Source organism: Musa acuminata, chromosome BXJ1-6, assembly GCF_036884655.1.
Source record: "Musa acuminata AAA Group cultivar baxijiao chromosome BXJ1-6, Cavendish_Baxijiao_AAA, whole genome shotgun sequence".
Classification (NCBI taxonomy): Eukaryota; Viridiplantae; Streptophyta; class Magnoliopsida; order Zingiberales; family Musaceae; genus Musa; species Musa acuminata.
The window spans coordinates 16,209,815-16,280,233 of record NC_088332.1 but is presented as its reverse complement, the minus strand read 5'-3'; the positions used below and the strand labels follow the sequence as shown (position 1 = coordinate 16,280,233).

The 70,419-nt window shown below is 38.7% G+C and overlaps 8 protein-coding genes and 2 long non-coding RNA genes across 18 annotated transcripts; 3 read left to right on the top strand and 7 right to left on the bottom strand.

Annotated features, from left to right (window-relative positions):
- Positions 1–126: 126 nt before the first annotated feature.
- On the bottom strand, positions 127–3,843 carry LOC135677472 (probable CCR4-associated factor 1 homolog 11; the record flags this gene model as incomplete). Its single annotated transcript, XM_065189832.1, has 2 exons — positions 127–921; positions 3,811–3,843. Coding segments are annotated over 2 exons (828 nt in total), but the record flags the coding sequence as incomplete, so codon positions are not given.
- An 8,156-nt stretch (positions 3,844–11,999) lies between these two features.
- Positions 12,000–13,035, bottom strand: LOC135676514 (probable CCR4-associated factor 1 homolog 11). The gene has a single exon (XM_065187787.1). It carries the CDS (start codon positions 12,938–12,940, stop codon positions 12,098–12,100), a length of 843 nt encoding a protein of 280 aa, XP_065043859.1. The 5' UTR covers positions 12,941–13,035; the 3' UTR covers positions 12,000–12,097.
- A 4,455-nt stretch (positions 13,036–17,490) lies between these two features.
- LOC108953116 (uncharacterized) lies at positions 17,491–18,557 on the bottom strand. The gene is made up of 2 exons (XR_010514322.1): positions 18,217–18,557; positions 17,491–18,134 (listed from the first exon to the last, which is right to left on the bottom strand). It is a non-coding gene; the product is annotated as an uncharacterized LOC108953116 (long non-coding RNA).
- Positions 18,558–27,126: 8,569 nt separating this feature from the next.
- Positions 27,127–30,786, top strand: LOC135676513 (IAA-amino acid hydrolase ILR1-like 7). Its single transcript, XM_065187786.1, has 5 exons — positions 27,127–27,545; positions 28,904–29,029; positions 29,103–29,417; positions 29,960–30,088; positions 30,252–30,786. The coding sequence occupies exons 1-5, from the start codon at positions 27,198–27,200 to the stop codon at positions 30,627–30,629; spliced, it is 1,296 nt and encodes a 431-aa protein (XP_065043858.1). The 5' UTR covers positions 27,127–27,197; the 3' UTR covers positions 30,630–30,786.
- Positions 30,787–31,980: 1,194 nt separating this feature from the next.
- Positions 31,981–35,612, top strand: LOC103988502 (uncharacterized). Its single transcript, XM_009407036.3, has 2 exons — positions 31,981–32,186; positions 34,621–35,612. The coding sequence occupies exons 1-2, from the start codon at positions 32,033–32,035 to the stop codon at positions 35,325–35,327; spliced, it is 861 nt and encodes a 286-aa protein (XP_009405311.2). The 5' UTR covers positions 31,981–32,032; the 3' UTR covers positions 35,328–35,612.
- Positions 35,613–36,602: 990 nt separating this feature from the next.
- On the bottom strand, positions 36,603–37,538 carry LOC103988501 (transcription factor DIVARICATA). The gene is made up of 2 exons (XM_009407035.3): positions 37,086–37,538; positions 36,603–36,864 (listed from the first exon to the last, which is right to left on the bottom strand). Exons 1-2 carry the CDS (start codon positions 37,475–37,477, stop codon positions 36,669–36,671), a joined length of 588 nt encoding a protein of 195 aa, XP_009405310.2. The 5' UTR covers positions 37,478–37,538; the 3' UTR covers positions 36,603–36,668.
- A 2,775-nt stretch (positions 37,539–40,313) lies between these two features.
- Positions 40,314–41,617, bottom strand: LOC135676511 (NAC domain-containing protein 90-like). Its single transcript, XM_065187784.1, has 3 exons — positions 41,249–41,617; positions 40,831–41,126; positions 40,314–40,767 (listed from the first exon to the last, which is right to left on the bottom strand). Exons 1-3 carry the CDS (start codon positions 41,400–41,402, stop codon positions 40,483–40,485), a joined length of 735 nt encoding a protein of 244 aa, XP_065043856.1. The 5' UTR covers positions 41,403–41,617; the 3' UTR covers positions 40,314–40,482.
- A 976-nt stretch (positions 41,618–42,593) lies between these two features.
- LOC103988500 (uncharacterized) lies at positions 42,594–43,284 on the top strand. The gene is made up of 2 exons (XR_010514321.1): positions 42,594–42,766; positions 42,838–43,284. It is a non-coding gene; the product is annotated as an uncharacterized LOC103988500 (long non-coding RNA).
- A 1,845-nt stretch (positions 43,285–45,129) lies between these two features.
- On the bottom strand, positions 45,130–48,666 carry LOC135676509 (N-carbamoylputrescine amidase-like). Its single transcript, XM_065187783.1, has 9 exons — positions 48,490–48,666; positions 47,598–47,646; positions 46,712–46,803; positions 46,475–46,626; positions 46,289–46,335; positions 46,124–46,157; positions 45,799–45,965; positions 45,589–45,685; positions 45,130–45,484 (listed from the first exon to the last, which is right to left on the bottom strand). Exons 1-9 carry the CDS (start codon positions 48,573–48,575, stop codon positions 45,318–45,320), a joined length of 891 nt encoding a protein of 296 aa, XP_065043855.1. The 5' UTR covers positions 48,576–48,666; the 3' UTR covers positions 45,130–45,317.
- A 9,474-nt stretch (positions 48,667–58,140) lies between these two features.
- On the bottom strand, positions 58,141–68,212 carry LOC135676508 (uncharacterized). 9 transcript variants are annotated; one of them, XM_065187776.1, is made up of 8 exons: positions 67,698–68,212; positions 64,944–65,655; positions 63,782–64,154; positions 62,515–63,058; positions 61,928–62,037; positions 59,140–59,611; positions 58,567–58,839; positions 58,141–58,489 (listed from the first exon to the last, which is right to left on the bottom strand). In XM_065187776.1, exons 1-4 carry the CDS (start codon positions 67,999–68,001, stop codon positions 63,008–63,010), a joined length of 1,440 nt encoding a protein of 479 aa, XP_065043848.1. In that variant the 5' UTR covers positions 68,002–68,212; the 3' UTR covers positions 58,141–58,489; positions 58,567–58,839; positions 59,140–59,611; positions 61,928–62,037; positions 62,515–63,007. The 9 variants fall into 9 exon arrangements, with proteins under 9 accessions (XP_065043848.1, XP_065043849.1, XP_065043847.1 ...); XM_065187777.1 differs by having other exon boundaries at positions 58,567–58,733; XM_065187775.1 differs by having other exon boundaries at positions 59,493–59,611.
- Positions 68,213–70,419: the final 2,207 nt, after the last annotated feature.

Below are 70,419 nucleotides of genomic sequence, written 5' to 3'. Positions count from 1 at the left end.
TATATACCAAACAATACAAGTGAATCAACTATCAAAGATTCGATTCTTTTTCCCAGTTGATTAGTAATTATGCACATACCTCTGATATTACAACCTACTAAATGAGCCAAGACTGCGCGTCGTCAGCTAATTAGATTCCAATCCAAAGATGATTCCGGCATAGTCTTTGTCGGCGTCGTTCAAGAAGAAGATCTCCTTCATTCGATTGAAGGCTTGCATGGTTAGCAAACTATCAGAGCCGGCCTGGTGGGACAAGCCCACCACTCGATTGACCTGGAGGGTGCCGGCCACCCGATCCAACCCGCCATACAAGCCGTGGCAGAACTTGATCATGTGCTTCATGTCGAACATGTTGTAGCCGAAGAAAACCCTCACCAAGGCCGTGAATTCGTCAAGATAATTGGGCAGCCGACGACCAGTTAGGATCTTGACCAGGTAGCCGAAGTCGTAGGCACTGTGGAAGGTCATCCAGGTCATAGCCGAGTTGTTGCACACCAGTCCCGACGACATAAGTAGCGCACCGAACATGCGGGAGTCTATCCCCTGCGTCCGGTTCTTCTCGAAGTCGATCCCATTGGCTATAAGGAGGTTGATGGACTGGGGGGCATAGCGATCACGGTATATGTCGAAGTCGCGGAAGTTGAACTCCCAAATGTAGCGGACGGCACCACCGGAGCCAAGGTCAGGGAGGTTGCCAGCTGCGTCAGAGAGGGTGAGCCCCAGCTGGATGGGGTGGAGGTCGTCGACGTTGGCCTTGAGAAGAGCATATCGCTCTGCGTTGGTGAGCTGGGTGTGGTGCTTCTGGGGAAGGTGGATGACACCCGGGAACTCCGTGTCCATGGCAGCGAAGGGGTAGTGCTCCACAACATTACGAATGTAGTAGAACTCCTCCTCTAGGTTGTCGGCCCACACGGACCGGATGTGCACCTGCACTGGCACCGGAACCGGAACCGGCACCGGCACCGGCACCTGCACCTGGTTCGCCATCTAAATCGGTTCGAACTGCTTGAATTCTGTTCTTTTGCGGCTCGATTCAACTTTCGATCTGTGAGAACAAAGAGGGGAGGAGGGGGGGATTTTGTAGTGGGGAAGAGGAAGAAAAAGTGGCTAGTAGTTTCCAAGAATAATTCGAATGAGAATAAAAAGAAGGCCGGCGGTGCAGACACAGTCCACATGCGGGATCAAGATTGGTCTTTCGTTGCCGATATGGTGGCCACGCAACGGCGGGTGAGAGGTATGGTTGCTCGGGCATAGACATAGTACAAGAACTCGACGCACGCCATTGCCAGAATGCTTTCTCGGTTCTTCTGCAAGGCCTTGGAGGATACATACCACCGAGCGTTGGGATGGGTCGGTACGAGAAAAGCTTGTGAACCAAATGAGGAAACAAAATCTGTTTTAGTAATTGAATGGTGATGGTGGATTACGATGGAACGAAGGCGAGGCATGGAAGGTCGAGATTTGACCACGTTCATCTTCCACTACTCACTTAAGCTCTATGGTAATGTTAAGGTAACGATGAGACCATGCCAAGCTAACCCTCGATGCCAAAAAGTGTTCACCGTCGTTTTCCTACTACTACTCTTACCGCTACGACAATTCGAGTTCGAGTCACATAAGATGCATGCTCTCTTGATACCGTATAATTTTTGGAAATCCTACAGGACTACAAATTATGATTCTTGTGACACACCTCAGTCAGTATAAGGAGATCTGTTCTAAGAGGGATGACCTAAGCTTTTATGCTAATTTCAAATTTAAGAAATCATCATTTAAGAAATTAAAAGAATTAAAAGAGAATTGCCAAAGGATCCTTTGATGCCTCTATTTAATGATCCAAAAAGATATCTATATCAAAAACGACAATCCCATTAAGAGAGAAGAGGATTACCATGATCTCTACATTATCATAATCTCTCTCACGTAGAAAATTGAATATCGATGAGTTTGAGACAAATTTATCATAATTGATATATATATATTAAGTTATATATTAATTCAAGATAAAAGACTAGGCCTCCGAGCTAAACCTAGTATATGTAACCCAACTTTTTTCGATCATTAGTTATATGAGACTATTCTCTTAGTCCATCTCTTTTTATTCTATATGCATGAATATGTAATCCAACACTTGTGTTCCTTAGCATATGTGATTATTCTCATCTCACTTAGTTGAACCAAGTTGACGATAATTTATATCAATTAATACTTACGTATCAAATAATAATGTGAGAACACAATTAAGTATCACCTTGTACTTAATGTGATTGACTCTTGGTAGTAGTAGGTCTTGTTCCAACTAGTTGAACAAGTTTGATGACGATCAATATCAACTAATAACTCCTAAATGGATTGATGATACATTAGCTATCAAGATCAATCACCTTAAAGATAAAGCCATATGAGCATTATAGGTATAGTCATAATCTTACTAAGGCACCATGGTGTATCTTGACTTACATGTTAAAACCATGTTGCCAAGTTAGACATCATACCATGAGAGTGTCAAGGTAGACATAAGTCATAATCTAGTTGGCATCCTCATTATTTCATCATAAGGGAATCCAACGATACATCGTGTCTAATCATATGTCTCTTTAGATCGATAGTATAATCATAATACAATATTATGGGTGTTAAATTTTGAATTTTGATGATGAAATCCATTAATAAATTTGAGAAATTAATATTATACTAAGCAATATACAAAATATTTTAACTAGAAACTCGAATACTAGGAGAGCCAAATGTTAGGTCAAAGAATCAAATATTGTACTTAAAAATTATTGTGATAAGGAATCAGATATCAAGCTAGAGGATTGATCGATATGTTAGAGATCAAACTTCACGCTAGAGCTTTGAGTATCATGCCAAAGGGTCAGATGTCGTGGCGAAGTCAACATGCCAAAGAATTAGGTGATATACTAATAGATTGAATGAAGTGTTCGAAGATAAAAAATGTACTAGAAGAATGGTTGGTATTTTGAAGCCTTCGTTAAAGTCAAATTAGACTATAATTGAGCTTCAATTAAGCTGTATTCGAGTAATGTTAAGTCGATGATTAAATTAGGTTAATCTATGGATTGTTTTGGGCCCTTACTAATCTTCGTAGCTCATTGGGTAATGGTATCACCCAGCCTAGATAGTGGTATCATCTAAGGCAAAGGACGATGTAAGCAATGTCATTTTAGGATGTTAGTGGTAGTACTATTAATACCCTTAAATTTAGAATTTTTTTATTTGCTCCACAGTTTTGGGGCTTCTTGGGGCTACAATTATTCACTTTATGGCAAAGAGACATCTTATAGTTTAAAATATTAAAACCTTAAGTGTCCTCCACCTTTTTAAGTTTCGAGTTACTCATTATATAAGGTGTGATATTATTGTAAAATCTTAAGTGTGTTGAGTGTAAGGTTATATTCTAAGTCTTAAGAAAGAAAAAAATATAAAGAATAGTTGATCATTATCGATTGGAAAAAAGATCAAGTAGTGAAAGCTAGTGGTCTAAGGGGAAATGGAACTAAGAGTGGATATAGAGATGATTGAATTATTATAAATTAGTTTGTTTCTCAATCTTCACTTGTGTTATTATTTATGCTTATTTATTATTTAAATTAGCTTTAGAATACTTATTTTTCTGGATCAAAATATTAAAGTTTTTAAAAATTTATAAAAGCACTCATTCACCCTCCTCTTAATATCATTACTTATCTTGACAACGGAGATGCCAACTCAATGTCAACACAAATGTCTACTCAGCCTTGTGTATCAATTGAAAGTCCATGAAATCAATATGAACCATTACCCTATAACTATAATATTTGATGATTCAATATACGATTTTATAATTCAATGATGGTAAACTATTTAACATATCTATTTTTTAAGTTAACTCTTACTTAAGCCTAACAATTACCAAGCATACTATAAAAAGATCCTCCGATGCATCCTTATCCCATCTCAAGGAATATATCATATATTTCTTGAATCATTTGAATCTTCACTAACTCAAGTAACGAAAAGTTTTTTATTGAGTACACCATCGATATAATATTTACCGGGTTATTTCTCCAATATCTCATCCTCTTGACACTCAATTTGTGATGACATTAGGAATTAGATGCTAGTCGAATTTAAATATTTGGCACACAACTTCATGACTCAATGATGGGTGGCTATTTTGCATAATCATTCCATGATTCAACCTCTATTTAAATCTAATGGTTATCTAGTATACCATTGAAAGGACTCCTAAGTTATAGTTAATGTCATTTGAGAAAATACACTAGCCTGAGTCCTCACTAATGTAAGCATAAAAAAGGCTTTTATCTTTTTTTTCATGCATGTTTTTAATGTAGTTTTTGTATATTTATCTATTGAATCCACTGTTTTCCTAATACTCACACTCAATTTATGATGAGTCTTTAATGAGTAGAAGGATCATAACTTGACTTATCAATATCTAAAATAGATATGTTTGACTTATTTTAAATAATTTAAATCTAATTTTTTTTGGTCAAGTATAAACCTAAGCCCTTTTTGAGTCTACACCGATAAGGGCCTAAATTCTGATCAAGATGTAATAGACTTAAGTTAGTAAAAATTCATAACAAATTCGGATAACATTTTAGATTCAGCTTGATGAATACAAATACATTAATTAAAATAAAAAAATAAACCAATTAAGGGAGTATTTTCTTGTGACTAAGGGAGAGACGTATTTGATATGCAATTAATTAAAGTGAATTACAAGATCAACATGAACATAGTCAAATCTACATTTCACACCGCATCTCCTTTCTATATTCCACTATCACCATTCAATTATTAAAACGAAAAATATTTTCACATTTAGTTCATAAGCTTTCCTTGTATTAGCCCATCCCAACCTCAAGTAATGCTAAGTTGTATGTATCCATATAAGGTATAGGTATAGGTTTGGTTTTTTGGAGAGCAAGAGAAAAATCAAAAGAATAAATTCAGAGATGAACAAATAAGGAATATATCAATGCAAGATTTAACTTAATTTTATAAACCCCCCCTAAATATATAAGAAAAAAAAATTAAATTCTTTAGTATATGAGATTAATTATAAGACTGTTAAGTTATCCCTACTCAAGCACAATCTTCTTGTATTTTCTCTCACATAAATTTTAAAAAAAATTATATATTTTCTCTTACTATATATAAAAATCCTAGAGAGCATTATTTTTAGATATCCTATAGAGAAACACAGAGCACCCCAAGTATTCATCATATTTTGGTCTTCTTATACCAAAATATAAAGATATACAAGACATTTATAAAAGAACCAAATCCAAGTGTTTGGGTTTTCTCTTTCTACAAGGACTCCTTCTCGTACTAAGATTTATTGTCTTTCTAGAATATTAGTTTCAGAAATCTTAAAATATTTGCTAATTTTAATAATACCTTCTTTGGTTAGTATGTCATATACTTTTATGCCTTTTAAAGAAAAAATATTTCGCTTCATGCTCCTTGAAATTTTTATCACTCATCCTTGCTAAATCTTTGATCATCAAATCTTTTGGGTTTTGATACCATATATGAGAGTTACTGAAAAATGTAAACCAAAAGAGAAATCCAAAAATCAATCAAATAAATAACATGCTAAAAAACTAATGTAAGATTTAACGTAGTTCGACAACTCCTATCTATATATATAAAGAAAAATCAAATTCTTCATCCTGTCACGGACTTAGCTGGTTTTGCCTAAGTCGTGCGGCACCCTTGTGTGTCCGTCCGCAAAGGTCAGCCTCCCCGAAGCCTCCCATTGTCCCTCAGGACCAACAAAAGAGAGAACGGGTTAGAGAGAACGCCTCAATCGGGATTCACAAGCAAACATCTCTGAAAAACACTTCATAGACAATGCAAATTACAAACAGACTTTACAAGCTCTGAACAATTGCACAACAAAGGGTAAAATGGTCCATTACAGATCGAAAATCTCTCACATGTGTTCACATGACACAACCTTTATTTACAAGCCTAAAGAGGCCACCAACCCAACTAAAATGGGACTATTAAGCCTTCGACCGCCCCTCTACATGCTGTACAAGGCATGAACATGTCAAAAGACACGGACATACATAAGCATTACATCAAATATCTTGTTTAGAAGTTTGTTCGTGACATTCTCCCCCACTTATTCCTTCGACGTCCTCGTTGAAGCCTTTGTCAACGCTGCAATTCCTCGCCCTTGCTGAGTCTTCAATCTTCTACTCCAGCTACAATGCACCTCTTGGCTCCCAACTGCTCTCCGCTGCTGTTTTTGAGTAGTCGAACCTTTGATCCGCCATGCTGCTTCAACTCACCAATGACTCTGACTCTGGTGTAGGGTTGGCTGAGTTGTGTTGATCCTTGTTGATTCCTGTGGATCCTCCAAATGAAGGAAAAGACCATCCTTACTGTGTCAGTCTCTCAAATTCCTCATGCTGCTTGAACTGGGTGGATGCTTGTTGGAGCTTTAACGAGCATCGTCTCGCAAACTTCTGAAGTTTTGGGTCCTTCCTCCACAAAATTTGCTCATTGACTCTTCTTTCACTTAGTTGTCACATCCAAGTAGGTTCGCATCACTTCCGCTTTCGATTGGCATTTCGTTGGGAAATGAAGCGGATAATCTACTCTCAGTAGCACTGATCACCGTTGGTGAGGATTTGACAACTATTATCTTCCATTATCTTTGAAGGGTCTTTGAACTTGTGCAGAGCTCCTCTGCTGGATAGATAAGAGAATTGAGGTACTCGGTTTCGCCCATACTCTTAAGAGTTAAGAAGGCAAAGGTTACTTGACTTCGCCCGCCTCCTCGAGGTTGTACTCCATGCATCGAGCTGGTTACTGGCCTTTGCTTGCTCTTTGCTCACACTTCTAAAGCACTTGAAGTGTTTGCACTCCTTGCGTTGAGTTAGTTACTGTGATTCACCTTCTCAATGCCATCGAACTTCTGGAATGCAGGAAGTTTTCACCCCAACTTGGAGTAATTCTCTCATAGGTTTGGTCGCCTCTGGGATTGTATTGTCTTCTCCATCAACTCTACCGCCTACTCCACTGAGTAGCAAAGGTACAACACCACGTACTGCCTGCTTCGTTCCTTGGTTATGCACTCTTGCATGACCCAAAGTCCTTCACTTTCGGCTATCTTGATGAGAAGCTCATTGACACCGGTCTTACGAAGTTCCTCGGCCTCTGCCCTTCAGCCTTATCTTGGTACTTGGAGATTGCCTCTGCATGCTCCACCACCTCGGCCCCTTTCACGACCAAGCGCTCTCTCTCCATGAGAGCAAGGGATCAATGACTTTCATGAAAGTCCTGCCTCTGTGGTACCATGGCGCTGCCATGCCCATGGCCCTACTATCCGTCGCCTCACATATGTATCCCTTTTCTTCACGATCAGTAGATATATCTCCGTGGCACTCCTCTGAGTCCACCTCCATCTAACTAATGCTTGATTTTGGTAGCTAAGTCCCTCTAGACTTGTCGTCGCTTCCTCGCCCCTTTCGACCCCCTGCTTCAACACCTCTGTGTTCTCCTTAACAGCTTCCTCTGGTCGATGGAAAGACAGACTGCAACTCCCATGCATGGTCTCTGCCATCACGTTGTAGGGTTTGCACCGATTCTGTTCTCCTTAGCTTCCTTGGTAGTAACGTTCGCTTACTCAACCTTGTCCTCTGACTTGCCGGGCTCCCTTAAGCGAATATGAGCTCTGGAACAGTCCAACTCTCCAACTGCTTTGATCATACCTCTGTATAATTAAGTCCCTCCCATGGGACTCACTGGTACTTGCATTTGAACTTTTCCCTTGGTGGAACATAGCCCCCATATGCTGATGACCAAGGTTTTCATCCGATGCAAAATTCGATGCACACTCGGAAGACCCGCCTCTGCGGTACCATGGCCTTCACTCATTGAATCCATAGCCCTTCTTGCCGTCGTGTTGTTCACCGAAGTGGAGCTCCCAGTAGCTCCCGATCATACCTCCATATGATCTAGTCCCTCACGGGACTAGGTTGTGTGTATCGCATTGCCACGAATAGTTCCACCACGATCCGCTGCACCATGTCGCCTCCTGGTGACATCTCCATTGTATTCTGATCCTTATGGAATAAACTCGAATTGTGAACCCTCCATGTGTGGCCTCTGCCAATACATCGTCGGGTCTCTTCCACCTTCGATTTTGTTCGCTCCTTTGGCAATCGACCTTCATCCACCCACTCTTAGGTCACACCTAGATGAAGCATCGCTCTAGGACAGTCCGTCGCCTAGTAGCTCCCGAAGTCCACCGACTTCATTGTAATTTGTGCACCATTGTCTGGATCCTAGGCCTCTGCCCCTACCAGCACAATCTCTGCTGCGCACTGCTTCCTTCATTGCAACTTGAATGACAACACTGTGGCATATTCTTCAAGAGTACCCACCTCTGAGTCCTCTTGCCCAGTGCTAAGGCCTTCTGAACCCAACTTCGCCTCCGCAAATTGAGTCGCCTTAGTTCCTCCATCAAATACTCCTCCGAGATAACGTGCATGTGCCTAGAAGCTCCCTTCGTCTTCGGCACCATGCAAGATGAGTCCGCTCCGTCAGAATGAAGGACCTATGGAACAACATGATCCTACTCTTGCCTATGCAAGAGTTCATGTCCTTGACCTCTGTCTAAGGAAAGCACTGTGCCTCTACTCCATGTTCCAACTTCTATGGTGGCTCCCTTTATGCGGCTTGGGTACTTCGCCAAGTTACACCCATGGGACTCACTGGTACTTGCATTTGAACTTTTCCCTTGGTGGAACATAGCCCCCATATGCTGATGACCAAGGTTTTCATCCGATGCAAAATTCGATGCACACTCGGAAGACCCGCCTCTGCGGTACCATGGCCTTCACTCATTGAATCCATAGCCCTTCTTGCCGTCGTGTTGTTCACCGAAGTGGAGCTCCCAGTAGCTCCCGATCATACCTCCATATGATCTAATCCCTCACGGGACTAGGTTGTGTGTATCGCATTGCCACGAATAGTTCCACCACGATCCGCTGCACCATGTCGCCTCCTGGTGACATCTCCATTGCATTTTGATCCTTGTGGAATAAACTCGAATTGTGAACCCTCCATGTGTGGCCTCTGCCAATACATCGTCGGGTCTCTTCCACCTTCGATTTTGTTCGCTCCTTTGGCAATCGACCTTCATCCACCCACTCTTAGGTCACACCTAGATGAAGCACCGCTCTAGGACAGTCCGTCGCCTAGTAGCTCCCGAAGTCCACCGACTTCATTGTAATTTGTGCGCCATTGTCTGGATCCTAGGCCTCTGCCCCTACCAGCACAATCTCTGCTGCGCACTGCTTCCTTCATTGCAACTTGAATGACAACACTGTGGCATATTCTTCAAGAGTACCCACCTCTGAGTCCTCTTGCCCAGTGCTAAGGCCTTCTGAACCCAACTTCGCCTCCGCAAATTGAGTCGCCTTAGTTCCTCCATCAAATACTCCTCCGAGATAACGTGCATGTGCCCAGAAGCTCCCTTCGTCTTCGGCACCATGCAAGATGAGTCCGCTCCGTCAGAATGAAGGACCCATGGAACAACATGATCCTACTCTTGCCTATGCAAGAGTTCATGTCCTTGACCTCTGTCTAAGGAAAGCACTGTGCCTCTGCTCCATGTTCCAACTTCTATGGTGGCTCCCTTTATGCGGCTTGGGTACTTCGCCAAGTTACACCCAAGTTGTTCCGCTCCTCGTTTTTGCATTGAGTCGATGGTGGCCCTCGTGCCCACCATTCCACGGGTCAGCCCTCCCTTGAATCCGATCTCCATATCGACTCCAAGTGTGCCTTCATTTGGGTTGCTCTGGGTCGCTCCCCCACTTGATCTCGCAATGCATCCACCAATGCATTCTCTCAAGCGAGATCATGCGACAACTCCTCGCCGCTTGCTCAGTCCATTGAGCTTCGTGGAGTCACTGTTTGTTGAGGTACTCCTCCTCAACATGTGAGGTCCGTCTCACATGATTCTCCCTCTGGAGAACCGAGACTTATCCCTCCTGGATAACTATCCCATTGGAGCAACATCTCTCTTCGTTTCGGAGACCACCATCCTCTTGGACTACTCCGATCTGCTGAACAAACTGTACATTGTTCTGCCTCCTGCAAACGCACTTGCTAGATTGCGACTCCACATCAATACAACCCCCACTGCGCCACTCAAGGCCTAGTAACATGCTGAACTCGTTGCACACTTCAGCCTCCTACGGACGTATCCTTCACATGCCGAAGAGAAAGTTTCAATGCTCCATGGCGCCGAGTTTCGGTCACCTTGGGATGGCCGCGAACATTCCATCGTCCACATACAAGCCCATGTATGAGTGCTGAATTCTTTGAGTTAGCAATTCCCCTCACCTCTGTGAGCTTTGCACAACTCTTTCGATCGCTGAGCAACTCATTCCACCTTGCATGGTCTCATTCTTTACCAAGCGCCTCACTTGCCTTGAGCACCATTAAGTATGGTTGTCAACGTTGAGCCGTAGCTCAAACTCAACCACCTCAACCTTTGTGCGCTTCACATTCTTCCAAGCTTGCCTGTTCTCATGATGCCTCTTGCGCGAAGGGTTGGCCATTCCTCTGAATGCCAATGTCAGATGCCCGCTCCTTCGACCGACTCCTTTTCCCTACATCTCCATGCCCGTTTTCCCCCAAACGGTCGCGCGTGTGCTGACTGCCCTCAACGCAGCCCCGCTGGGTCCCGCACGTTTGCATGCTAAGTGCTTCTATGAGTGCTTGTCTCTGATACCATCTGTCACGGACTTAGCTGGTTTTGCCTAAGTCGTGCGGCACCCTTGCGTGTCCGTCCGTAAATATCAGCCTTCCCGAAGCCTCCCATTGTCCCTCAGGACCAACAAAAGAGAGAACGAGTTAGAGAGAACGCCTCAATCGGGATCCACAAGCAAACATCTCTGAAAAACACTTTATAGACAATGCAAATTACAAACAGACTTTACAAGCTCTGAACAGTCGCACAACAAAGGGTAAAATGGTTCATTACAGACCGAAAATCTCTCGCACGTGTCCACATGACACAACCTTTATTTACAAGCCTAAAGAGGCCACCAACCCAACTAAAATTGGACTATTAAGCCTTCGGTCGTCCCTCTAAATGCTTACAAGGCATGAACATGCCAAAAGACCTGGACATACATAAGCATTATATCAAACATCTTATTTAGAAGTTTGTCCGTGACAATCCGGTGAGATCAATTATAAAATTCGAGTTATCCTCACTATGCATAAATTTTCTACATATTTTTTCTCATTCCTTTTGAAAACCCTAAAGAGCATCATTCCTACATACAAAAGAAACCTTAGAATACCATAAGTATTTCCTAGTATCTTACTCTCTCCCATCAAAATAAGATATTTATAGAAAAATAAAATCTTAATTTTTTAAATTTTCTAATCAACGAAATTTTTTTTTCTCTTAATATGATTCCTTTGTCTTTTGTAACCACCATGACTCCTTTTGCCTCCACATCTCATTATAATCCATGGTAAGTACTCTTGTTATACATGGAAGGAACTCGAGGAATTGTCTTAGCTCATCAGGTGGTGCTGAATTGAATCTGATTGATTTCTATTTTAGTGATGGCGTTCATCTTCATCTTCCTTTGACCGCGTATAAACTCTCTCTCTCTCTCTCTCTCTCTCTCTCTCTCTCTCTCCCTCTCTTAGTGATGGCGTTCATCTTCATCTTCCTTTGACCGCGTATAAATTCTCTCTCTCTCTCTCTCTCTCTCTCTTAGTGATGATGTTCATCTTCATCTTCCTTTGACCGCGTATAAATTCTGTCTCTCTCTCTCTCTCTCTCTCTCAACATATAATTCTAATGCATCTATTTTAGATAGATAGATGTATTCGTGGCGATCGAGCTGAGCCCCAAATGCTATTCAGATATGTTATGGAAGTTCATCTTCATTTGGATTTAGGCTCAGTCAACTTAATCCTACTTAAAGTCAAACCCAGTCCTTTGGATTTTTACCATTCGTTTCATAATTATCATTCACAAAACTCACTCTTTACATACAAACTAATCGAAGAATTAAGACTATGGGTCAGCGAATTCCAATCCATAGAGGACTCCGGCATGCTTCTCGCCCGCGTCCTCCACGAAGAAGAGCTCCTTCATCCGCCGGAAGGCTTGCCAGGTTAGCAAACTGTCCGATCCCGCCTGGTGGCACCGCCCCACCGCCCGGTCGATCTCCAGGGCGCTCGCCACCCGCTCCAATCCGCCGTACAGGCTGTGGCAGTACTTCATCATGTGCTTCATGTCGAACACCTTGTCCCCGAAGAAAATCCTCACCAAGGCCATGAATCCGCCCAGATGCTCCGGCAGCCGGCGGCAAGTTAGGATCTTGATCAGGTATGCGAAGTCGTAGGCGCTGTGGAACGTCACCCAGCTCACGGCCGAGTCGTTGCACACCAGTCCCGACGACATTAGGAGCTCGGCGAAGTGGCGGGAGTCGATTCCCCGCGCCCGGTTCTTCTCGAAGTCGATCCCGTTGGACTTGAGGAGGTCGATGGACTCGGGGGCGTAGCGGTCGCGGTAGAGGTCGAAATCACTGAAGTTGAACTCCCAGATGTAGCGGACGCCGCCGTCGTCGCCGAGGTCGGGGAGGTTGCCGGCGGCGTCGGAGAGGGTGAGCCCGACTTGGATGAGGTGGAGGTCGTCGACGTTGGCTTTGAGCAGCGCGTACCGCTCGGCGGTGGAGAGGTGGGCGGGGTGCTTCCGGGAGCGGTGAACGACGCCGGGGAACTCGGTGTCCATGGCGGCGAAGGGGTAGCGCTCCACGGCCTCACGGATGTGGTCGAACTCCGCCTCCAGGTTGTCGGCCCACACAGACCGGACCTGCACCTGCGCCGGCTGTTTCTCTGCTTCAAGCGAAGGCATCTTTTTCGGCCTTAATCCTGTCGGAACCGCTGGAAATCTATTTCTATTCCGGCTCGGTTCACTTCGTTGTTTCGATGGGTGAAGACTGAGGCGAGGAAGGGGGTTTTGTAGTGGGGAAGAGGAACACGGAATGTGAAGCTTCCAAGAAGACGAAGAAGAATAAGGCAGCGGCGGAGTGACCGGACACGATCCACGCGCGGGATGAAGACCGGAAACCGACGGCCAACTGGGGATCGATTCATCTGTGCAGCTTGTACGGGCGAAACTAGGGAATACGAACTCCACTCACGCCATTGGCGGAACGGGTGGCAGGTTCTGCGGGGCCCGGAATGTAACGTGGGGTATATGCCCTGTACCCTGTTCTAATACATACAGCTGGGCATCACGCGAGGTCGAGACGACGCGAGCGTGGAAAGCGTGTTGAATTAAATGTGGAAGCGGTTTTCTCTTTTAGTATCGATCGGACGGTGATGGCGGGCGGAACACGGGAAAAGGAGGCCAGGCGTGCACGGTAGACATTTGACCACGTGCAAAGTAGTCACAGGAAAACGCTCTCTTAATTAATTATTCTTAGTAATTTAATTAATATGTTTAAGATCGGTGGTAGCAATCGAGTCGAACCGGAAATGCTACTCACTCACGACAGGTTCGGTTCATCTTCATTTGGATTTAGGCGCGGTTCGATTTGGACTCAAAGCTCAGTTAACTTGAGACAAAAGTTCAACTATGCTTCGGGTATATACTTAACCTGAACCCTTTCAAATTCTGATTGAAGGGTATCGAAACCAAGATTTAAATTAGTGGAGTAGACTTGGAGCAGATTCTATAAAATTAAATAAACGATAATTGATTTGATAGTTAAACCGGTCCAATTAGAGAGAAAAAGCAAATAAAAACCCCCCTTTGGGCGCTAGTTGACCAAGTTTTGTCAACGATTGTTACTTGGAAGAAGAGGGCAGGCGCTAATTGCGTTGACTTGAAGGCCAAGTCTTGGTACTGTGGGACCCTGCGAAGGTTGTGCATTACGTGCCGCTCCATGATAAGTGGAGAAGTCCACATCTTGATGAGTCAGACATGATAAAGTTGACAGGCCACCAAACTGAACTTCCATTTCGAATTAAATTACACTTGACTTATTTTATTTTTCCTAACTTAACCATTTGTCTTCTTGAGACTTTGGAGAGTCATTAAAAGGACTTCACGTTGCATGATTGACTCTTTATCTTCCCATTTATCTTCATGTACATGATTTTGTCAACACTTGTTGAAGAGTCATCGAAAAAAAAAATGTTTTATTTATTCGAGAAATTCATCATTTATTTTATATTTTATTATGGTATATTTTTCCAATGTGCTTTGTGCTTTGTATCTACATCAAACTGGTGCACCTCGTCGGTTTAGGACAATGATCAAGGAAGGCAATCACGTAAACAATCCCCTTTGTCATTGATAACAAATAAGGAAGGCAATTGTGCAAATGGAAGAAAGGAATGTAATCATCATTAGTCCTCGTGATCCTTATGATTATGCAGACCTCGTAATTACAATATAGATTTCAATTATGATATATTTTTTTCTTAAGTGATTTCCTGAGTTATTCCTTGTTATATAATAATGCATATTATAAACTATGTATATACGAAAGAAAAATTGATAAAGATAAGATTTAGGCCTAGGACCATGCAATAAAATGTATGTTGAGGATTCAAACACTAACCGATAAGTAGTGTTAGATTATATGTCGTATGCAAGTAATGTTAGATTATATATCCTATTTAATTATGCAAGATATATTATGGATATAATTATATTTTGATTATAGTTATCAATCAATAAAAATAAAGTTTAATTATGATAAGATTCCTTAAGAGATGATCTTGATGGAAGAGACTCTTTTAATTATTTATCCTAGACTCTTTGCTTTCGTCTATAAAAAGACATGATATCTTAGGGATTCAACGCAGATAAAATGAGACATAGACAATTGGTATTATCGAGAGATTATAAATTTTCTCTCTTCCCTTTAGTCACATGAATCAATCATTGAGAGATTACATATCTTCTCTCATATTCTCTTTATCACTAATCCATCACTCATAGTGGTCCTATGAATGATAGAAAGAGAGGAGAAGACAAGTCTAATTCTCCTTGTAGATCGACATCGCTATAGCTTTCGCATCCAATGACGGTGCACTCGTAGATCAAATAAAAACTTTCTGAATGACATCGAAAAGTATATATCATGAATTTGATATATTTTTATTTGATTTCATATTTTGGCATTAAAATTTTTTTCATAACAAAAGCATAATGAGGATTTGTATACTTACCATTGGTATTAGAGTTATGTTTATGAACTCAAATATTTTAGATCTATTTGTTAGCATCTTTCACTTATGAAAAAGTATTATTTGATTTGTATTTACGATGCATGAATGATTCATCTGTATTACTAAAATATTTTCTTATCCAATCCGTTATATCACCTACTTACAAGCGATGCGAGATTCTCTATACTTGATCAATAAACATTATCGACAGCTTACTATCAACAATGATGTTAGTTGCAAGTAGCGATTGTGTATGCAATGAAAGCGTTGTAGATTTTAGCAACCTTACGGTAGTAGCTATAGCTCATATGATGGCTACGGTAGTTGTGCAGCACCATTGTGTGCGACAACTATAGTAATGTTGATGCTTGCGATAGCTTTGACCACTATTGCTGCATGTGTTGGTTGGAATAGCATCGTTGCCTATGCGGCTATGATGATTGCTGTTATGTGCGACAGTTATAGTAGTGCCAATGCTACCTGTAGCGGCTACAATGATTACAGTAATACCATAATGATGACATATGTAGGACACGATTAATGTCATTGGATGCCGATGATAAGACCCTAAAGTCTTATCGTAAAAAAGAAGAAGAAAAAGGGATGATCACTTCGAGGGGATCGGCCTCCTAGGGTTTGTCAGAAGACAAAATAGTATTTGTCATAGATGATCGAAAAGAAGCAGTTACATCTCTATTTATAGAGTTTCGACTTTAGCTAAACTAAACAGACTTAATAAATACGTAGAAAATAAAAGGAAATCACAGAAAATAAAAAGAAAAAATAAAAGGATCCTAACAATCCCGCCTCCTTTAATTCAGCCTTGTCCTCAAGGCTGAGCAGCATCAAATTCTGGAAACTTCTCCTTTAGCATGTTGTAGGACTCCTAAGAGGCATCTTCCTTTGGTAAGTTGGCCCATTGCACCAGCAGTTCAGTTACAGGATGTCTGTGATACATTACAACTCGTCGATCAAGTATGACTTGTGGTTGAGCTTGAACTTCCCCAGTAGTAGAAGTGTCTGGCAAGTGGCACTGCACTATTGCATCTTCACCCAATTTCCTTTTAAGGCATGCAACATGAAAGACTGGATGTAGTTTAGAGCTAGCAGGCAAATCCAAGCGGTAGGCCACTAGTCCAATGCGTTCTAATACCTTATAAGGCCCAAAAAACCGAGGAGATAGCTTTATGGAAGATCGGACCTTTATGGAGGTTTGCTTGTAGGGTTGAAGACGAAGGAAAACCCAATCACCTACAGTAAATTTTCGTTCACTTTGGTGTTTATCAGCTTGTTGTTTCATTCTTGCTTGTGCGGCTGTGAGGTTATCCTTTAAAAGCTGAATAATCTTATTTCTATCCATCAATTCCTTGTCCACTTGATCAACTTTAAAAGAACCGGGTACATACTTTGTAATTGTAGGTGGGGGTTGGCTATAAACTGCTTCAAATGGAGTCATTTTAATAGAAGAATGGTAAGAGGTATTATACCACCACTCTGCCCAGGGAAGCCATTTGACCCATTCCTTCGGCTTGTCGCTAGTAAAGCATCGGAGGTAATTTTCTAGGCACCTGTTTACCACTTCAGTTTATCCATTTGTTTGTGGATGATAAGCAGTGCTCATATTCAGCTGAGTACCTTATAAACGAAAAAGTTCTGTCCAGAAGGAGCTAGTAAAAATCTTGTCTCTGTCACTAACAATGGAACGGGGACTCCTATGCAATTTAGCTATGTTTTTCACAAAAATACGAGTAACACTTGCAGCAGTATAAGGATGTCGTAAAGCACAGAAATGAGCATACTTTGTAAGTCTATCCACGACTACAAGTATAGTACTCTTTCCTTGAGATGATGGGAGACTGTCAATGAAATCCATAGATATGTCGGTCCAAGTAGCATCAGGAATAGGGAGGGGCTGTAGTAAGCCTGGGGTGGCTACTGTCTCACTTTTGTGACGTTGGCAAACATCACATTCAGTAACAAATTTCTTGATAAAATCTTTCATATCTTTCCAATAAAAAAGTTGTCGAACTCGCCTATAAGTGCAGAGAAATCCCGAGTGACCAACAATTGGTGATTAATGCGTTCAACCTTCCAACTCCCACACAATCACACCTTTTAGTTCCGGCTGGATGAGTGCATTTTCCACCCATTTTAGGCGTATTATACAGCGCACGCAATCATACCTTGCAGTATTTTGTTCTTGAGATGATCAACGAAGTCTTGAGTCCCAAAGTATCATGTATATTAGGTTTCCTTGGGAAGCTTGGGCTAATAGGGTTCACCCATTTACATTGGCTTCAGCAACAGAAGACTCCGATGGAGAGAGAGAGAGAGAGAGAGAGAGAGAGAGAGAGAGGGGCGAGCAGCACCTGAGAGAGAAACTAGGATTGACGAAGAGAGTTCTGATGAGGAGATCGGAAAACATATAATGAAATGCTCGAGGAACCAGTCAACACTAGCAGGCAGGCACCCACCCACCACCAGGAGCTAGCGGCTGGCGGCCACCATCAGCTCTTTCTGTTCTTGCCGGCGCTGGTGTTGCCCCGATGGAAGTCGAGCAGCACCGTGCTGTTGCACTTGGGGCACTTGGGGTCCTTCTCCGAGAGCATGACGTACATGAGGCACCGGGGGCACCCCGCGAGCACCATGGACGTCGCCTCCGGGCTGCCCAACTTCTGCTCGCCTTCCGACGACACGCACGAGCTGGGCGGAGACCGCGACGACGACGACGAAGACGACGAGTCCTCCTCCTCCTCCTCCTCCTCCTCCTCCACCACCGCCCTCGTCGACGGCCCCCCTCTCGCCCTCATCTGCTTCCCCGTAAGGTTCAACTTGGGGTTCTTCCCATGGTTGCGGCTCATCTCCTGTTCACAACAGTCAGCCCGGTCAAACCTGTGTGTCGCAGTCAAACATAGAGAATTCACGGGTGGAAGAGAAAGAGTGCACCTTCAAGCCAAGAACACCACGGCACAGGCTGATGGAGGAGGCAATCTTCTAAGCGTGGGACACGGGGACGACAACAGCTCTGTCCTCCAACGTTACCATCATGTTGCTTCTGGTTCCTCGGCTGGTGGTGCACCCTCTCATGTCATGCCATTATATACAACAAAAGGATTCAAGGTTGATGGGTTTTCTTTAATACAACAGCAGATCACTTTATTGTTCTTGTTGTTGAGTGCATGTAGAATCGAGAAAAGGGAAAAGCTGGAGGCTTTAATGGAATTTAAATACAGGCCTGTGCGAGTATTGATTGTTTGAGATAACCACAAATGGTTTTGCTGTGGATAAAACTGCATGCATCTCGAGAGCACAGTTCTCTCCCCCCCCCACCTCTCTCTCTCTCTCTCTCTCATGCACACACGCCATGGAAGATGAGCGTAACAGGAGCAGGTTCCCTGTTGGAGTGGGCACATGTACCTTGTGCTTCGAACTGGGTTGGAATGGGCAGCGGCAAATGGGGGTTCCATGCTTGCAGCCGAGGAGTTTGGCCTACCTTTGTAAATGAAGAGAAAGCAAGGGAGCAAGGCATCGTGAAACCCAACATGGTTTGGCATTCGCATAAATACGTTATGTATTTAATGCATGAGATGGAGGACTACGGGTATGTTAGGAGACCACAAGTATATACTTTTCACCTCTGTTCTATGTGGTTAATTGTATTCACCCAATGGTTCGCAGCTAAGCAAGTAAATGGGAGTAAATGGCCACTGTTTATCTTAGTAAAGGGGGACTTTAAATGGGCGCTGCTTCTGAATAAAGAGACTTTATTTCCAATCAATGAAAGTTACGATCCGGTCTGGCTCGCATCTCAAACCCATTTGCTATCTATCAAGACATGACCTGATAACTTCACATTAATTGTCATTCATAATAATATACACCCAATTTTTCTTTCTTTCTTTCTTTCTTTCTTTCTTTCTTTTGCCCTCGCTTACTTACAGTTCGACGGAGCTCCAAACAGCTGCTGCAGAAGCAATCAACGTATTCCTCGTTAAGCTGTGTGTTGCTCCTTTCAAGAGGCATCAGAGGAGGGAGGAGAAGTTGGTGATTGCAGGCAGCCGGAGAATTAGATGGTGTTCTTAATATCCCACACCTCCCCCCACCCCCCTTCGATTTTAATAGGAAGCATTGAAGGATCATAAAAACCACCAATATAAATAAATGGTTCGGACTTGCGAGGCTATCTATCTCATCACTTCAGCAACTTAGACTGGTAGATGTAAGGATGCGATCAATGAAGCAGCAGCTGGCTAATAACTTGTAATTAGTTTGGCGTTCAGCAGAAGCCCAGGCATGTGGGCATCTTTATTTCTGGCCAGGCTCATGAAGGCGCGCTTGAAGCACAGAGCAGGGAGGAAAAAGAGCATTTAGAAAGGCATTGATTGATTGAAAGCTGGAAAGTTTATAGGCTTCATTGCTCTCCAGCTTGGAGAGATTTAGTCTCAGAGCTCTTCAATGTAAAAGATTCTATCTCTGGGCGGTCAAACTCCAAGGAAGTGCTGCGTTTTACACACACATTTGGTCGAGCACTCTCTCAAACACCTACAGATTCTTCATCAACACATCTTTTCCCACAGACATAAGCACCATAGCTGGAGCTACAAGAGGCAAAGATGTTTGCTTGTAGCACTGCTAAATCTCATGAAGAACCTCAACTGAGGTTTTCAGGTCCGCTAGTCTAAACTCGAGTTGTACAACACACCAACTCAGTAACATTCATGTCTTTATACGAGTTGAGACTCCGAGCTGGTTTACACCTAGGATTACTGGTTTCATTGCACACCCCTCCACTGTCTTCTATCAACTTGGCATCCATGGCTTCTGACAGTATCTTCCTTCATTGAGGAAGAATCACGAAGCCGATGTGGTGCCATCATCAGCTCGTTGCTACAGTAGAAAAAGATATCAGAATCTGCAGAAAGAAAGTAGCTCAGGACATTGCTACAGTCTCAGTAACTTCTTCCATGCAGGAGGAACCATTAAGTTAAGGTGTTAACCTCCAGCCTGTGCCAATTGATTTCCCATAATGAAGTCCTATCTCAATTCATCCACTTGCCAGTCCCAGGTAATTGCTGACAACAGTAGTAACCTAAATGGCTTCCACCACTGGAAGTGCTATAATTCCCAACACTCTCCGACGTGTACTAATCAAGCTTTCACAGAAGAATTAAGTGAGAAGATGAGCTTGCAACAGCTTGCTTGATGCATCCAAGCTTGTGTCTGCTAAACCCCCAACTCAAAGCTATTGAGATTATATATTCTGTGGGCCTTCAGCTTCTCTCAAAAATAGCTCATCTCTGCTCACACAAGGAAAAGAGGCCATTGTACTGGTGAGTGCTAACAAGCGATTTTAATGAAAGCCGAAGGAGAAACGTAGTGCCAGCCCATGCACAGTGTGCATTAACTGCACACTTCCCAGAAAGAAAGCAACATGTAGAAGAAAGCCAGTATTCTGATTAGGGTTCTAATGCCAATTTTGTTAGCTGTGCTGTGCAAACCAAAGAAAAAGGAATAATAAATCAAGAAATATCTGATGAAGAATCCATTAATTAAATCTACCTCCAATTTTTTTTTCTGAATAGGTTTTACTGATTAGATAAAAACCGAGTTAACGAAAATAGGAGATCTACCAACGATTAGTTTATGAGCTACACAATTGAGCTCTCTCAGAGGGTGAAGAATGTTAGTGATGAAGTGGAACTTCGATTAACATAATAGAATTATGACTCCATGAAATAGTTTTATTAAATATATTCATCCTTTTGAGAAAAAATAATGAACATGAAGCGGGCCTCAATGAGGTCCGACTGAATCGGGCCGATTGAGGTTGGGTTAGGATCGTAATTGAGCCCAAGTGTTTGGAATCTTGAATATTGTTTGAGTCGCTATCATCCCCCAACTAAATAGTTCTTTTAGTGATTTTTGAACTTGGGATATAACAATTATAGTAATAAAAAGAAAAAGCGTTTTATTATTTTATAGTCATCATTGAGCATTCTGGCTCCGAAGGAATGATTCGTCCTCATAAATAATTTTTTATTTGAACTAGGTCTGAAAATATTCTCTATTATGATCTTGTAGTTTTAGACTCCCCAAAAAAAAAAAAAATCCCAACTTGATCCCAATTAGGGAGTTAATCTTTTGGATCTTATATTGGACCTTACCTATAATGAATTATCTATTTTGTAATGATCCTATATGCTCTTGCTTTTCAGATTGGAGACGAGGAGCACTTTAGCTCCATAATTATCCGTCTACCATAGATTTTCTTAGGATCAACTTGTGAAAAAAAAGAGAGATCATATGCCATTGCATTTCTTTCTTAAATAATAGTAATAAGATATTATTAGCGTAAGATAAAACCAAATAAAAGAGGAAATTAAGGTGGAAGAAAAATAAAAAACTATATTAAACTTCTCAAAAAAAATATTTATAATATCTTGAACTACCATTTGACTGAGCCTTAAAGGTCTAAACATTTAGAATTAGATGAATCTACACATGTAAATATCAGCTATTTATATGCGTAGCATAATAATTTAAAACAAGATATTATTATTTTTAAAATTCTATCTAATCAACTTATTTGAAGGATTAAAGATAACAATCTAAAATCTTCTGAAAGATATATTTTAAATCTTAATATTCCCACTTAAGATATACTTTTGGAGAAAAGTCTCATCTTTCCTCATATATCTTCAAACAGTAAGAGATGTGATAAAGATAACTATAATATTATGTTTGCTCTTGATCTTCATGATTTCAATAACTCCTTAAAACACATTTTTTTCAGATGAAATGATGTTCAATTTTAGTATGTTTGGTTTTTGCATATCAAATTAGATTTATAGTTAATTTTAAGATATTTTGATTATCACATTACTAAATAGCTAATTTTTTTAATATGATAGCAAATACTCTCAATTAAACATCTTAACCATATACATTCAGATTGAGGGTAAAAAAGAACCTTACTATCATTACAACCTAACTATATATTTGCATGTAGAAACCTTCTTACTTTTGTTAATTACAAATCTTTCAATAATTTTCTTTGTATAGATTGTTTAAGAAATAAATATACTTTCATTTATATTGATCACAAAAATATTAAATTCTCTCAAGACTTTTATTTCAAACTGAAGAAAAAGATCATCATAAAGCTTTGAAATTTTTATTTATTATTATCGATGTTGACCATATCATTAATATATAGAAGAACAGGTTTCCTTATTTTTTAATAAATAAGCCAGGATTTGAATAAGAAGAAAATTAATATAAAAATATAAGTATTAAGTAATTTTTTCATATATGATAGCTTGCTTTAACCGTCAGATGGTTTTTTTGAGCTTGCAAATATACTCTAACTATTGCTTCATATAAATGTCCTAGTCAATTTCACCATATAGAAAGACATTTTTCACATCAAGTTACTAAGACTTTCATCTTATGATTAGTTGCTAGAATAATCACTATCCTAATAGATGTTATCTTGACCACTAGACTAAAGATTTTCTTATAATCTTTTTCATATTTTTGAAAAAATCCTATTCCAATATGTCTTATCTTATAACGATCTATACTTTTATCTAACTTACATTTCATCTTGTTGACCTATTTATATACTTTTATCTAACTTACATTTCATCTTGTTGACCTATTTATAAGTAATTAGATATATATTTATAGGCTTTGTCATAAGATTTCAAGTTTTATTTTTATAAAAAGCTTCATTTCTTTATCTATGGCATTCTCTCACTCCTTAATACCTTTAACTTTATCAAAACGAGTAATCTCAAGATCATCAATGATTTAGAAAAGAAACAATGACATATGATTATATTATCTCTATATATGTAATGTGTTGGTTTGTCAATTTTTTTTTCATCTTCTCAATATTAAAATTTTTTTATGAATATTATTACTCCTCTTATCACTTTTCTCCACTATTAGTGACAAAAAAATAATAGAAATGAATATAGATAATAAAGAAGATAAACTAAAACCCATAAAAGTACTAGATGATAAAGAAAACTCAAATCACAAATTTTAAACATACATTACTTTCACTATTGTGATTAATATTTAAAAAATAACTATGTATAAACAATAATAAGAAGAAACTTCATCAAGTATAACATCTCAAGATACTACACACCTACATGTTTATGGATCCATATATTTTTAACATTTTTTCCTTTCATCATACCTAATAAAGATGTATTTCTTGGCCTTAGTAGCAAGTTTGCTTCTATATAAGTATGGTATGTGAATATAACATGAAAAACTAAATACTTTAAAATATTTAATATTTAACATTTAATTTCTCACCAAACATGAGTTCGTATAGAAACTTCATATTGATTAGGCTAAGAGGAGTTCGATTAATAACATAAGTCGTATATGTCATACCTTCTACGTATAAGGTTTTGAGTAAATTATTTACATGAAACCAACGCTTGTAAATCTCTACGAAATATTGAATATTTCATTCTGTCATACCACTTTGTTGTGGTATATTTGCACATGTGAGTTCATCCTTGATACCATACTACTATTGAAAAGAGAAGAATTTATTAGAAGTGAACTCCCCATCATTATTGGTGCATAACTTTTTAAAAAAAATATTTTTAACTGTTAACTTGAACTCTTGAAAAAACTTTTGATTTTTTCTTTTACAAAGTACATCTGAGGGAACTTTGTAAAATCATCAATAAAAAGAAGAATATAACAAAAACTTAAATAAGATAAAGTTTAAGTAGAACCCGTTAGATTGTTGTGAATAAGTTTTAAAAGAAATTTACAAATTAAAATGATCTATCAAAGGTTTACTTATGTGTCTTGCCATATTGACAACTTTCACAACTTCATTACTACTAAAAATAATAAGATTGGAAAGATTATTAACTAGAATTTTCTATATTATAATCTTTAATTTAAAAAAATTATATAAGAGTTAGATATTGATATACCAATACTCATCCAATCCACATAAGAGTTAGATATTGATAAAATATATAAATCTTTGACTCTTTTACTAGTATGTATTACATCTATATTTAATTATTTTATTTTATAAAAAAATTGACTTCATTAGGATAAAAATGAATATAATTCCTAACATTAACTACATTGGCAATTGAAAAAAGATTTTTCTTCGTACCAAGAACATGATATATACTCTTCAATGTACGATAATCATTATCTTTATTTAATATTATAATTATACCTTCCTTCTCAATATTATATATAATTATATTATTACTTTTATATTGATAAAGATTAATGAATTTGGTACTATCACTAGTAAGATGATGATCATATCTTGAATCAACTATACAATCATATTCGAAGTTGATAGACATCATGACTTCAACAATTTTAGTCATAAAACATTTGCACCCATCTTCATTGGAATAATCTATTTTATTTATAATGTGTCCTTCTAATTTATCACGATAATTTTTTTTAATATAGCCTAACTTGCTACACCTATAACACTTGATTTTCTTTTGATTTATACCATTATTTGGAAAAGACTATTGCTTGCTATATCCTTCTTCTTTTTATTTTTATTATTTTTATTTTTATTTGTAAAAGAGGCATCTCATCTCCTTTCGAAGTAGAAAATTTCAGTATTTGATGAGCTAAGGATTTTTGATAAGTAAAAACTTTTAAATTCATGAATAATATAACATTTCATTTGTGTATAAAAAATAGACTCATCTAGATCTAAGAGTAATAACTTCGAACATAAATTTTTTATTTTTAAAAAATAAAAATTGAAAGATTACTTTGAATGGTATTTGATAAATCATTCTTTAAATGCTTAACTAGAGCCATATTTATTTTATTGAATAATACATCAAAAGTGATCCAAAACTCTAAGATTGATTTGCAACCACTAATATGTTCACAAATTCATTTACACATCTTGTGATGTTGTTGTATTGATACTAATCACATCCATAGATTTTAGATAAAATTCCAAACAAATCTTTTAGATCTTATAGTCATGCTGATTGAGAAGTTCAATGCACCAACTCGATTATTGTGATCCTTAAAAAGTGTTATTTTCTTCACCAAAAAGATCTTGAAATATGGATTATCACACTTATGGCTCTAATATCATATAAGAAAAGAAGAGATCATATGCAATTTTAATTCTTTCTTAAATAGTAATAACAAGTGACTACTAGCCCAAGATTAAATCAAATAGTAGAAAAAGAATCCAAGGCCAAAGAAACAAAAAAAACTATATTGAACTTCCTGAAATGAAATATTTATAAGATCTTAAATACTCTTTGATTTGAGCCCTATAGGCTTAATCACTTGGAATTGGATGGATCTATAGATGTAGATATCATCTATCTATTTATATGTATAAAATAGTAATTTAAACCAAAAAATCCTTATCTTTGTATTATATCAACTTATTTAAAAGATAAAAGATAATAATACAAAATCTTACAAAAATATATTTTAAATATTAACACAACTAAGTATAATATTTTAAAAAATATTTTTAACTATAGAAAATATCCTTTAGCACAATCTTGTTCTTTTATGATGGATGCATAATTTTACCTTGATTGGGAAGTAACACCACTTTGGATCTCACGTTTGGACTTTGTCTACAAGAAATTATTATTTTATTATAAGCTTCATAAAATTTTGCTCCATAATGAATTTACTAGGATGAATTTTACTAGGATGAATTTAAAAGAGCGATTTATCTAAAAAAAAATCTTCATTTTGGATTTTTTTCAAATAAAACCCTCTTTTTTTACTTTTTAAACAGTGTACTTAATTTTAAAAATATCTAAAATATTTCTTGATAATTTTTCTCATCAAAATTTTTCATCAATTTTGAACTGTTTTATTATTATTTTTGACTCATTTAATGTGTTTTTATTTAGATACTATTAAAATGCTATTAAAAGAAATATAAAAAATGATAATGTAGCACTTTATTTGTCATTACTTATAGATCATTATAATATTATATTTTTTAAGTTTATAGCTAGTTTGATTAAGGTTAGAAATCTATTTGGATCATTTATAAATATTTTTAAATAGGTTTTATGTTATTTCTACTATAGTAGCCAATACACTGTAATAAACTAATTTTTACTTTTTTTTATTGGGGTAATGTTATTTTTAAACTATTACAAATATATACATCTATTAGTATGATATGATTTAATTTAATTCATTTATGGTGTTTTTAAATAAATTTTATAATATTTTTATTATGGTGATCAAATTTAAAAAATAATTTCGAAATTGAAAAGAACTTTAAAAAAAGAAATTATGTTTGGAAAATAAAAATAAAAATAAAGATATTTTCTATAAAAAAAAAAACCATCCAATTAAAAGATACCCTTTTGGAGAAAAGCAGCTGTTGACTCTTCAATTGATTCGTCCAACAACCCACAATGTTTGTACTCGGATGCTTCTCAAATTCCATGGTGACTACTGCATCATATTACGTGAATCTTTTCAGGAAGTGGTCGCCATGATTGCCATATAAACACTACAAGAAGAAAAGATTTCTTGCCTAAGTAGTACTACGATTTAGTAATTGTTGTTGTAATCCTCCACTTTGTTTTTGCCACCCCCAAAGTCTTTGGTTTTGCCGTCCGTCGTTACTATCGTCATTATTTTCTTTATTACAAATATATATTTATTTTCTTTCGTTTTCTATACCTCACAAAGAAATCATTTTAATAAAATTAATCCAAACTCATTTTAATATAATTAAATGTCGGATGTGAATTCACTCAACCGTTTCGGGAACGTTGACGGTCACATGGGCACATCAAATGCGACATTATCACCTTCGCTGTGAGGTACGTGGACGTATTAACAACGGTTCGATCGCGGTTTGCTGTTCCCACATCCCTCTCGCGCATCGATCTGTGACCATGGCGTCCTCCCCTTCCCTTCGCTACCTTCTCGTCCTCGTCATCGTCATCGTCGGCTCCGTGTCCCCCCCGTCGCTGGCGTCGGTCGGCTCGCCTCGGGAGCTCCTGGAATCGGCTCGAGCGCCCGAGTTCTTCGACTGGTTGACGACCATTCGCCGGCGCATCCACCAGCACCCGGAGCTCGCCTTTGAGGAGTACGGGACGAGCGAACTGATCCGGTCGGAGCTCGACGCTCTCGGCGTCGAGTACACTTGGCCGGTCGCCAAGACCGGCATCGTCGCCTCCATCGGATCCGGCGCCGGTCCCGTCTTTGCGCTGAGGGCCGATATGGATGCGCTCCCGTTGCAGGTGCGTGTCAACTCCTTATTCTTCATTTCTTGCTGGGTTTTGACTTATGTTGCGTATCGAGAAGGATTTGAAAAATCGAGATTTTGATGCCATCTCTGTGAAGAAACATATATCTATTGTTTACGTCGTAGAACCTAATTAAATAGGTTCTGAAGTCCATCGTGGTTCTTGTATGGATGGATGGTTTTGATTATTCAGATCATATTTGACCGCATTTTGATGAAAAGAGGGGTTCCTTTTTTTCTTTCCCCCTTTTTACTAAAAGATGCAGGTGAAAAATGAGATGAAAAGTGCTGAATGATTACTACAATTCATGGCTTTGAAGGCTAATTTCTATGGAATCACTCGCACCATTGTTTCTCATACAATATGACCGAATCGAGGACTGTTCTGTACTTAGATAAAGATTATATTTTGATAAACTATGAAGATGGAAGCGAAGATTGAGCCGATTAGTGAGCAGAGAAAGTCAACTTGTATGCTCAACCAATTCCAATTCTTTAAAAGGGGTAGTGTCTAGACCCCTGGTAAATAATGACATATTTCTAAGCAGACGAGGAGTTTATTCCCAAATGTCGAGTCCAGTCCAATAGGCTAGAAGCTGGGAATGGAACTTGAGATCAATTGTTAATGTTGGCACTCGTTTTTGTAGCTTTTTATGTTTTTGTCTGCGATTAACTCTATTCTTTTCCTGTTATTGGATTAAAAATTCTGATTGGCCGAATAGATTAAAAGAACCAAGGAGCTAAAGCTCGAATGAGATTCGAAAACCTTCTGATAATTGGTCAAGGTACAAGTTTTTCACTTGAAATTATCCCCTGCAATATGACTGTTTAATGGTTGCATCTTTTTCAACCCTCTTGATACAAACATTTTCAAAGTTCATTAATAACAATATGGATATTGCTTAGTCTGGGTACAAAAATGTCTCATTGCTTAGTATCTGTATGATTGATCTCATAATGGATATTAGATACTTGGGGGGCCTATGTTGTAATGGTTGACCAACCATTTGAGTTCTCACATGGTTTCTATACTATGAGCATAAGAAACTGTCACTGAACTTGAATTTTGATTATTTTCTTTAATTTTACTTGACATGTAAAATTGTTTGATCAATGTTGGTTTTGGTTCGATGAATGTCTTCAGTATGAAATTTTAAAAGACTATGCAAAATAATCTCTTGCGTATGAAATTTCTTTACTAAATAGACCTCCATAAGATTTTGGTTCCATAAATGTCTTCAGTCAGTGTCAAACCATCTGTTTACTTCAGGTTCCCTGCATGGTTAATTTTTGTCCTTCCAAGTATTATATTGTTACAAGGTAATCACTTGGTTAACCCTTATCCTCTGGAAGGAGCTGGTAAACTGGGAGTACAAAAGCAAAGAGAGCGGGAAAATGCATGCTTGTGGTCATGATGCTCATGTAACAATGCTTCTTGGGGCAGCTAAGTTGCTTCAACATCAGAAGAGTGAGCTGAAGGTACATGTATCACCAGCAAGCTCTTTTGTCATCAGGTTCTTGATCGGTAACTGAAGTTACTTTCTTCTCGAAGGGCACCGTGAAACTTGTTTTCCAACCGGGAGAAGAGGGTTATGCCGGTGCTTATCATATGCTGCAAGAGGGTACTCTGGATGATGTGGAGGCAATCTTTGCTATGCATGTTCAACCTAGTCTTCCGACTGGTCACATTGCTTCGAGAGCTGGACCTCTTCTTGCAGCATCAGGACGTTTTCATGCAATTATTAAAGGACAAGGTGGACATGCAGCATCCCCACATAGAACAATTGATCCATTAGTTCCTGCATCCTTTGCAATCCTCAGCCTTCAACAGCTTGTATCTAGAGAGTCAGACCCTCTAGAAAGCAGAGTAAGCTCTCTCAATTGATGTGACAAATTGCATAAAATATCTCATGTTAGGAGATGATTGCTGCTGGTATAGTTCCACAATTTGGTATCAGAAATCATGTCAGAAGACTTTATTGTTGGATGATGTATAGATTATAATTGATCCACTAGACTCACAATAATTGGGCTTCAATATCTTCTCATGATAGTTGCTAATAATTCATTGCAGTGATTTTGTGGCCTGTCATGTCAGATTCATAGTAGAGGCAAGATTATCATATTTTCCTTATGGCGATGAACCAAAGTAATTAAAATCTGAGTTGGTATCAAGAGCTTGAACCAGTGAGATATCTGACATTCTTTAGAATTATGAAATAGTACGATTCCAGGGTTTCACGGAGCAGCAAAGTTTTTCTTCTAGGAAATAGTTAGGTTGGTCTCCTTGCTTGAGCATTATGGTGGAGAGTTTTTTAATGCCAGACAAGATATTGTATACTTCCCTAGCAGACATACAAGTAGTAATGCTGATTTATCTGCAGCTTAACATTGTAATCTTGGCTACAGGTGGTATCAGTTGGGTTCATAAAGGCTGGAGAAGCCCACAATGTTATCCCAGAGTCTGTGACTTTCGGTGGCACATTTAGGAGCATGACCAGCGAAGGTCTTTCCTACCTTTCAAGAAGGATTAAGGAGGTAACATGCACAACTTTTAGAGCAGGACTATGGTGCCAAAAACCTAAAATAGCTTTTGAATACATTATGATGTAAAGCAGCATGAACCACATTGTCAAAATTAACTTCCAATGCGTCGATAAAGGATTCCAGTCACTGATTTGCGTTGCACTTACTTTTACAGATTATAGAGACACAGGCTGCTGTTCACCGTTGTACTGCGTCCGTAGATTTCATGGAGGAGAAACTCATACCATATCCTGCAACCGTGAATGATCATCAGATGTATACCCACGTTAAGAAGGTGGGAGAGAATCTGGTTGGAGAAGACAATGTCCGCGAAAGCCCACCGGTGATGGGTGCAGAGGATTTCAGCTTCTTTTCACAGAGGATGCCGAGCTCCATGTTCTGGCTTGGAGTCAGGAATGACGACAACGTGGGGCCAGTCCATCCATTACATTCCCCCTACTTCTTTCTTAATGAGCAGGCACTTCCAATAGGAGCTGCTTTCCATGCAGCCGTCGCAATGTCTTACCTTGATGAACATTCAGCATCGTCCTAAAAATCTTGCATCTCCGAGTCGCTGTACTATGCAGCCTTTTGTGTTGCTTGGTAAGTGGTGTTGGCACTTTGTTTTCTCTTGGGTACTCTCATCAATGTGGATAACTCGACTGCATAGGTTTTAATCATAATTCAACAACTTTTATTTTTCCAGACAAGTTAAACATGTTTTATTTATTGTTTGCAAGCAATTGTTGTGTATTCTGGGGCTATAAATCATGTGGTTTCCATTTTCTCAAGAAAAGGTGTTTGCAGGATTTGCTAGTTTCATGATGAACTCGATGGTGGATTGTTTTGCTAGGTGATTTTAGTATCATATGGTTTGCCTTGAGACAGTGTATGCTTAGGATTCTTTTACCTCATGATTGATTAATGAAGAACCTCTATTTCCTGCTGTTTCTTGTTAGAGCTGAACCGATACAATACCAATTGATTATTGTATTGGAGCATGCAATGAGAGAGAGAGAGAGGAAAGAACAAGGAAAAAGAAGATAATAAAACAATTAGTAAATAATAGAAATATGAAATAAGGAAAAGAGAAGAATAAACAGTGAAAATATTCACGAGTATTTAATTTTTTTTTTATATTTCTAAGAACTTAAATTAGCTATTATTGATGGCTATGATTAGTAGTAGTTGATGAGAATTTATCTGACAAATGCTAAAAATGACATATGTGAGAGATCTAAATATTTTAAAGGATAAATAAAATATATGACCCAAAACAATTTATGAAATAGCATATTACTATTAATAGAACCATTTCTTGATCTCTGCTTGTTCTTCAGACTGACGGGATTCTCTGAGTCAAATAATTAATAGAAAGTGATTTCAACTCATAAATTTACTCATAATTTTTCAGAAGTATTCACAGAAGAACCTTTTTTTTTTCTCTTTGTAATTTTCTTAAAAAATATCGATTATGTCCTGAAATAAGCATCAAAAGAAAATAAAAAAATATTTTTTAATGAATTTCATTGTAATAAAAAAATAGTGGATTTGAACTTAGGTGATCTATCCATGACCAAAATAAAGTTAAATCAACAATTTTTATTTTCTAAAAAAATAAATATCAAAACATATTTTCTTTTTTTTCACTACATAAAAAAGCATCGCCAACATATATATATATATATATATATATATATATATATATATATATATATATATATATATATATATTTGTTGTCACTATCATAAACTAAATGATTATTAGTTGAATCTCTAATTTACATTAATATTTAAAAAAATCGTTATATATATTTATTAATATGTAGGTAAATGAATTATGATCTAAGGTAGTTAAGCTAAGTTAATGCATGTTCACAAGGATATATAAGCGAAGACATCCTCAAAGGTTCGAATTCGAAGCTTGGGGAGAACGAGAGATCCCCCGAGATCGGGATGGAGAACGCGAGAGAGGCTCGCCGGCGGAAGATCCTGGAGCGTGGATCCGACCGCCTCGCCCTTATCACAGGCCAAGGGAGATCTGTTCCCGATTCCTCCCCACCACCTCCTCCTTCTCCTCTTACGAAGGAAGATGATCCGCGGACCTCCAGTAAGATCTCCTCTTCCCTCTTTCCATTTTCCTTCCGATTCTTTCTTCTTCTTCTTTATTGTGTTATCTTGATATCTTTTGGGTGTTTGCTTGGTCGATGTATGTCGTAACATCTTCGTGGAGCATCATAAGATGGAGATGTGTGGAGATCTGTTGCACCGATCGTTTGGTTTATTAGGGCTCGATGCGCGGGTTGAAATTTGGTCCTCGGTTTAGCCATCAATCCAGATCTCAGGCGGTATTCTTGTCTGTCCGTTCTTGGGAATCTCCTCCTTCCTTCGCCTTGGCGAGCGCATCAGAATCTAACATCTTCAAATTACCGTATGAATCCCGTAGATGGTGATTCAATTTCAGCATGGCGATTGTTAGAATGCTTGTTTATGTAGACTTCGACAATCCTTTCCGATTCTTCTTCTTGAATGTGTCATCTTGACCACTCTTGGTTGGTTTCTTCGTCGTTGATGTCGCAACATCTCCGTGGAGCATCATCACATGGAGACGCATGGAAATTTATTCTGTCCGATATTATGGTAGCACGGTTGGAATTTTGGAACTCGGTTTAGCTGTAGATCTAGGGTATGTCCTCCTTCCTTCGTCTCGGTGATGGCATCAAACAGTTGTTCTTACATAATCTAAATAGACAAGAAGATGTAAAGTCATCAATTTGCTCTCTAGGTTTTTTTAATTTCAGCATAGCAATCACATGAGGCGCTTCTTTTCCTTTTATAAGAGTGGTCTGTTGTGAAAGAAATGGTATATGATGGCAATTCTTAGATTGTTTGTTCATGTTGACTTCTCCGTAGAAAGGGCACGATAAAGGGTTTTGAGAAGAACTATGCTTCAATTCAGGAATTTGTGTTCTTCTTTTGGTGATTTGGAAGACATGGAAGCATGAATAGATTCGGTCCTTGCATGGAAGTACCATTGTTCTGTTATCATTTAGTCACCAGTGAAAAAAATTGCTTCCTTTATGGAGAGAGAGAGAATCTCCATTTGATAATAGAGATTGTTACTTTTGTTCTTGGGCTTTGTATGGGAGACCATCATGATAACAGTTCTGAGTTTTATTTTTGTTGCATGCATCTTGGCTACCATGCATCTAAAATCTTTTGTTGTTAATGTTGTGCTAAATTGTGAATTATTTCCTCCAAATAGTAATCCTACGCCGTTTGTAATTGTCTTAGAGATATCTTAGATTTGATGATGTATTTTCTATGAAAAAAGATTTTGTGTTTGTTCCTTAGAAACCTATTTGAGGACCTGCTACAGGTTCTTAGTAACTATTTATTTGTAGTAGGAACCACTACTCACATGAGAGTTATTTCAGGATTTTCCTCTTTATCCACTTCAGATATAAAAGACCTGTTATAACAAGGTGAACAACAAGGTGGGGTAATTGGTATTTGTTCTGTAGCTTAAGTTTGGTAAACAAAAGTTAAAATTTATATGAAAGAATTACTCCCAACACGCAAAAGAATGGTTGTCTTTTTTGCATGATCCCCAGCAGTAATATTTCTCCGAACAGATCATAATTGCAGGAAAAGATCCATGTAACTAATTCTGGACAACTAACTATGATATTATGACTTGATGCCGTGGTGGTGGTTGCCCTTTTAACATGACCTTCAAGAGGTTGACTTTTATCTTTCAAAGTTCATTACTGTGGGATAAAACCAACCTGAATCTGTGCAGCTCATGCTGCGTTGGATATTTGGCCAACTGATTCAGAGGCAGAATAAGAACTTGAAAAGCATTTCTTTCAAGCTGAAAAATATATGCAGCAGTACTGATAAGAAAACTCCAATGAGATCAATCTGACTAACAGAATGTAGTGCATATCATGAGACAGAGTGATTCTGTATTTGTTAGGTTTATGGTGGTGGCTTCTGGATGCCTCAGTTTTGTCTGGAAGATTGGAACCAGAACTTCAATGGTCTTCTCTCTGCTTGATCATCACCCCTGTAGAACATAGATACCTTTCAATTTTCTTGTTGCCTATGTAAAAATTTCTCCATGAATAACTTGTTTGAAAGCTGAAGGTGCCACAATGTTGGGAGCTAAGGGTACAACTGGGACTAGGTGGTTTTTGGGTATCGTTGATTACCTGCTTCTTTCTTATGCTTGGTGTTAGTATATGATGTGATAGGTTGCTAGGTTAGAAGCCATAGTTCCCTAAGTTCTGTTCTAACTATTGCTACCATAATCTGATTTAAATTTCGTGTTGATGAGAGACTTTGCCACTAAAATAAATATTCGAGTGTTAGAAAGTCATCGACAACTGAGACTGTTCCTCGATCCTTGGTTATTTGGACACTACTAATGTAAAAACATATGACTTATCTATGCTGGCTGATCCCTCCTCACAAGGAGCTGGATATTGGCAGTTTGCCTTCAACAATCGCGTATTTGATTATACTAGCCTTTTCTTTTGCAGTTTCTCCTTTCAGTGGGTATGATGCAACTAGTTCTCACTTTTCTAACCAGTATGGAAGCAACAAAGACACCAGTGGAACAGCTGCAGAAATAGCAGGAGGTGAGAGAAGCAATGGAATTTCTAGAACTCGGGCATGCAATGAAATAGTTGGTGGTAAGGAAGATGAGATTAACATATGTGAATCACGGAATGTGGCTGAAGTAAAGGCTCACCAAAAAGATAGGGATTCAAAACTGCTGAACCCACCTGTGCCCCAGAAGTCATCTGATCAAGTTGTGGACACCGTTGAATCTCAAGCAAGGGAGAAGAAGCAGATCTTATTCTCATCAAAGCAAGTCAGTCGCTCCGTGTCAACTTCTGAAAATACACGTTTGCTCTTTGCGGTTACCGTAGCTCTTATGGTTATCCTGTCAAATCATGGCTATGCTCTTGGTGGTGCGGCTGGCATTATAAATTTTAGACCACTGTTCCTTGTTATGTTAAGTGATATTACCATTGTTCTCGGACTGCTGATGACAACGCAAGCACGAGTGGAGAAGGTAAAGGAAAAAGGGAGCAAGACCGGAAAAGAGGAGTATGGTCCGGCAGCCAATACCAATACGGACGATGCATTGGAGGCATTTTTGATGTTCCAGAAAGTAGCAAGGGCCGTCTTCATGGATTGTAGCATCTGTGCTGCCATCATGATCTCTGGTCTCTGCATCTAAGTTACTTCTCTTGGTTGCTTGGTCCGATAGCCAAGCTCACATAATCAAGCTCATGGTTTCTACCATGGGCATGTGGATGATCTGATCTACAATCGGCAAGGATGGTTAACTATCTGGCCTCTCTACTCGTCATCCATTTTTAGCATTACGTTGTAAAGAGTTGCAGGTACCTTTCTTTCTCATGCTTCATATTTAGCGCTCGTCTTTCTGCTGCTTTTGGATTCATTCCTATATGCTATTATGCTCAATTTCCAATAAAAAACAAAAAACAAAAATCATCGGTGATTGTGCTGGTTTTTGGATAGTTGGAAAGCCTGTCTTGGTCTTTTTAAATCTACCTCATATTTCATGTCTTGTGCATATAAATGTACCACCAGTTTATTTAAATCTACGTCAAGTTGATTTTATCAAATGACAATCTCATAGTGCTCTCAATGGCCTCATGAGATAGTCAACATCACCAAGACGAGATGCTGCTGCTTTATTCCATCAAATCGTTTTATAATGCAAAGGTCACACTTGTAGCCTACTGACTGAATCAACTAAATAGTCAATTGCCACCGTGATTTACATGCCTCGAATAGATTGGTGTTTTCCACAAAATCCAGCAGTCCAGCCAAAGGTTTATTAGGTGTTATCCACAAAACCCAGCAGTCCAGCCAAAGGTTTACTGCACAACTTTTGCTCCATTTGTTCTTTTCTATGGAAGAATACTATTCACATGTTAATTGAGTCGGAGAAGGACAATATAGTAGGCACCAAGGACCTATTGTGATCAGAACTGGGAAAACCAATCCGAGTAAGTGTATTCGAAAATGGAACCCCGGATGCTTTCCTTCGACAGGAAGGCTCACATTAAAAATGTTTATGCCAGAAACCCATCGAAATATAAATAGCATGTGTCAAAAAAGAAAAAAAAAAAAAAAGGTTTCTAGGGTAAAGCACCACGTCGTCATCTTGCACGTGTTCGACCCTTGGTCGAAAGGTGATGGATGCACGAATGCACCACCTACCCAACACCTACGCTTTACGTCAACCGACGCCTTTGGAAGCGCTCGCGTCAGCAAGCCATCAGCACCGCCACAAGGTGCACGCACCCTTCCCGTACGCATGCGCTCGTGTATCCCCAAGCATATTTTCGTACTAATTTGCGATTATTACTGCTTGCTTGCATATTTGATGGGAAAAGTACAAATTTCTCATGCTTCGGTTTCCGTTTGTGAAGTTTTCGTGCCTTGCGGCTAATTTTTTAGGCAAATTTACACCATAAAGCAGTAGAAAAGAAAGAAGAAGCCACTGTTCATGATTTCAGTATGAAGCGTGCACAATCTAATTGATTTTTCATGCTATTTTTGTGATATCATGGATGCTCTTTCTCTTCGTGTCTCTGTTTTTTCCGCCATTGTTCTGGTTCTGTCGGATAAAGAACTTCTGGGCGTGGCTGGCGACTTGCGTCGGCGTTCTCGTCTTCACCGCCCACCGCGAGATGTTCTTCCAATCTCCCTTCCCGTACTTGGCCAACCCTTCCAAAAACAACCTACGGTAACCAAAACAAAACACGGGTGTCAACAAACCAAAGCCAGCAACTATTCTTCCTTTCCTATTCGCCATCTTGTTTTCTTCTTCTTTTTTTTTTTCTTTTTTTTTCTTAGGTTGGCGGAAGCGTGGGAGAACAAAGTTACCGAAAGGACCAGGTCGACTTACCATCCCGTACGTACATTTACCCTTCATACCAACTATTCACTTCGGTCTACTCACCGGTGTTCGTCCTCCGTCCAAGGAACGCCGCGCCTCCTCTCCTCCGCTTTGCCCCTGGTGGTCGGTGGCTGGTGCTGCCGCGGGCGGCCGCCTTCGGACTCGTCCTCGCAACTCGCGCCGTCGTCCGCCTCACCCCAGCAGTCCGGCACCTCCACCATCCCCCGCTCGATCATGTGGCAGTCCTCCACCAGCGCCTGGTACCGCCCCCACGCCTCGACGGTGCTCCGCCCGACCAGCTGCGCTGCGATGGCGGACCACCGGCTAGGCGTGCCCTCCGGGTACACCAACAGTGCCCGCTCGAAGACCTTGTCCTCCTCCCGTGTCCACGGCCTCGGCGCTGCCGCCACCACGAACTGCCTGGAGAACACGGACATCAGCTCCCGCTCGCCCATCTCCCTTCGCTCCTCTGTCACAAAGAAAGCGATGACGCGACGGTTTCTTAGGCATGGATAAGTTGCGTGTGAGGGTATACATAGACGGCAGGGGTCAACAAATGATTGGTCAAGGCGTGAATAAGTTCACCTTCACCATCGGCGCGGCACACAGGTTCACGACGCCGATCACGGTACGCTCGAATCATGACGCCGATCGGACGGATGAGACGACGGGGGAAAGGGAACCAGGATGTCGACGTGGGGTGCCGATGGTTGTGGCGCACTGGCCGTTTAATTTAATTGATGGATGGAGCGGTCGGCCGGCGTGCGAGTCCAGCTATTGCCACGTTTCCGCCGTCAATTCCGAAGGGGCAGGCGAAGTCCACGACGGATCTGACGTGGCGCGAAGTAGCGTTGCGGTAACTGATACGCCGTCACCCGTCTCCTCAGATGGCGCGGCCGACACGTGGGGAAGACGTGTGCTCGGAGGAGTGACAATGACGTGGCGATCTGTGGGTATCGACGCGCCAGCCAAAATGAAAAACGGCACGACAAAAAGATACTCGGGCCCGTTTCACCCGTGCGATGATTGGAGAGCATAACTGTGGGGTTCACTATGGTCGTAAAGCAACGGACGCTGGGAAGATGTGGGACCAACCGGGTCCATGATTGAATCAGTTAGCCGTTGGTACCTGGCTTTGCCGTGCTCGTTATTGGACCGCCACAGAGCTATATATATATATATATATATATATATATATATATATATATATATATATATATATATATATATATATATATATATATATATATATATAAAGAGCTAAAAACCAATAAAAAAGTATAGATCTTTTTTTCTCTGAAATTAAAGTCTATCGTCCTATTATTTCCTGTCATTCGGCAACCAATAAATTAATTGTAGAGGGTAGTCTAAGTCAATTTAGTTAAAGTTACGATATCTAACATCTTTTAATCTATAGCAATATGAAATTACTCGCAAACAATATCTAACATCATTTTATTTTTCTTACTAGCACAAATTTAGTTGTTTTCATCTGAATCCATCGTGTGATCTCTCAAATGATTTTGATTCAAATCGATAATTCATTATACTTCATATTAATAGGAGTACATTTATGGTTTTGCTTCATGTAAATGATTCTCTTTTAGTTTTTCGAATAATATCAAGCATTATTATCATCTTGTATTTGTAATTTTGGAGTTTTAGCTCCAATCCATGAATGTCCAAAGAAGCTCCCTGGTTATAAATTAGGTGTAGAAGCCATGGGTATGCTTGCTTGATTACAATTTTGAATACGATGTTACAAATTTGTTCGAGTTCCAGTTACTCTCATTACTTTTAGAAGAAAGAAAGTTAATTCTACATTGGTTATTTACTCTATTTCTTCCTGTTTCTTAATGATAATAAATTATAACATTTTACCTAAATAATAATACACATAGTGATAAATAAAAGAATTATATATATTCAAACCCTAAAACTACTCAATTCTAATTGATATAAGGTACTTATTAGATTTAACTCGAATAGATAATTTTGTTCGGAAAGGATTGGTAGATGTACCCACAAAAGGAAACAAATTAATTAAACTACAAGGATAAAAATTAATCGATCAATATTGTACCAATAAATATGATAGATTAGCCGAAACACTCGTGCAAGCTCATAAATTCTGAGATGTTAATGCTATAATGAGGTAATATCAACATTTAAAATATGTATCGAACCATCAATATATATTTCTAAGTGCACCCTTAAAACAAGATCATAATCATCAGTGCATTGAGTTTTCCTCGCATATTTCAAATATATTTCTAAATACACCCTTAAAACAGCGCCACCGATAAGCTTTTATGTGCACTGGAAAGATCGTAATCATCAGGGAATGCAGTTTTCCTCGCAAGAGGAAGGGCTTGACATTGACAACACTTCCTTCTACCCGTTGGATGCTCCCAACCAAATTGAGACCACATTCACACCATATCCTTCACCACCAACAACCGAGTCCACAAGTAGCACAAAATATCCATTGCAATAGGAGGAAAATATAGTAAGATCTCACTTTCGCTGGAGACATTTAGAATCAAATTATTTCGAGTGATGTGATGTGACAAAATATAATATTTCATACGTTTCAAACATTTAGTTTGATGGTATGTATCTGTTTTCTTATTCTGTGGTATGATGTGTGTGTGTCTGTGTGTGTGTATGTTTGTTTGTTTATATGTATATATATAAATATATATATATATAAATATATATATATATATATATACATTTATATATACACACATATATATATACATATACATATACATATACATTTACATATACATATACATATATATACATGTATATAGATATATGTATACATATATATCCATTTTTATATAAAAAGTATGAATAAAAAAAAAAAGAAAACCCTTCACAACCCTAATGAAAATCAAATTGATTGGCTTAATTAATAAATATTTTTTTATTTTGCTTCATTGTGAAACATACTATTTAGAAATAATCTAAATTTTGTGAAAACATTAGTAGAAAGTCTATGGGATGAGGATTTGAATTCTTGACTAATATTAGATAAAATTTCCAACCCTCAATGTGACTTCCGTCAGATAAATTATTTGCCCTATTACACAGGCAATCTCATATATGTCGGATTTGAAAGGTTAACCTGAGTTTACCTCACAAGCACCAGATGTATAATAATGCTTGACATGCAGTGTAATTTGGTGGTAGATTCTCTTCCTCCTCCAAACACTCGAAGAGTGGTTGTTGAATTCAACTGAAAACTACGATGAGAAAAAGTTTCTTCTGATAATCCAATAGAAAATAAGTGTTAAAGCCAGGTTAAGTCGCTGTCTCCCCACAGTGTTGCTCGTCTCTCTCTCTCTCTCTCTCTCTCTCTCTTCTTGGATATTAATATTCTAAATAAAGTAAGCTAAGGCTGCTTAATCCACAGTGCTATGATTCATGAAGAACATTTAGCTGTGAATCTTCAGAACCAGTCCTGCAACGAGTAGCATTCGTCGTCGGTGATCAACCACAGGTCATCCTCTCCTCGTTGACCCTCGGAACGGCGAGAGCTATCGCCATAAGATGGAGGCCTGTTTGCTGAAGCAGGAACACAAAGAGATGGCAGCACCTCGGGCGTTCTTTGTGCATCGATATTAGTTGCAGCAGCAGCAGCAGAAGAAGAAGAACAAGAAGAAGGACGTCGATCGAATGATCTTATGCACCCCGATTTGGTGTACACGCGACACAAGCTATACTCGCCGCGAGGCTGCGAAAGAAGCGTAAGAGAAGGATATATGCAGATGCTTAGTGTGTGCTACGTGACAAGTACCTGTGGAGCCAAACTTGCAATAATGCTGCTCGCACCTTCCTCCACCGCTCTATACTCGTTCATCTTCCACTTAGTCTTGGTTCCCACGGGAGCTCTCCCTTGGTGGAACACCATGGTCCTCTTCACGCCCATGACTCGGTTGGCGGACGAGTACACGAGGCTCGGGGACCCCGTCGCCTTCCAGTATCCCGACGGCGTGGTGCGCGTCGGCCGCCCTCCCCGCGCCTCTCGCTCCTGCCTCGGACAGAAGAAGAACCATTGCTCTCCGTCTCCTCTGCACGGCTCTCCTGACATCGCTGTTCGTATCCGTATATGTCAACGACGACCGATCGAGCCGTTCTTAGAACGGAGCTACATGTAAACGAAAGAGAGAGAGAGAGAGAGAGAGAGAGAGAGAGAGAGAGAGAGATGTGCTCACGAGGAAGCTGCCATGGATCGAAGCAATACATATCAGCCACAGGAATGACCTGCTCCATGTCCTCTCTTCTGTTCTCCAGCTTGTTCTGGAGATAGAAGCCAATCAATTCTTCTTCGGTTGGGTAGAAACGATACCCCGGCGGGACAGTGCTCATCTCTCTCTGGGTTTCCTTTTTGCACTTGGATGCTTGCAGATCCACCTTCAGGAACTCGGACGTCTACATACGTTGCAGGATTTGGTTGTTGGGAAAAGCAAACACTAGTCGTGGTGGTGCAAGTGATGTGGAATTCAGATAGTATGAGCTTAAAGAGTGATGAGAACAAAGACCGAGCCTATCTTCTCCAGGAGGAATGCCTGTCTCTTACAGCTGCAAATGTAGAATTCCTCAACTCCTTAGCATTATTAGGAGAATTGTTTGCCTGTTATGTGTCTTTTTGTAGAATCTTAATTTGGCACCTGAATTTAGACTAGCTTACGTCAATTCCAATAAATCTGGACCAGTACATCAAATTCTATCGACGATTGCCAACTCCTTGTGGTTTGCTAACCATTTGACTCATTCCGATGCTATAAGTGTTTGCATTAAACATACTTTTTAATGTTATCATATACTTACACACTTTTAGACTACTTAATATTATAATCCCTCTCTACGATACAGAATTCATGCCCAATTAATGCTTCTAATAAATAGCTTAAGATTTATCTTTCATCCTAATTAATGTTTACAATGGCTAAGTAATTAATTAAGTTGACTTGACTTGGCGTTACATTCGTTGCCGTCCTCCTTCTGGCACAAACATGTGAGGCGCTATCACGCACGAGTACTGCACATCCATCTCCTTCACGCACACCGGAGAGGAGAGCCTTCCCTACGTCCTCTTCCTGTGGCCTCGAGCATGACGTTGGGCTAACGAACAAGTGTGTTTGGGAGAGATGAGGGACGAGGCCCACTGTTTGAACTCGCACATGCCGTTGCCTGCCGGTACGAGGAGCAGTTGGAGACGTTACACGCTACTCACCGATCTCCGCGTCTTGACGCTTCAAGCCACGACTCAGGTGTCGGCATGCCCGCAAGACGAAGATGCTAGTCGCGCCGCTTCTGGAGTCGTGAGTTGATTGGTGCATGCAAGGCGGTTGCCCTCGTCGTCGTTGGTGCGAGCGGCGCTTCCCACACAAAGGATCTCAGCAACGACCCCACATGTGGCATGCGCGAGAATTGTTGTGTTGGGAGGACCAAAACGGGCATCTTTTCGGAGGGAGGAATCTTCCACGTGGAGTGGGATGATTGGCTGAGCCCCCAATTGGTGTAAAGGAAGCTCGCAGTGGGAGGAGGAACCTTCTGCCGTCGTCATCTTTTATGCCTTCTTCGGGTATTAGAGGGGGGGGAAGAGAGAGAGATGAACTGTGTTTGGCTTCGGGTGGTGGCAGACATGAAGAGATCTAATCAACTCCTCCTCCTCCTCTTCTTCCTCCTCCTCCTACGTATGGTGCACTCACTCGACACCAGGGGATTAGGTATTCGTCTACCTTTGTCTCCTATTTCTTTTTGGCACGATTGCTTTGACGCAACCACAATGCTTTTCCAGCACGCATGCAGGAAGCAGCTGCAGCGACCAACACAACAGCAGCAGCAGTAGAAAAAGTGACAGGTGGCGCGTCATCCGGCGGCCGAGGCGGAGGGCACGGCAGTTCGACGGGCGGCACCGACGGTGGGAACACGGACAGCAGCACCAGTTCTGGTTCGGGCTATGGATCAGCGACTCCGAATCTTCAAGGCGCGGCAGATCACCCGAGGAACGATAAACCCCGCAACAGAAACGATGCGAGCAGCTACCGCTTACCACTCCCCGTCATCCTCACAGCTGTTGCGTTCTCGCTGTTGCTGCTCTTACATGATATATATTATTAGTAGCCGCCTCTCACAATGTATCTCGATCGAGAGTGGCTGGTGAAGAGGAGTGTTATCCGAGTGGTGTTTGATCGTTTGTATGAATAGTATTTGAATTAACATATATTCCACTCGTCCTTCTCAAGTGAATGAGAAGCAAGCTTGATAAGAATATATTCGAAGAATAAGTTCTATCTATGCTGCTGATTCTAACACTAAGCAAATGTCGATCGAGAGAGAGAGAGAGAGAGAGAATAATTATGTTTTCGATAGATCAGAATGACGTGGAAAAGGCATATTATTCTTAATTTATATTTTTCCTAAATTATAGAGGATCGAGGGGACGTGCAAGGCCGTTGCCAGGGTGAGAAGTTGTCATCGAAGAATCCTTTACCAACCTTCCTTTTTAATCGACACCACCCTCTCTTTTCTTGCCCCTCTTTGTCTTCGGCAATGGATCCGTGGGCTGAACTGAGGCAGATCTTAGAACAGCCATTGCCGCAAGGACTGATGCTGAGGCGATCCTTGTCATGGGATGGGATGAGATCCGCAGACCCCATGTCGCCCGCCATCAAGCTGTTGGGCGAAATTCCACTCGGAGAAAGACCCCGACCATCCACCGCCAGCCTGCTTCCTTGGACTTCGTCGCCCCAAGATGGCAACCATGGACGACCCGGAGACGATGATGGCCTGTCTGCTAAGATCTCCGAGGCCCTCCGCGCCGAGGGAGACGGCGTTGGGATGTCGCGTGATGTCGAGGAGGCCAGCAAAGGAAGTCGGAGATGGAAGAAGCAGAATAGGGAGATGGTGACACGATCACGCACGCATAATGGGCAGAAACTGTACACGAGAAGCCATTCAGATATAGGGTTCACAAGCAGAGAAGGATTCCCGCCACCGATATCTACCATTGGGAGAGGAGGGGTGAAGCCCTGGGTCTACCTTAAATCGTTCAAGGAAGACGGAAGGCTTGTCCTCAAAAAGATCAAACTGCCCACATGCTTGCAAGCCACCAGGGAAAATGGCCGGCTTTTGCTGCAGTTAGCCCATCCAAACAATAAAGACGTGGCCGAGCAACAAGAAGAAGAAGATAAATTAGTAGAGGGAGGGGAGAGAACAGAGGAGACCCACTCTGGCAAAGGAATAAGGGGTTAGTCACTTGTTATGAGAATTCTGATGCTCCTATGACAATATAGGTTGATATGAGTTCTGGGTTTCTTGGCCCCATTGAAAGATTACTTTGTTCTAAACGTTCATAAATCTTGTGCGATTTGGTCAGAAAGGGGGTGAAACAGTTATAAGTGTTTGGTCTTCTCCCTCATGCTAAGCTCATATGTACCTTTCTGTGTAGTGTTTCTGGTATCAAATGACAGGAGACTAACAAATGTAAGGTTGCAATGGATTTAGTGTTGAGAATGCCAGTAAAATAAAATCCTCGGTTCAAACACATTGCAAATGTAAGAAGATTATGCAGTCTGGAAAGCAAACATGTCCTACTTTTGATTCGGTTAAATACTTCATTACTGAAGACCCACCGTAGAGATAGGTAATAGGGCAGGGACGACAAGAAGAGCATATTGATTAGGTTCAATACTTCATATAACCCAAGACACAATGTAGAGATAGGTAATAGAACAGGGAAGCCAACAAAGTGCATTTGAGGATGAAATAAAAAGCACACAAGCAAAAAGCAAGGAAAAAGATGGGGGTACTTGGCTCAAAAATGAACTAAAACGACAGTCACCAGTCCGGTGAAAGAAAAAGAATAAAAATGTTAAATCTGACATTATTGATGAATTCAAAGCAAGTTTCATCATACTACAACATACCGTTCAGTATGAATGATATATACCGATCCAATATAAGACCGATATGGACGATATATACTGGTCTGTCGATACATCCCACTATGTCATGTGTCGATACCGATAATCGATCGGTATCTTGATACGGACTAGTAAGACGAATCATGCTTTGAAGTCCTTATCAATATTCCCAATATATCATCGTTGATTATTAGATCTCTAAGCACAAGCAAGAGAAGTGAGTTGAATGAGAAGTATTTGATACACATGACTTGGTCATTTTTGTAATGAGGATTTATGGCAGTGATACATTAACCTCTGTAACAAGCAATCCACGGAAAACTCGATTTGGAAAATCTTCTAGTCATGGATATCATTTGGCACCATCGAGCGTTAACAATACCTTGTACAGGTCTGGACGCCGATCTCGAAAAATCCCCCAGCTGAGCCTCTGAGCTTTAATTTTATCCAAGTCAAACTCTGCAACCAAAATCTCCTCATCCTTGTCATTTGCAAGTGCCACCAGTTCTCCAGTTGGTCCTGTTTTCACAACAATCATTATGTTTAGTGCTGTGACAACAAAACATCATACCATTAGCATGAAAAGGCTTAACACTCAAGAGAGCATCTAGTAGGCTTGGTACCTGCTATGAAAGAATTGCCATAAAATGTGATCGTGCTGTTTCCATGTTCTGTTTCGATCGTCTCCTTTCCGATTCGGTTAGAAGCTACAAGTGGGACCTGCATCATCAAAATTACATTACGGTAATGACTAGCAGAGGAAAAATATCTCTGATGATTCTGCATTGAAGTTCCTATTAAAAAGTCAATCAAGATCTATGATATCATGTTACCAAATTAGCACCAGCATGTCCTTGCATTACTCGTTTCCAGTGTTCACGAGAGTCAAGCCCTTCATCTTGGGGTTCTGATCCGATAGCAGTAGGGTAAAATAATATTTCAGCTCCCTGAAGTGCCATAGCTCTAGCAGCTTCAGGAAACCACTGATCCCAGCAAATTGCTGCCAAGACAAGGAATGAATTCTCTAAATTGAGGACACTTGAGAAACATTTGTCAGGCTAGCTAATGTAACAACTATCATGATTGACACAAAGATGCAAAGATATGCATATCCAACAACTCAAACCACTTGTGGTTATTGATGAGCAATTTACTTACCAACTCCAATCCTTGCAAACTTGGTTGTGAATACCTAATTCCAGACACACCAAAGAAAAGGTCAATTTGTCAAGTATCCATACAAGTTACACAGAGAAATTATGCATCACATTTGCTAACATCCAACAAAATTTTTTTGCACAAACCTAAGAACTTATGTCATACCTTGAAGCCAGTGTCTCCTGGGTTGAAATAAAATTTTTCTTGGTAGCCTAAACAAAAATTAAAAATTCATTATTAAGAAAAGATGAAAAGTAGGTTGGTCCAATATAGTGATATTGATAATTCTTTATTAAAAATTCATTATTCTTAAGTCAAAAATTAAAAATTCATCATTAAGATAATTCATGCCTGGTCCATCTGGAATATGTGATTTCCTGTATAAACCAAGGTCCGTCCCATCTGCATCAATAATTGCTACTGAATTATAATGAGCATTATTTGCCTCTTCAAAGAAACTCACAGGTATTACAACACCTAACTCCTTAGCAAGTTTCTGCATCCTGCAAAATATTATATTGCAATTCTTTTCATTTGTCCACATGTCAATGCAAGAGGCTTGAGTTTCCTGATAGAGTTTGCGGTCACCTTAAAATTGTAGGATGCTCTTTGTATGGCTTAGCATGTTGAAAGAAATCTGCTCGTTGGGCTTGACAGAAATAATAACCCTCAAATAGTTCCTGAAAAATGTAACCGGGTAGAAGAAAACCAAATTAGATACAAACCACCTGTAGGAACCTTAACAAACACAGAAAATACTGTAGTAAGTGCTGCTGTAAATGTGAAAGTCAGCAGTATATATATATGCTAGAATCTCTCTCATGGGCACATCAAATGAATTATGACTCTTCTAGAATCAGTGAGTATCATGGGAAGCATAACTGTGCAGGTAAGTAGAGAATATAAGTCTAAAAAGGGAGGCTTCACCCTCCAATTAATAATTTTAGTGAGAATTCTTACTTTATTAACTTATTGGACAATTCTGAGGAACACAATGAGGCATGTCAGATATATTTTTTGGCTCATCCTGTAGTATATGTGCATCCCAATAAGTGATTTTTCATTGTTTCTTGAACAAAGCATGAAAGTGTAGCAGTGAAGATAACACTCATCAAAACAGAAGGGCATAACACCGTATAGTTATTATAATTACCAATGAGTGCTTTATGCCTAGCATCCTCAGTACAAGAAAGATTTTTCTTTCATAGATGAATTAGTGAAAAAATAAATCCCTTAAGATGGAATGAGCAACAACTTTACACATCAAGAGTTGTAATAAATCATCCACCTTAGAGTTGAGCTAGAATGTCATTAGAATGAAAATTAAGCAATCACACCAAAACAGTCACTAAGCTCCACGCACATGATTACACATTTTGTCTAAATAATTTTGATAAGATAGGAGGCTGTCTCGGTGTTCAATCACCGACTATTTCGACCACCAACTATAAGCGAAATATGTGAGATTGTGTACCTGAATGAGAACAATGTTTGCCCCCTTCTTATGAGCAGCTCTTACTAACCTGCAAAAAAGAAAAGTGTTTAGGTATTTATCATATTGAGTATTACAAGAAATATATAAATCAGATAGCAACAACCAAAAAGTCTTTTTCGATGAAAAAGTTCTGGTCCTAACAACTAAGACATAAGCGATAAAAGGTTTTTGCATACAAAAACCAATGGAATGTGTTCAAATTGATGTTTCATATCAATGGCATGCTACCTAAATTATTATTGTCAGGACATCACAGTTTGTTGTGGCTGTTATTCTTGTACTACCAAAACTATTATGAAGGACTCGAGAGCTAGAATCCTATCGATCAAAGCCCAATGACTTCAATATTATTCTTTTGACTCAAAAACTAATATAATAAGAATCTTTCGCTTCAAGTTCTCATCACCAACAGAACCAGAGAATTCAACATCATCAGATTCCGACGGAAGTCAATCTTACAACCACAAGTAACTGCTAGAGCAACAGTCTAATGCTCGCAATATCAACTGACTGTAATGGACTGCAGGTGCTTCTACAAATCTTAGTTCGACCCACAAGTAATCTGTCTACACTAAGACAAACTAAAGAGAAAGCAAAAATTTCGGAGTCTAATTATGCTTTTTTTCACTAACAACCAACAATTCCTACGTAAGAAGATCACTTCCTGATCACTCCCACCGACTTTGGCATCACAGAGTTTGCGGAGATTGAGAAATCGAATGGGGCAAAACGATTTATTTTCTTTATCTTTCATCAGAAACGAAGGAAAATTTTCTTGCGGTGGATGGATGTGAATAAAAGCAAAAGAAGAGAGAGACGGGATCTGGTTCAAAGATGGAGTTTGGACAACGTGATTGATTGAAGGGGCTACCTCTCAGCGGTATCGACGTTCTCCGAGACCGAGTCGGAGCAGGCGAACTGGAGAGCAGCGACGACCACCTTCCTCGCCCCCGCCATCTCGCTCTCGAGACCCAAGCACTGGCTTCTCCTCCGCCTCTTTAAGGGTTTAACCTTACAAGACAAAAGCCAGCCGACTGAAACAAGTGATTCGCCTACTCCTTTGTCCGGGAACGGCGTCTACCCTAGTTTCCACCCGTAAATGAGCGTCACATTGGACCGTGTGCGGGACCCATTGCTGCCGTAACGAGCGTAGGTCAAAATTACAGATAAGGTCAATTATTTGTTATTTTCATATGCATTCCCCTAATTTTAATTCTTATATATATATATATATATATATATATATATATATATATATATATATATATATATATATAAAACAAGATGGGGCGGTGCTTCGCCTACTCCTCTGTCCGGGAACCCTGTCTACCCTAGTTTCCACCCGTGTGATAGCTGCAGAGATGAGCAATTTATATTTACTTGTTGAGCAATATCTTTAGATATTTTGTGCTTTCAATTCTCGAGTTATATTGGTAACGGCTGAATTATATTTCAGCAATCGAAAAAGGATGAATCCAATTCACAGTATACATAGAGAAATAACATTGATGCGAAGGTGTTGTTATCGTTCAGAACCGATATATTCCGTAACGGAAATAGTGGTATGTTCCGACTCGTTGGGCTACTTTGTCACGGGGTTCTATAAATAGAACCCGATTTGCTGTTACGTCATCTCGCCAACATGGTTTATAACGGATAGACTGCACGGAGATCGCCGCGTCTTAAATAAGCTCTTCGCCGTTGGGATCGTAACAGCCCCGCTCGCAACCGTAGCTATAAAAGGCTCGCTATCTCGCTCTCGGCTCACCAATCCCATCCCCGACGGTTTCGGGCGATGGCATTCCTCCTCCTCCTCCTCCTCCACTTGTGTAGATTAGGGCTTGTTCTTTGCTCGGTTTCGGCTTTCCGCCCTCGATCGCTCAGAATCCTTCTAGGTCTCTCCGCCATCCGCTCAGGCATCCTCGTTCTTGAACGATCAATTGCACCACGGAGCAATCTCGGCGACGTTTATGCTCGGTATTCGATCCATCGATTCTCTAACCCAACTGTTATGTTGCCTTCTTGTTCATTCTTTTCTTCATAGTTTCTCTGGATCTTGTCCTGGGTTTCTTGGATTTGGGTATCGGTAAAGCTTCTGCTCTATCTTCGATCCGTCGATTCTCTAATCCGAGTTTTCTTTTGCGTTGGTGCTTTGTCAGGCTCTTTGCTTATGTAGGATCATTTACCTGCCCAATCTCGCGTCACTTACATTTTTAACAATTCAAGTCTCTTCCCATGGACTAAACTTGCGGTGTTGTGGCTTCAAGCTACGATGTGCATTTAGTCTTGGATGAATAGCCCTTTTCGACTTAGTTTGGATGTGCATTTATTCTTTCAGTTTGGTAGTTGATAAAATATTAAATTTATTTATAAAGGTCTAATGGGTATGGTATCGCTAACCCAAATTTAAATTATTTTGATCTAGTAGTTTAGGCTCAATAAACCTAATGAATCAGATCCAATCATCAAAGGATATGTTAATCTATCATTTTAAATATTTTGATAACGAAGTTAATGATTAAATCATCCCATCAGAGATGACTATTATGGGACTAAACTAAGGTAACTTATATATAATTGTAATGAAATCAACTTGATGAGATAATTGACTCATTTACTTGATAGATCTAGAATCACATGAGCAAAACGGCTTGAGCCCAAATTGATTGTATACCATCAAGCCCCTATAAACCAATTAAAGTATCCTCCCACTTTTGATATGAGATTAAACTAGCGTGACGCACTTCATCTCTTGTTGTCCACATCTCTTCCTTCCCCGTCACCAGCTGCTTGAGAGGGAAGGATAGTAGGATATTTTCTTCCTTAAAATTCCAATCCTTATTTAATCATAAGTTCTTAATTTAAGTGAATTAAGTCTATTCTCTTTATCTTTAGTTTGATCCTACTTCTGTATCATATACTGACTGTATCAGTTTTGTCAGAAGAGCTTTTGGTAGCAATCTGAAATCTTGTTCAGATGTTGAATCCTATCTGCGGTATTACCTAACTGAATCACGAGAAACTAGCTTCTCCGTATTCATATTTTCAGTCATTTGCTCTGCCTTTTCTTTTTGTGTTTGATATAGAAGAATAGAACAAGTCAATGGATTAGTTTTCAAAAATTTAGCGCAAATTAATATGGTAATTTTTTTTTAATCTCAATGTGATGCTAAACGCTGTGAATAATTTTAGTAAGCTGGAAAATTAATAACAACACATCCAATAAGTTGATACAGTAGGCCGGATAATGCGCAAGAGTCTTGAATACAGGATCGACAAATCTTGATGTTTCTGCAGCAGTTTAAATGTGTTGCTGACATTGATTCAGGTATTTAAGTAATTCTAAGTTTATTCAGTTGAGAGTGGTGTTGGGTGTCAATCTTCTAACTTTCACTTCCTTTTTTTTGTTCTTTGTCATACTTCCTGATAACATTTTCATTTATTTTTGGTGCAAGGAAAAATAGTTGCATTGTTCTTTATGAGTTCAACTTTACCTAAACATTTCAAGACGTTACTTGGTTAAGCTTGCCATAGAAAAATTTAGATTCAAGATTGCTGTATCATGCAACACATTCATACGTCTCGTTAGAGACACTGAAAGTTTCTGTCTTTTCCCTTATAAACCCTGATTTTTATTTTTCATATATTTTGATATTTTTATATTATTATATTCATAATTTATTTTAAATATATTTTTAATTAAATCTTACGGATTTAGTTAGTTTTGTTTAAGTTGTACAATATCCTTAAGTATTCATCCGTAAAGGGTTAGTCTCCCTGAAACCTTTTATGATCCCATAAAGACATTCAAAAGTGAAACAAATTAGAAGAAATGTTTAACTCAGGATTTCACAAGCACACATTTTAGCAAAATACTTGATAGGTAATATAAATTATAAATATAAACTTCGTAAGCTCTAAATGATCGCACGGCACAAGGTCCAAGGTGGTTCGCTGAGATCAAAAGTCATTATAAGTGCTCACATGATGCTACTACAACATAAGATAGTGAACAACTCTAGATAATACCCCAATGGTTTATCTAATTATGTGTCACATGGTAGCTCTAGTGTATTGTACTAGTTAATACTTTGCACCACTCTACGGAGTTAGAAAACCTCCAAAATGATTATTTGGATAATCTAGTTTTGGGTAATTTTACATCTACGTGATGATTTCATATAACTTGCATTTATAGGATAAAATGGTCACAAAAGCCAATTAAAATGGGGTTACTAAGCCTACTATAAGCCGTTGAACAAAATCGAAATTTACGAATATACACAAACATTATATCAAACATCTTATGTATATATTTGTCCATGACATTCTTCTTCACTTATTCTTTCAGTGTTCTTGTCGAAGTCTTTGTAGATGTTGCATCTCTTTGTCTTTGTTGAATCTTTAATCTTCTACTTTAGTTGCGAGGGAAAACATCGTTAGCCAATTATTATTCGACACGTAGCCTCCACGTGGTATCTAAACTAGAATGAGAAGATGAAGGCTACCCTCCATTTGTTTGCCCACGTGGACAAGGGTCCAAGGCAGGTGGTTGTAGGCTATCCTCCCTTGTCACCCGTGTGGATAAAATGTCAAGAGAAGATTGGTAGAGGTGGTTAGAGGCTACATTCCCATACAATATGTCCTAGAATATTATGTCCCTTTACAACCAGGTATAAAAGCTTATCTTCAACATAATAAAATGGGGACATCACTCTTTAATCACTCGCGTCTACAGTCACCTATCTTATATCACTGACTTGGGTGTCAAAGGGATCGAGTCAAGAAATTTCTCTCGATTTCGATCTTCGTATATGTGGCACCTCAAGAGCATGACGTTTTCACCCTAAAGCCATCTTGGACAACCTTACGCATATGGGTCTGGACCACATCAAGCTAACCAAGACGTTAATGACATCTTATCGTAATAGCTATAATGCATCTCTCTTGGCTTTCAATTGCTCTCCATTATCATTGTAGGGTCAAATTTTAATCCACCAACATTGCTTCAACTTGTTAGTAACTTATTAGTAACTTGTTAGTATCTGGTGTGGGGTCAATCAAGTTGTGTTGTTTTTTATTTGTTCCTACATTTCCCTCAGATGAAGGAAAATACCTTCATTGTTATGCATCAATCTCTCAAGCATCTCATGTCACTTGAGCTAGGTGGATGCCTATTAGAGCTTTAACTAGCATCGCCTTGTAAAATTTATTGATTGATTTTTCTTTTGTTTAGTTGTCACATCAAGTATGTTAGCATTACTTCTGCTTTTGATTAGTATTTTATTGGGAAATGAAATAGACAATCGACTCTCAATAGATATAATCACCATTGGTGAAGATTTGACAAGTATTATCTTCCACCAAGTCTCTATGAAGGGTCTTTGAATATGCGTAAAGCTTCCTTGTTAGATAAATAAGTTAATTGAGATATTTGATTTTTACCCATTCTCATAAGAGTTAAGAAGACAAAGGTTGCTTGACCTCACTCACATTCTCGAGGGTTATACTTCATGTATCAAGCTAATTACTAACTTTGCTTCTCTTTTGCTCATATTTCTAAAGCACATAAGGTATTTATATTCCTTGCATTGTGTTAACTACTATGATTCACCTCCTTATTGCCATTGAACTTTTAAAATATAAGAAGTTTTGCCCGAAAAGAGTAAAATTTTGCCCTGGCTTAAAGAAAATCTCCTATTGTTTTGGTCATCTCTAGGATTATATCATCTTCTCTATCATTTCTATCACTTACTCCTCTGATTAGAAAATGTACAAGATCACGTACTATTTATTCCATTCTTTAGTCAAGTAATATTGTATCAACCAAAAGTTCCTCATTTTCAGTTATCTTGATAAGAAGCTTGTCAATATTAGTCTTATGAAGTTCCATAACCTTTGCCCTTCTATCTTGTCGGTACTTAAAGTTTTTACCTCCTTAGCCCTCTTTTACAACCATGCGCTCTCCTTCCATGAGAGCAAAGGATCGATGACTCCACGAAAGTCCTACCTTTACGATATCATGATGCTGTTATGCTCATGGCTTTACTATCTGTCACCTCGTATTTGTATCCCTTTCTTCGTGATTGGTAGATCCGTTTTTGTGGCACTATGATACTCTTCCAAGTCCCCCTTTATCTAATTAACGCTTGGTTTTGGGTAGCTAAGTCCCTTTGGACTCGTCATTGCCTCCTTGCCCTTTTCGACTACTTGTTTCAACATCTTTGTGTTCTTTGAGTAGTTTCCCTTGGATGATAAAATAATAGACTGTAACTCTCATGCATAACCTCTATATCATGTTGTAGGGCTTGCGTCGATTCTATTCTCCTTTGCATCATTGGTAGTAATATTCATTCGCTCAGCCATTTCCTTTGACTTGTTGGGCTCTCTAGCGAATATGAGCTTTAGTATAGTCCCAACTCTCCAGCCACTCAAATCATACTTCTATGAAAACCAAGGCTTTCATCAAATGTAAAATTTAGTACACACATGAAAGACCCGCCTTTACGGTACCATGTCATTCACTTCTTGAATATATGACCCTTCTTGTTGTTATGTTGCTTACTAAAGTGAAGTTCACCTTTATATAATTAAGCCACTCACCGGACTTCTTCTATGTGTATCGTATTGCCTTAAAACTATTCCATCATGATATATTGTATCATGTCGCCTTATTATGACATCTTTAATGTATTTTGATCTTTGTGGGATGAATTTGGACTATAATCTCTCTATGTGTGACCTCCGTTAGCACATCGCAAAGTCTTTGCCACTTCTGATTCTGTTTGCTCCTTTAACAATCGATCTTCGTTCACTCGCTCTTGGGTCACACATGAACGAAGTGCAACTTTAAGATAGTCTATTACCCAATAACTATCGAATTTCATTGACTTCACTGAAATTGATGTGCCATTATCTAGATCTTGGGCTTTTACCCCTAACATAATCTCTATTGCATATAACTTCTTTTGCAGTAACTCGAATGGTAATGGTAATATTGCAACATATTCTTCAAGAGTACTCGTCTTCACATCCTCTTGCCCCATGCTAAGGTTTTCTGACCCCAACTTTGCTTTCGTCCCTTTATCAACTATTTTGTTGAGATAAGATGCATAAGCCTTGAAGCTCCCTTTGACTTTAAAACTATGCAAGATTAGTTCGCTCCATCAGAACAAGGGACCTATGGAACGATATGATCTTGCTCTTTCCTCTATAATAGTTTATATCCTTGACCTCTGACCAAGAAATGTTTTGTGCCTCTACTCAATTTTTTGGTTTTTATGTCGACTCCCTTTATACGTCTTGGACACTTCATCGAGTTTTACCCAAATTATTCCACTTTTCTATTCGCATTGAGTTGATGGTGGTCCTCGTGCCCACCAATCCACGAGTCAACCCTTCATTGAATTCGATCTCCATATTAGCTCTAAGTGTGCATTCGTTTGATGTTACCTAAGGAGCGCCTCACTTGATCTCGTAATATATCCACCAACGTATTACCTCACATGAGATCATGTGATGACTCATCGTCGCTTGCTTAGTTCATTGAGCTTTATGGAACTATCGTCTTAGGGTACCCCACTCAACATCTACGGTCTGTTGCATATGATTCTCCTTTTGGAGAATTGAGACTTATCCCTCTTATATATCTGTCTTGTTGAAGTGACTTTATCTCTAAAAGTTTCAAAGGTCACCATCCTCTTGGACTACTCCACCTTGCTGAACAAACTGTTGACTGTTCTGCCATCGTAAATGCACTTACTAGATTATGACTCTTTGTTAATGTAACATTTATTGCCCCCCTTAAGGCCTAACAACTTATTGAACCTACTACACACTTTAATCTCCTACAGACGTATCATTCTCATGTCGAAGAAAAAGTTTTTATGCTCCATGGCATCGAGTAATGGATTGTCATGGACAATCCATTGTCTATATATAAGCTCTTATATGAGTATCAAATTCTTCGATATAGTAGTTTCTCTTGCCTTTATGCGATTTACATAACTCTTTAAGTCACCGAGCAATTCATCCCTCCTTATATGATCTCATCCTTTTCCAAGTGCCCTCGCCCTTTAACACTATTAAGTTTGGTTGCCAACGTCGAGTCGTAGCTTGAACTCAACCATTCCAACCTTTGTGTGCTATACGTTCTTCCTAAGTTACTTGATCTCATGGTGCCTCTCGTGCAAAGGGTTGGCCATTCCTTTAAATGTCAATCACGGATATCCGCTCCTCTAAGCGATTCCTTTTCGTATGTCTCTACGCTAGTTTCTTTTAAATGATTGCATGTGTTGGTCACCCTTAATACAACCTCACTAGGTCCCCTATATTTGCATACCAAGTGTTTTTAAGTATGCATGTCTCACTTTGGTACCAATTGTCATAAACTTAACCATATTTCTTAAGTCGTACGACACCTTTGTGTATTTGTCTACAAATGGATAGTGTCCCGAAAACCTTTTATGATCACATAAGAATCTATAAAGGAAAAGACATATTAAAAGAATCATTTAACTCGATATCTCACAAGTAGATATTTCAACAAATATTGATACACAATGCAAATTATAAAAATAGACTTGGTAAACTTTAAACGATCATATGACAAAATGTTTAAGGTAATTTGTTAGAACCAATAGATCCTACTACTACATAACAAAGCAACGAACCAACTCTAAACAATACCCTAGAGGCTCATCCAATCATGTGCCACCTACGTATTTCAAGTATGTTATATTGAATGACACTTCACACTATTCTACGGAGCTAGAAAATTAAAAGATATTGACATGCATAAACATTATATCCATCTACGTTTACATGACTAAAATAGTCACAAAAATTAATCAAAATGAGTTCCACAAGTTTATTAGAAATCCTCTATATGTTATATAAAGCATGAGTAAAACTGAAAGAGAATAACATATTCTGTATACAGATTTATTTATAATAATATAATAAGTTAATTATTCATGACAATAGTGATGATGAAATTAAGATTGAATTGTTATTTCCATTGATAAACTATGATAGAATGACTAAAACAAAGAGAAGATTGTGACCATCAAAAAGTTGCCGATAATCATAAACGAAAAGTATAAACAAACAAAGAATGATGATTTTTTTCCCTTTTTTTACCTCTTTCATTTTGCCTTTTCCTCTTATTTCCTCTTTATCTTTCTTGTCATGCAAAAGCAGCCCAGGTTGCAAATGCAATCCAAACTTGTTCCCTTTCTTTTTGATTTTTTATTCCCTGATCTTGATTATACACATCTGTATGACATGTAGTTTGAATCATTACTTGGAGGTGGTGATAACCATCAAGTAAAAGTAATCAAAGAACAGAGTGATGATTTTTTTTTTTCTGTTTTTTTTTCCCCGCCTACTCTTATTTATTTTCTCTTATCCTTCTTGTCTTGCAAAAGCAGCCCAGGCTGTATAGGCAATCCAAACAATTTTTTCCTTTTTTTTCTGGATCTTGATTATGCACTTTCCTACTAAGTTTTATCTAATTTACGATTATTTTTTTATCTTCGTATAAACGATGTTTTGTTAGAGGAACACGGAGGAACAGTTCAGACAAATTCCTTTGTATTAGTATCATTATTATTATTTAGGTTTTGTTCAAGATCTATTTACTTGTCCAGACAGTGGTGAAGTGAGAGATTAGGAACCTAGCATGGCATGGGATCATATTACTTGTCAAAGTGGCGTCGAGAAAAGACTATACCCCCAAGATACATGTGGACCAATGAACTTAGACCAGCATCTTGCTGTATGCCTGTCTCGCTAGTTGGTGTTCCTGTAGAGTCATCAAAGCTGTGGATAAGGAGAATTTTTGTGTTTGCCTTCGCCTTTGCCACTCCGTCCTCCTATATAGTCTTAATTGAATTCCTGAGGGAGGTGACGAGAGGACCATGGGGAGTGAGTGCATCTCGATTTAAAGTACCAGCAAGGCGACTGCTGCTGGTTCTTTGGCAAAGGCGAAGTGGAGAAATTCAAGGATCGCAGCTCAAAAGTTCCACAAAAACCCCACTGGGTCGAGGTTTATTATTGAACCTGTGAATGAGTCCACGTTTGCTATTTTGTGCTTTGCTTATGGCCGTCATCCCTCATTTATTATTTTACTTATGTTACATGGCTACGCCGAAAGGTTCAGAAAAATCAGATAATCTAACGTTTAGTACCTGTTGGTTCCTCGGTGGTTGATGCGCCTGGCCTCTTGTATCCCCATGCCACCACCTGATGGTGGTGCTGTCTTTTTCTTTTCTTTTGGGTCCTCCGTCTTTGAAGTCCAAATTAATAGCGACGTTTTCACGGGGTACGGGGCAGCTGTTATGAGAAAATAGAAGGACCGGGAAACTGCAACTTTGCCAAACAATTGGATGAAGAAGCCTGGCCTTGGAATACATGGAACCATATTTGCTTTACAAAACTCATTGACCAGCGCATTTGCCGTAGCATCAACAGTTAAGAAAGAGTGGCTCACACATACCACACCACTCTAATTAGACGAGTGTGTGAAATCTTGGCTAAGTTCATATTGTCTCCAATTAATAGAATTAAATTCACCATCTACTTCGGATTACAGAAAGCACAATCTGTGACAGCGACAGTAAAGCACTAGAACAGCTCATTACGATACTAACACAAGACAACGGTGGGAATCTCAGAATTACATGCACCATCTACAAACGGGGAACATGTTGATGCTCGAACGCATTAGTAAGACGTTGATATGGATGGCATCATAGTAAAAGGCCCCACACCGATTGCTATGGATCAGCTTAGGGTGTGATAATTCTGCAATCGATGATCTTGGGAGCTGTGGACAACTTGCCTCATCCGAAGTCACTATCACATAATATCTATCACATAATCAATGTCAAGGTCAATGCTACTCTCGAATCGCTATAAAAATAACAAACAAAATCAACTGACTCACCCCATGGGCACAGCAGTTCCCTCACAGAGAAAAGGGCATTTGGTGTAAACATCATCTGCACCATGGGAACACAAGATTTGGCTAGCATGATGACCCATGCAATTGAGTGGACCTCCCTCTGTGTCGGGAAATTGGCAGCCCCTCAGAAGCAATTATCAGCTCACCATCTGCAAATCTCATCCAACCAAAGAGAACAATGTTGTGGGCAAAAATGGATGTGGACAAGTAACAATGGAACCTTGTGCTTATGTTCTACTTCCGAGAAAGGTACAACTGCAAGCAATGATGAGGCAAAACAAAGGTAAGATGCATTCAGAAATGCTTCTCAAACAAATCTATCAACAAAAAACCACCAGATATAGAAACTTGTAAACCTCAGGAAACATGAGAACCCAAGGAGACAACATTTTATGATTGCACAAGTAAATACTCCAGTGTTATCAATTTATCATTTAACCAAAGTCTAGTTTCCACCAAACACAATGATGGAGAATATATTCAAATCATAAAATAACATTACAGCAGCTAAAATGACATAAATGTCCTTATATAATTTATTCAATCGGTATATACCTAATTAAGATGCATCAGGCAGCCAAGATGGCCAGGTAACCTCTTTTCTTAATGGCCATCCACTTCAATAGTTCCAAACTACCAGCAAGTTCCAAACTATCTAACATTTAGGTCAGGGTAATCTCTCCACTGCCGGCTCTATCATAAGACAGAATACAAACCCTAACTCTTTTGTTAGGTTCTGCAGAAGGCATGCAATGTCAAGAAAGGCACTGACATTGAGAGACATGGAATAAAGGATGCATATGAGAAGCAGTTGATGCCTGTGAACTTGGGAACACATCATATTTGCGAGAATCAAAGTAATGAATGAAAAATGACGATATGACTAGTCTTTTCCATCGGGACCTCACTTTGTGTAAGCCAAATGCCTGCTATCCTCGAGCTCATTTGGAGATCCAGATGTAACTGGTGGCCCATTTGGAGATCCAGATGCTTAATGTTGGAGATTTAATTGCCTGATAGGACCATCCTATTAAACCCAGAAACAAAAGTACTGAGAATTTTTTAAGAACTGAAAGGTAGAAAGCACCAAAAGAAATACTGAACAAAAAGAAAGAAAAATAAAAAAGATGTCTGCAACAGTTAAGGTTTCTTAATGATAAATTCCAGAAAGATTCAGAACTAGTAAACCACAAATCAAATGAGAAGCATTTCGACTGCCCTTTATGTAGGAAAGCGAGTTAAAAGGACTGATTATTATATGCACTAAATTTGTATGAATGCCTGTAATAAAAATACAAGCAATGTCTGAATTAAGCAAAAATACAAAATCACTAAACAGCACAGTTATTTAAGAAACACCCGGGTATTAGTCAGTAGTGACAACCACATATGAATGAGATTGACCAATGGACACTTTTTTATATAATCAAGGAAATATGTAAAAGCAATTGCCAAAGAGCTGAGGAACTCTGTTCAGATTCATCAATTGGCTTCTTGACAAAATCTATGCTCTAATAAGGCACATTTTTTTTAATTTTAGAAAACCACTGATTATTACCATACATATACTACCAATGTCAAGAGCTGACAGACAACTCCTTTTGCAGAAATCCGTTGTCTGTATAATTAGAAACATAAGTATACAACAGCATACCATGCAACTATAGGCCAACATGATGAAAGTTTGAGACTGATCTAAAAAGCCAAAATAGGCCAATTAACATGGTTATGAACTTCTAATGACTAAACTCTGACCAAAAACTTTTGAAGTACAAAAAAAAATTATCAAACTCTTTTTCTAAGTCTTCTACAAAAAATAATACTAGATCGAAACATAAAATGAATCTAAAGAGATCACGTGACTAGAAGAAGGCTAAGAAGATGCTAAAAGAACAAGATATAGATAGATATCCATCTCAAACTTCCTTTTTCCTTCTATTTTTGTGGTTCTGCACTCTTCCTGTAACTTCCATATAATTGATGTGCAATGATACACATCTTTAACATCCACCGAGCCAATAATAACGTGGCCAAATCAAAACTCATCCTCTATAATTGAGCTTGTAAATTTGCAGAAGTTTTGTGAGACATGCTTTTGTACTCCGAGTATGTAACAATCAAATATAAGAGGATATACAAGGGAATATCTCTTACATCAACTTGTAGGATGAACATACCATGCACTAACCCCATTAGCCAGGTGCAACAGGATGACTTAATCCATAAATATGGATTTTACCATTTTACCTATTTGAACTTGCCTACTTGAGAACATACGACCCACTAATAATGATCATCAAATACTACCAGAAGCAAGGATTGCTGTATTGCCCGAAACGGTATGGTTTGGATGATACATACCTGTCCAGGCATGGACAGATGTGCGGACCAACCCGTTTCGGGCAATTTGCGTTAAAAAAAAAAAAAAAAAAAAAGTAGAGGACCCCAATCCATTTCAGCTTTAAAAAAACATATTAGAGCTCTTCTCGTGTACGAAGCCAAGGCACTGTGTATTCACCGCTGTGATGCTGCAGCGTGCGCTGCCTCTTCGCCACTTCGCCGTTGCAGCAGCACTGCCTCTTCGTCGCTTCGCTGCTGCAAAGCTGCAACAGTGCTACCTCTTCGCCATTGTGATGCTGCAGCAGCACCGCCTCTGTGCCATTGTGATGCTACTGCTTCCCTTCGACACAGTCACTGCTTCCCATGTATTGCTGCACTTCTCCTTTTCTTTCTTCCTCTTCCTTTCCCCTTCTTCCTCCTCTATTCATCCACTGGACCTTCCTCTTCAACCTCTTTCTTCCTCATCGAAACATTGGTACACACTGATGTACCATGTGTTGGTACACCGGTACGGAGCAGCACATGCCGTGCTGTCGGCCGGTCGACATACCGGCTCGAACCGGTAAGTCAAACCTTGACCACAAGTACCCAATAACTGAACTCTGATGGAAGAAAGCACAGTAACTGTGGTTCTCTTTGCCACATCTAGCAAGGTTCCAGTAAAATGCAGCAGTGTGTGTGTGAATATATATATATTGCTGAATATCTATCAAATATTCCTAGAAGAACAAAATTTTTGTGCTTTTTTTAATCTCCAGATTAGCTTTTCTGGTTTCTTCCTTTAAAAGATCACTTTTTTATCGCTTTTAACTTCAATATTAGTTCCTTTGATCTTCCTTCTAAAAAGCAGATCAACACAATATCCAACATGCTACAATTCTTTTTCAAAGAACTCCTAAATAAGAAAACTGTTTCAGAAAAAACCTCAAGTCCTACACAATTGCATAACTAAATCTTCAGAATAACCACTGGAATTGAGAAAACAATGGAAAGATTGGCTGACCTTGAGGAAGAGGAAATGAAGTGGATTTTGCTGCTTTCTGGTTTCTGGTGTGAGCTCTCACAGATGCAACAAAGACCTTTCTGGTTGAGGCAGCTATCTCGATTTGATTCCTGCACAAAAGATCACATAATTAGCAAGCCCATGAAAATTGACAGTTCCAAAGAGTACTGAAATTTGAGAGCTTCTCCAATATCATGTCACATAAACATCATACATTTACTCGAATACATTAGTAAATGTACATCTAGAAAGGTTACTTACAGACATTATCCTATAGATGGAATATCCACATGAGAAGGCTATTTCTGTCTACAACTTATCAGTACATATTCTGGCAGCAAAGGAAAAAAAAAGCATGTTTGAAGTATTCAGCACAGCATCCGTAAGAACATCCACAATAGCATCAAATTACTGGAGAAAAGAAAACCGTATCCTTCCCAGTGCTGTTGATATAAATCAATAACAATAGAAGGAAACAACTCACAATGACAACATCAGACAAACAATATAACCAAGATATACAATAAAATATTTGACAGAACAAATACTGGGTTAAAATGGTAAAACTTGGTCATCAAACACCATACCTTGATAAGCAGAACACTGTGTTGTGTCTACTTTGAATTGACTTAATTTCACTACATGAAGAGCATCCTTCCTCCAAAAGTAAGGATTGTCTAAGGGAGATGCCAGTCATGGTACTTCTGCAGAAAAAATTAATGACGATCATCTTAGAGATCTTGTTGACATCAAACCCTCATCCTAACGAGCTAATTACATCCCATATGATTGCTTTCCGTTCAGTTTCAGTGCCATCAAATCGGATTGTCTGTAGCCTGCGCAAGAGTAGAGAACATCGGAAACTACATGCTTTTTCATCATCTGACATGCAGAAAGCATCAACAAATCCGAGCAAGCCAGAAACTGCTAAGTTTGACTTATGACACACTGTTCTGGCCATCCTCAGTCCATTTTGCCTGCTATTTTCCTGCCAGCAAATCACTGATGCCAGGAACTGTGGCATCATCACATTATCGAACTCAAAGCTCCTGCTGGCAGGTGCAGGCATGCCCAGGCCCCTCAACGGGGCCGGGCTAATCCAAAACTCGTGTCAGGTAGCTGCTGGTGAGTCTGCAAAAAAGAAACGCAGCATTAGACAAAAGAAACATGAAATCTACATAGAAGGGATTCCAGATGACAAAGAGCTAGGGAAAAAGAAAACAAATAACTTAGCTTGGCATCCAAAAGCAGCTACAAGGTTCAAGCAAATGTCTTATTAGTCTTTTCATTAGAGGGAAAGAAACCGACTGATTTTTAAATTTAATTTTTTTAATGAAAAAATTCAGAATAAAATCAGACACCATACTCTTGACTAAAGAATAGCCAAGATTAACTACATCATCCACCGAGAACCTAATGTCTGCACATCTGGGATATAACAAATTGAGACCACATGATGACCAAAACACATCAATCTTTCATTGTAATCTTAAAACATCCACCTTTAATGAGATAGAGCTCTTTATCTAAGACATTCTCTCACTTTTTTTTTTGCTGGATCAATTATTCTAAAATAAAGTTACCAATGTATTGAGTATCAATATCATTATGTATCACAATAACAGAACACTAATGTTAAAAGATATAATAACAGCTTATGTGGCATGTGTAGGGAACACATGCCCTAACTACATTGTATTAAAAAAATTGCACAAGCAGGATAGAGAGAATAATTTCACATCATCAGAGGCCATGCATTGATAAAAACAAATATGTAAATTATCAATTAAATTGCATAAAATTGAAAATAATGAGGTGTGGAAGAAATGACAAAGATGGAAAGAGGAAGAGAACCTGCACAAAAGATTGAATGTGTCCATTAGGATGAGCAAAAGACATTCCAGGATGTGGAGGCACAGAATATTGAGACGAGTGCATGTAAACTGATGTCGTGGAATGAGCATGAACATGATTGGAATTATATGTTGGCATCATGCCTGCTGGAGGACCATAGTTGATCACATTAGGTGCTGAAGGCGATAACCAAGGTCCTCCATGCAGATGCTGAGGAATAGGCTGAGGTAGGTGGTCAACAGGAAATTGAGCACCATGACCTGATCCAAGTTGTGGGAATTCAGTATTGTAATTAACAGCAGGGGAATATAGTGGCTGTATGGTGCCCGGTCCACTGTTGAATCCAAACCCAGGTTCAAATCTTTGCATGTACCTGAAAGTAGATACAGTAAACCAAATGATCAGCGGATACAGGAATATGCAACATGAATATAGAGCTCACAAATTAAAGCTTTATCTGGAATATTAGCAAGTCATTTTGTGATTGGATAAACAACCCAGTATTGGATAAAGTACATTATCATAACCAAGGTTTTTAAAATGCCTATTTGACTGCGGTTCTTGACAAACTGTTGGACCGGTACAACATTAGTATATATGATGCTATAATGACATACACAGCCTTATATCACCAAACAATAATAATATAAAGCAAATATTAATCAGTACCAAGTTCTATGGTCCAGTAACTATCCATTATTGGACCAATAAACGCCTGTTGGTACATACTAATCTGAGCTTTATTTGAAATGATTATTATTACTGATAAAATTGTCTTTAAAAAGTGACAATTATGTTCTATCAAGCTGCTGCTAGAATTTAAAGTTTAGGGGGAAAAGTAAAGCTATCTGGTAATCAAGTTTTAAACAATTCTTGCAATTTGGTATAACAATGTCAAATTAGAAGAATTACCATATTTCTTTGTTAAAAGAACTAGATTCAAAGATAGCAACCACATAAAATACTACACCCAAGAAAAAAAGGCACATGTAATCCAGCTGACAAACTGTTTCTTCAATAAAACAGCAAGTTATAATTTTGAGAACCTGAAAATTTCTTTAAAATCCTCTTTCTCGATGACAATATGCAGTATAGACAATGACTTTCTTGGTTATTTAGAGCAATGATGAAAGGTGAGAGGAATGATGAAAGGTGAACACACCTGTCATAACTTCTGTCATAGTCAGGATCCTTGCTATCCACCTCGCGGTCCCGAAAAATGGCTACTCTATTGTTTGTTTTGTGTCTGCTAACAATGGGCTCTTTCTCTATCTTAGTTCTATTTAATATGCTACTACCAGAAGAAGAATCACTAAAACTCCTCCCAAGATTTTTTTCAGATCCTTCTATTGCAGTTTTTTCATCTGACCTCGCAGAAATAGAGCAGTCTTGTAGTATATCTGGCAATTTTACTTCATCCTTTGAATATGAAATTGTGCTACTCATATCATTGCTGTTGAATATGCGTGCACGTGCCCTGTTATACTCTTCTTTTCTTTCTTCAACGCTTTTTTGACGATTAGTCTTATAGGACTGAGTATTTGCATTGCTCATAATTTGTGAGTGCTTCTGAGGCCTTTGCTTGATTGCAACCTTCGGGATGGCATTATTATCTTCTTGCGGAAAATTGACAGGAATATCTGCAAGACGAACTGGAGGTCTTCGACAACTAAATGAAGTTTTCTGCATCAAAATCCGAGAACCAGATCCATCTGGCATACTATTATCTTGTATGGCAACTGACTGGAGGTAATAATGCTGTGCAATGCGGTGTGCTGCTAATCTTAGGTAGGAATTTGGAATGGCCTGAAATTCTAGTTGCTGTTGAGTAGGATCACAAATGAACTTCACGATGTCTTGCTCCATCCTCAAAACTGAACAAGAGGCTATTGTCTTAGTCAAATGCAATAACAATTGTAAAAAAAAAAGTACTGTAATAAATTAACCAAAAATGACAGTTAATGAAATACATTCAGGCAAGCATGAATATAAGGCTAAAATAAATCAACAAAAACACTTCAATTGTCCGGTGAAAGAACATGTTTGTTCAAGTTCAAGAAGCAAGTTTAGGAATCACATGTAATACATAACAAGTTAATTAGCAAGACCCTGTCAAACATGTAGCACTAACTGATTTCAGTTCTACACATTGCATAACTCAAGTTCATGACAGAAACAAAATTCCAGCAAGATATGGCAGCAGCAAGGTCATTTTTATAAGCCTAGGGTAACAACTTAGATAATTATCTTCATTATTTTCTAAAATCCGCATGCATGCCGCTCTTGTAAGATGTGTTTAGTTTGGGATTAAAATAGCTATTTAGATAATCATAACTCAATTAGCTAATATTAACCCACTTTTAAATTGTAATCTAGCTATTAGCAAGAAAAAACAAGGGGATAATTTTGAATTATCCTTTATGTGGGTTATATTATGATTGGTTATTTAAGAACTTCTTTGACAGGTTAAAATAGTAATTCTCTAAAACTAACTGTAAGCATAAACATAGATAAAAGAGCAAGAATAGACAATGAATATTGTGTAGCAAAGAAAGAAGTACAATTGTACGTGCGTTCAACCTTTCTGATACAAGGATCTATTTTCAACGAAATTTGATGATTAATCTAAAACAGTTATCATCAAGGCAGTGTTTGGTTACAGTAAGGGAGGTTAAACCAGTGGTGGTTGATTTAACCTATCAAATGGTCTAGAATTAAGAGGTGTTAAATTAACTTAGTTGAAGGATTCTAATCTCAGTAAACAAGGATAAAGTAATCCACCTAAAGCATGGGGTTAAAACATACTTCCTTCGTTTTCTTTGCTAGCACACAAATAACCCAATTCATCAGGTTAGTAACCAAACAAAAAGAGAGGATTGAAGTTAATTGGACAGGTTAAGATAATTTAATTATTTTGAACCTGAGCCAAACACAGCCAAAAGGATGACTACAAAGAAGATAGCATAACTTGGACTTGCTAAATATATGCATAAGAGATGGTGATCTCGTATTCTCATTTGTTAAACGTATGTAGACACCAATTTGTAAATAACCCTCAAAGTCTACAAGTGTTGGTTCAGTTGTCCTACTCCAAATCAAAATATGCCCAAGCACAAGTTCTTAAATAACAACAACAGGCTTCCATATAACCTACTACTAGGTTAATCATAAGCTGCTTCATCATCATAGAGTAATCGATAGATAAGATATCATTGTGCCCCATATGAAGTAACCAAAATCTTCTAGAACGTTGTAAAAGGCTTTCCTTTGACTAAACACTGTACAGGTTTGAATGTTCACTCCATTGACTGTACTCATACATAACAAAGATGCTATATGGCTATCCATATTTATCACCATGCCAAGGTTCCTCTTAAGCTCATCCTCTCTCTTTTTCCAAATGTTTTCCCTCAATCAACTCATAGATTGCTGATGTATCTTCTCATATTATGGCATTATTTAGTCTTTACTATTTGACAAACATGTATCTTCTCATATTATGGTATTCTTTAGTCTTTACTATTTGACGAACGAAACTTATTCTTTCCACTCCACAAGCCTAGTCTTCATAAATTCCTTGCTTAAAGATCTATATAGTACCACAAAAATTCAAGTACATACAAAATCCACTATAACTTCTATCTAAAAATATCAGATAAAACCCTATTTGCAAGTACTTAATTATCTAGTGTCGTTTAAAGAAGAAAACCCAGGTTTGCAACTGAGATTATACTTCTCTGCCTACTTTTCCCCAATATTCAACCCAAAGAAGCGTCTCAAGAACCCGTAATACCTCAATCAAAATTGTATTCCTTACAATAGGAAAGGAATGACTAAGCTAAGGAGATAATGTCCGATAAATAAAGCTAACACCGCAAACCCTAAACCAGCATATTCAATAACGACAACCACATGCCAGCGAGATACGGAAAATTACTCGCCAACCGCTCTCGCGGCTTCTCCAAAGCCTCCCGGAGGAACTGGTCCACCTGGCCGACGGCATCCATCGGGACGCCTTCGGCACCATCGACGGAGGCCAGCGAAGCCCGAGTCGTATCCAAAGCCGCCGCCGCCTCCTCCTCCTCCTCCTCCTCGGCCTCCAGCGATGGCGACAAGGCGGAGCCGTTCTTGGAGGAGAGCAGCAGCCGGCTCATACTAGCGTCAAGATCCGCCATCTCCCACGAGTCCGGGGCTCCGGGGTCGCCCGCCGAGCCCTCCATGGCGGGGGAAGGAGGACACAGCCGCTCTTCGCTAGGGTTTGGGGAGATCGAGCAGAAGCCCAACCCTAGTCGCCGTGAACTCCATGGAGAAGAGGGAGGAAGGGGGGGAAAAGGATCGACGAGAAAAGAATCGCCGAGAAGGGGAAAGAGATGGATTGGGGACGAAGGAATCCAATGGCGTAGAATAACTGTTGTGTTTCGACAGGAAGAAAGATATGGCGGTGGAATCCGATTGGACAACAATAATATAATACTTAACAACATAAGGGGCTTCTTTGTAATAGTCGCATATGGGTGGATATCGTAACATTTCACTTACAGGTCCCCAAGTATTTTATATTGATTTATGTAGGACCCACCGCACCCACGGGGAATATGGGTCGATATTTTATTTCTCGTGTTGTTGATTTACTTTTGTAGTATTTTATGTTGTCATTCCAATGTGATTAATTATATCCACAGGATCACAAGGGGATAAGGATCCAAAAGCATATGTCCACAAGAAATCCATCAATTTTGAAGGAAGAGTTTGAATAAATATGTTGGGAAAATAATCATGAATTCAAAGAATATTAAATTATATTATGTGCTTCATATAATCGAAAATCGAAAATCAGAAAAAAAAAAAAAATGCTGCATGATTAAAAACTTTTAATCTTAAGTTCTATATATTTTCGGGTGATCGTAAACTATTCAATGGAAGATATCTTATACTCATGAGACCTATTCAATATAAAAAAAAATTAATATTTTAAATAATTAAACTTTTAATATATATCTATAATTATCAATATTTAAAAAAATATATTAAAAATTAGCTGTTACTTCTTTTATATTTGGGAGGATAAATATGAAAAGAAAATACCACATATATAACGTTTTTGCAAAGGCATTGCTTTAAATTGAAATTTTAACGTCGTAATCTTGAGTAATTACAATGGCATATTTGCAAGGTTTGAAGTTTTTATGGGAACATATGTGGTTCACATAAATTTAAAGGGATAAATATGAAGATAACTCATTTTAAAGCTATATATATATTTTTGTCAAGAAGTCTCCCAAGTGGACAAGAAGTTGGGGTATCTTTTATGATGACAGCTTTTCTTAATCAAATTTTGCTACTGGTGAGACTATTTAGTTACCTTAAGATCATCAATTAGGGTTGTTGTGCCAACATAGATTAATAATATTAGTATTGTTCATCTAACTTAGCTAAATCAATAATAATAATATTCTTAAAAGTGTTAAACTAACTTAGTTGGTAAAGATTGTAATAATATTTTAAGTTTCTATGCTCCAATCTCACTTTAATTATTTATATTTAAAAAATATAAATTATTTATATTATTCAGTTTAAATAAATAATTGAATAAGTTTTTATTCTTTGAAGTAGTAACAATCGAGTAGTGAATTCATAGCCTTGTTGTTGGAAAATAACATCTACTTGTAAAGGAAATGCTTCTCCTTATTTATCTCTATCTAATTCATACAAATCATTAATTCATGTAGAAATATAGAAAAAAATAATTACATTATAGGGTATCAATGTTCCTAGTATTCCCTAAATCTTGATTTTGTGAGTTATACAAGCCATCATAATAATAATAATAATAATAATAATAGTAATAATAATAATAATAATAATAATTATTATTATTATTATTATTATTATTATTATTATTATTTTCAAGTGAAGGAGAGTATATTACTTCAATGCACGAGTACAATTCAAAAACCTAACACATGCGATCTAAAAAAGAACAAAAAGTAGGGACAATTGGCTCTCCATACATGATTGTAATTTATTGTTATTATTATTATTTCACAAAGATAGATAACGAAGATCAGATTTAAACTCAGAACTTTATGATAGGCTGTCAATATTTTTATCAGGCTAACTGATACTTATTAATATTATTGTTATTGTTGTATAATTAGTCGGCACAAACTCCCTGTATTCCATATGTATCAATATATATGCGAGACTTTTGCTACTATACATTTATTTAACTAAGGAAATAAGTTTTATTATTGTTAGTAAGAGACATGAGGTGTCTCCTCTCTAATTGATAGACATGAGATAATCAAAAATAAAATTTGAAAGATTGATAGTTGAATTTATTGAAAATATTATTGGAATAAAGATAAATGGATTAGCCAAGTTTAAAATTATAAAACGATACAAAAACTATTAGTTACATGTGCTCTACAAGCCAATCACATGAGTGATGATACTAGTGATATATTACGATGATTTCTTTACTTATTATTACTGATATTTTATCATATATTATATATATATATATTATGATGTTCTTGGATCTGTGCAATAAAAATCGGATCGTGATGAGATCACGATAATAAGACCGATCCGTCTTTAAACATAGAACCTAAATTATTCTGGTTATAATTTACTCG

Excerpts from the sequence above, each read along its gene's own strand:
- LOC135676509 (XM_065187783.1), bottom strand. The coding sequence starts at position 48,575 with ATGGCGGGGGCGAGGAAGGTGGTCGTCGCTGCTCTCCAGTTCGCCTGC. Across the intron at positions 46,627-46,711 it reads GAGCATCCTACAATTTTAAG|GATGCAGAAACTTGCTAAGG; the intron begins GTGACCGCAAAC and ends AATATTTTGCAG. Across the intron at positions 45,686-45,798 it reads GACATGCTGGTGCTAATTTG|GTCCCACTTGTAGCTTCTAA; the intron begins GTAACATGATAT and ends TTGATGATGCAG.
- LOC103988501 (XM_009407035.3), bottom strand. The coding sequence starts at position 37,477 with ATGGGCGAGCGGGAGCTGATGTCCGTGTTCTCCAGGCAGTTCGTGGTG. Across the intron at positions 36,865-37,085 it reads TGGACGGAGGACGAACACCG|GTTGTTTTTGGAAGGGTTGG; the intron begins GTGAGTAGACCG and ends TGGTTACCGTAG.
- LOC135676508 (XM_065187774.1), bottom strand. The coding sequence starts at position 68,001 with ATGGAGGGCTCGGCGGGCGACCCCGGAGCCCCGGACTCGTGGGAGATG. Across the intron at positions 64,155-64,943 it reads TATGACAGAAGTTATGACAG|GTACATGCAAAGATTTGAAC; the intron begins GTGTGTTCACCT and ends ATCTACTTTCAG. Across the intron at positions 63,059-63,781 it reads ACATTCAATCTTTTGTGCAG|ACTCACCAGCAGCTACCTGA; the intron begins GTTCTCTTCCTC and ends TCTTTTTTGCAG.
- LOC135676513 (XM_065187786.1), top strand. The coding sequence starts at position 27,198 with ATGGCGTCCTCCCCTTCCCTTCGCTACCTTCTCGTCCTCGTCATCGTC. Across the intron at positions 27,546-28,903 it reads TGGATGCGCTCCCGTTGCAG|GAGCTGGTAAACTGGGAGTA; the intron begins GTGCGTGTCAAC and ends ATCCTCTGGAAG. Across the intron at positions 29,030-29,102 it reads ATCAGAAGAGTGAGCTGAAG|GGCACCGTGAAACTTGTTTT; the intron begins GTACATGTATCA and ends TTCTTCTCGAAG.
- LOC103988502 (XM_009407036.3), top strand. The coding sequence starts at position 32,033 with ATGGAGAACGCGAGAGAGGCTCGCCGGCGGAAGATCCTGGAGCGTGGA. Across the intron at positions 32,187-34,620 it reads AGATGATCCGCGGACCTCCA|TTTCTCCTTTCAGTGGGTAT; the intron begins GTAAGATCTCCT and ends TTTCTTTTGCAG.
- LOC135676514 (XM_065187787.1), bottom strand. The coding sequence starts at position 12,940 with ATGCCTTCGCTTGAAGCAGAGAAACAGCCGGCGCAGGTGCAGGTCCGG.
- LOC135676511 (XM_065187784.1), bottom strand. The coding sequence starts at position 41,402 with ATGAGCACTGTCCCGCCGGGGTATCGTTTCTACCCAACCGAAGAAGAA. Across the intron at positions 41,127-41,248 it reads CGATCCATGGCAGCTTCCTC|CGATGTCAGGAGAGCCGTGC; the intron begins GTGAGCACATCT and ends GGATACGAACAG. Across the intron at positions 40,768-40,830 it reads TTGCAAGTTTGGCTCCACAG|CCTCGCGGCGAGTATAGCTT; the intron begins GTACTTGTCACG and ends CTTCTTTCGCAG.